Consider the following 72,089-nt stretch of genomic DNA (forward strand, 5'->3'; position numbering starts at 1 on the left):
ACATTGTGGTGATTTGATATAAATATACATTGTGAAGGATTCCCACCATCTAATTAATTAGCACAAATATCACCTCACACATTTATCTTTTTTTCTGGAGAGGACATTTAAATTCTGCTCTCTTGGAAAATTCAATTATATGATAGTGTTATCAAATATAGTAACCTGCTTTTACATTACTCAGATCTTATTAATCTTACAGCTGAAAGTTTGTAATATGATACTGTTTTGATTACTATAGCTTTGTAATGTAGTTTGAAATCAGGAGATGTGATGCCTCCACTTTTTATTCTTTGTCAGGTTTACTTTGGCTCTTTGGGGTCTTTTATGGTTCCATAGAAATTTTACTCTTGTTTGTTGAATTCCTATGAAAAATGCCTTTGGAATTTTGATAGGGATTGCATTGGATCTGTAGTTTGCTTTGGGTAGTATGAACATCTTAACAATATTAATTCTTCCAATATTAATTATTAATATTAATTCTTCCAATATGAACATGGAATATCTTTCCACTTATTTGTGTCTTCCTCAGTTTCTTTCATCAGTGTCTTATAGTTTCAGTGTACAGATCTTTTCACCTCTGTTAAATTTATTCCTAAGTATTTTATTCTTTTTGATGCAGTTGTTTGTGGGATTGTTTTCTTAGTTCCTCTTTCTTATAGTTTGTGATTAGTGTGTAGAAACACAACTAATTTTTGTACGTTGATCTTGTATGCTGTAACTTTACTGAGTTCAATTATTAGTCCTAACAATTTTTTTAGTGGAGTTTTTAGGGTGCTGTATATATAATGTCATGTCATCTGCAAATAGAGACAGTTTTACTTCTTCCTTTATGATTTGAATGCCTTTTCTTTTTCTTACCTAATTCCTCTTGCTAGGACTTCCAATCCTATGTTGAACAGAAGTGGCAAGAATGGACACCCTTGTCTTGTTCCTGATCTTAGAGGAAAAGCTTTCAGCTTCTCACTGCTGAATATGATGTTAGCTGTGGGCTTACCATATTTGGCCTTTTTTATGTTGAGGTATATTCCCTCTCTACTTAGGTTGTTAAGAGTTAATTTTTTAATAATGCATGGATGTTGAATTTTGTTATATGGCTTTTCTACATCTATTGGGAGGATCATACGATTTTTACTCTTCTTTTTGTTAATGTGGTACATCACACTGATTTATTTGCTGATGTTGAACCATCCTTGCATTCCTGGAATAAATCCCACTTGATCACAGTGTATAATTCCTTTAACATATCGTTGAATTCAGTTTTCTAATATATTGTTGAGAAATTTTGCATCTATGTTCCTCAGGTATACTGGTCTGTAATCTTCTTTTCTTCTCTGGTTTTGGTATCCTGGTAATGCTGGCCTCATAAAATGATTTTGCAAGTGTTCCTTCCTCTTCTATTTTTTGGAAAAGTTTAAGAAAGATTGGTATTAATTCTTCTTTAAATGTTTGGTAGAATTCACCAGTGAAGCCATCAGGTCCTGGACTTTTCTTTGTTAGGAGGTTTTTGATTACTGATTCAATTTCCTTACCTGTTATTAGTCTGTTCAAATTTTCTATGTCTTCATGATTCATTCTGGGTAGGTTGTATGTTTTTAGGAATGTATCTGTTTTTTCTATGTTGTTCAACTTGTTAGTGTATAATTGTTCATGTTAGTCTTTTATAATGTTTTTTTAAATTTATATTTGGCTGCATTGGGTCTTTGTTGCTGCACACGGACTTTCTCCAGTTGTGGCGAGTGGGGGCTACTCTTTGTTGCAGTGCATGGGCTTCTCATTGCAGTGGCTTCTCTTGTTGCAGAGCACAGGCTCTAGGTTCATGGGCTTCAGTAGTTGTGGCTCACAGGCTCTAGAGCACAGGCTCAGTAGTTGTGGCACATGGGCTTAGTTGCTTCACAGTATGTGAGATCTTCCTGGACCAGGGCTTAAACCCATGTTGCCTGCATTGTCAGGAGGATTCTTAACCATGGCGCCACCAGGGAAGTTCCCTCTTATAAAGTTTTGTATTTCTGTGGTATCAGTTGTAATGTCTTTTTCATTTCTAATTTTATTTATTTGAGTCCTCATTCTTACTTTCTTCATAAGTCTAGGTAAGAGGTTTGTCTATTTTGTTTATCTTTTCAAAAACTCAGTTCTTAGTCATTGACATCTTCTATTGACTTTTGGTCTGTAATTCATTTATTTCCACTTTGATCTTTGTTATTTCCTTTCTCTGCTCGTTCATATTAATTTATTTTGTTATTTTCTTCCTTATACTAGGGTTAGGTTTTCTTCTTTTTCTAGCTTTTTGAGGTGTAAAGTTATGTTGTTTATTTGAACTATTTCATTATTGTGGGCATTTATCACTATGAAATTTCCTTTAAGAACTGCTTTTGTTCCATCCCATATATTTTGGTATGTTGTATTTCCTTTTTATTTGTCTCAAGATAGTTTTTTGATTTCTCCTTTGACCCATTGGCCATTCAGTAACATGTTATTAAATATCCACATATTTGTCAATTTTTCAGTTTTCTTCTTGTAACTGCTTCCTAGTTTCATACCATTGTGGTTAGAAAAGATTCTTCGCATTTCAATCTTCTTACATGTATTAAGACTTCTTTTGTGACATATTATACAGCTTGGAAAGTGTTCTATATGTTCTTGAGAGGAATGTGTATTCTGCTGCTGTTGGATGGCATGTTTTGTAAATGTCTCTTAAGTCCATCTGGTCTAATGTGCAGTTTAAGTCCAATATTCCTTTTTGGTTTTCTGTTTGGATGATCTATCCATTGTTGAAAATGGGATACTGAAGTTCACTACTATTATTGTAATGATGTTTATTTCCTCCATCAGGCCTGTTAGTATTGCTTTATATATTTAAGTGCTGTATGTTGGGTGCATCAATATTTATGAATGTTATATCCTCTTGTTTGATTGACTCCTTTTTCATTATGTAATGTCCTTCTTTAACTCTTATTGCAGTCTTTGGTTAAAAGTCTCTTTTGTCTAAGTATAGTTACCCTTGCCTTCTTTTGTTTTTCATTTGCAAGGACTATCTTTTTTCATGCCTTCACTTTCACTTTATATGTGTCCTTAAAGCTGAAGTGTCTCTTGTCATCATCATATAGTTGGTTATTGTTATTTTACCCTTTCAGCCACTTTATGCCTTTTGACTGGAGAATTTAATGCATTTAAAATTAAGTAATTATTGATAACTTTGGAATTACTATTGTAATTTTCTTAATTGTTTTCTTGCTGTTTTATGTTCCATTGTCCCTTTCTTCTTCTCTTGCTCTATTTTTTTTGATTTGATAATTTTCTATAGTGGTATGCTTAGATTCTTTCCTCTTCATATTTTGTATGTCTGTTACACAGTTTTGCTTTGTGATTACCTTGAGGCTTATGTAAAACTTATATTTATAACAGTCTATTTTAGGCTGATAGCAACTTAAGTTTTTACACATACTGAAGGTATGTATTTTTAATCTGTCCCCTATTTTATGTTTTTGTTATCACAATTTACATCTTTTAATCTTGTGTATCTGATAACAAATTATTGTAATTATACTTATTTTTAGTACTTTTGTTTTTTAACCTTTATACTAGATATATGTGACTTACCCACCACCATTACAACATTAGAGTACCTTTAATTTAACTATATATTTATCTTTAACAGTGAGATTTATATTTTCATATGTTTTCCTGTTACTAATTAGTGTCATTTCATTCAGCTTAAAGAAATATAACATTTATTGTAGGGCTGATCTTATGATGATAAACTCCTTCAGACTTTGTTTGTCTGGAAAACTTTTAAAAAATTTTTATTGGGATATAGTTGATTTACAATGTAGCATTAGTTTCATGTGTACAACAAAGTGATTCAGTTATACATATACATATATTCATTCTTTATCATATGATATTTGTCTTTCTCTGTCTGACTTACTTCACTTAGTATGATAATCTCTAGGTCCATCCATGTTGCTGCAAATGGCGCTATTTCATTCATTTTAATGGCTGATTAATATTCTATTGTATATGTGTACCACATCTTTATCCATTCCTCTGTCAGTGGACATGTAGGTTGCTTCCATGTCTTGGCTATTGCAAATAGTGCTGCAATGAACATTGGGGAGCATGTATCTTTTCAAAGTATGGGTTCCTCTGGATATATACCTAGAAGTGGGATTGCTGGATCATATGGTAGCTCTACTTAGTTTTTTAAGGAAACTCCATACTGTTCTCCATAGTGGTTGTACCAATTACATTCCCACCAACTGTTTGCTGAGCCCTCCTTACATTTCACCTTGTCTATTTTTCAACTCCTCTTTGAATTTTTCAGTTCAGTTGTTATATTCTTCACTTATGTGATTTCTGCTTGGTACTATTATATTTTCTATTAGCATGTGTTCTTTCTTTTTTATTTTTTTTGAATTTTATTTTATTTTATTTTATACAGCAGGTTCTTATTAGTCATCAATTTTATACACATCAGTGTATACATGTCAAGCCCAATTGCCCAATTCATCACAACACTACCAACACTGCCCCGCCACTTCCCTCCTTGGTGTCCATACATTTGTTCTCTATATCTGTGTCTCACTTTCTGCCCTGAAAACTGGTTCATCTGTACCATTTTTCTAGGTTCCACATATATGCGTTAATATACGATATTTGTTTATCTCTTTCTGACTTACTTCACTCTGTATGACAGTCTCTAGGTCCATCCACGTCTCAACAAATGACCCAATTTTGTTCCTTTTTATGGCTGAGTAATATTCCATTGTATATATGTACCACAACTTCTTTATCCATTCATCTGTTGATGGGCATTTAGGTTGCTCTCATAACTTGGCTATTGTAAATAGTGCTGCAATGAACATTGGAGTGCATGTACCTTTTGGAATTATGGTTTTCTCTGGGTATATGCCCAGTAGTGGGATTGCTTGTTCATATGGCAATTCTAGTTTTAGTCTGTAAGGAACGTCCATACTGTTCTCCATAGTGGCTGTATCAATTTACATTCCCACCAACAGTGCAAGAGGGTTCCCTTTTCTCCCCACCTGCTCCAGCATATGTTGTTTGCAGATTTTCTGATGATGCCCATTCTAACTGGTGTGAGGTGATACCTCACTGTAGTTTTGATTTGCATTTCTCTAATAATTAGTGATGTGGAGCATCTTTTCATGTGCTTCTTGGCCATCTGTATGTCTTCTTTGGAGAAATGTCTATTTAGGTCTTCTGCCCATTTTTGGATGGGGTGGTTTGTTTTTTGATATTGAGCTGCATGAGCTGCTTGTACATTTTGGAGATTAATCCTTTGTCAGTTGCTTCATTTGCAAATATTTTCTCCCATTCTGAGAGTTGTCTTATCATCTTGGTTATGGTTTCCTTTGCTGTACAAAAGCTTTGAAGTTTCATTAGGTCCCAATTTTAAATTTTTTTAAAATTTCCATTTATATAGGAAGTGGTTCAAAAACGATTTTGCTGTGATTTATGTCATAGAGTGTTCAGCCTATGATTGCCTCTAAGAGTTTGACAGTTTCTGGCCTTACACTTAGGTCTTTAATCCATTTTGAGTTTATTTTTGTGTATGGTGTTAGGGAGTGTTCTAATTTCATTCTTGTACATGTAGCAGTCTAGTTTTCCTAGCACCACTTATTGAAGAGGCTGTCTTTTTTCCCCTGTGTATTCTTGCCTCCTTTGTCAAAGATAAGGTGACCATAGGTGTGTGGGTTTTTCTCTGGTTTTTTACCCTGTTCCATTGATCTATATTTCTGTTTTCGTGGCAGTACCATACTGTGCTGATTACTGTAGCTTTGTAGTATAGTCTGAAGTCAGGGAGCCTGATTCCACCAGCTCCGTTTTTCGTTCTCAGCATTGCTATTGCTATTTGGGGTCTTTTGTGTTTCCATACAAATTGTGAATTTTTTTGTTCTAGTTCCGTGCAAAATACCAGTGGTAGTTTTATAGGGATTGCATTGAATCTGTCGATTGCTTTGGGTAGAATAGTCAATTATACAGTGTTGATTCTTCCAATCCAAAAACATGATATATCTCCCCATCTGTTTGTATCATCCTTAATTTCTTTCATCCGTGACTTATAGTTTTCTGCATACAGGTCTTCTGTCTCCTTAGGTTGGTTTATTCCTAGATATTTTATTCTTTTTCTTGCAATGGTAAATGGGAGAATTTTCTTAATTTCACTTTCAGATTTTTCATCGTTAGTGTATAGGAATGCCAGAGATTTCTGTGCATTAATTTTGTATCTTGCTACTTTACCAAATTCATTGATTAGCTCTAGTAGTTTTTTGGTAGCATCTTTAGGATTCTCTATGTATGGTATCATGTCATCTGCAAACAGTGACAGCTTTACTTCTTCTTTTCTGATTTGGATTCCTTTTATTTCCTTTTCTTCTCTGATTGCTGTGGCTAAAACTTCCAAAACTATGTTGAATAAGAGTGGCGAGTGTTGGCAACGTTGTCTTGCTCCTGATCTTATTGGAAATGCTTTCAGTTTTTCACCATTGAGGACGATATTGGCTGTGGGTTTGTCATATATCACCTTTATTATGTTGAGGATAGTTCCCTCTATGCCTACTTTCTGCAGGGTTTTTATCATAACTGGGTGTTGAATTTTGTTGAAAGCTTTCTCTGCATCTATTGAGATGATCATATGGTTTTTCTCCTCACATCCTTCTCTGGTTTTGGTATCAAGGTGATGGTGGCCTCGTAGAATGAGTTTGGGAGTGTTCCTCCGTCTGTTATATTTTGGAAGAGTTTGAGAAGGATAGGTGTTAGCTCTCCTCTAAATGTTTGATAGAATTCGCCTGTGAAGCCATCTGGTCCTGGGCTTTTGTTTGTTGGAAGATTTTTAATCACAGTTACAATTTCAGTGCTTGTGATTGGTCTGTTCATATTTTCTATTTCTTCCTGATTCAGTCTTGGCAGGTTGTGCATTTCTAAGAATTTGTCTATTTCTTCAAGGTTGTCCATTTTACTGGCATAGAGTTGCTTGTAGTAATCTCTCATGATCTTTTGTATTTCTGCAGTGTCAGTTGTTACTTCTCCTTTTTCATTTCTAATTCTGTTGATTTGAGTTTTCTCCCTGTTTTTCTTGATGAGTCTGGTTAATGGTTTATCAATTTTGTTTATCTTCTCAAAGAACCAGCTTTTAGTTTTATTGATCTTTGCTATCATTTCCTCCATTTCTTTTTCATTTATTTCTGATCTGATCTTTATGGTTTCTTTCCTTTTGCTAACTTTGGTTTTTATTTTTGTTCTTCTTTCTCTAATTGCTTTAGGTACAAGGTTAGGTTGTTTATTCAAGATGTTTCCTGTTTCTTAAGGTAGGATTGTATTGCTTTAAACTTCCCTTGTAGGACTGCTTTTGCTGCATCCTATAGGTTTTGGGTTGTTGTGTCTCCATTGTCATTTGTTTCTAGGTATTTTTTGATTTCCTCTTTGATTTCTTCAGTGATAACTTCGTTATTAAGCAGTGTATTGTTTAGCATCCATGTGTTTGTATTTTTTACAGATCTTTTCCTCTAATTGACATCTAGTGTCATAGGTTTGTGGTTGGAAAAAATACTTGATACAATTTAAATTTCCTTAAATTTACCAAGGCTTGATTTGTGACCCAAGATATGATCTATCCTGGAGAATGTTCCATGAACACTTGAGAAAAATGTGTATTCTGTTGTTTTTGGATGGAATGTCCTATAAGTATTAGTTAAATCCATCTTGTTTAATGTATCATTTAAAACTTTTGTTTCCTTATTTATTTTCATTTTGGATGATCTGTCCATTGGTGAAAGTGGGTTGTTAAAGTCCCCTAGTATGAATGTGTTACTGTCTATTTCCCCTTTTATGGCTGTTAGTATTTGCCTTATGTATTGAGGTGCTCCTATGTTGGGTGCATATATCTTTACAATTGTTATATCTTCTTCTTGGATCGATCCCTTGATCATTATGTAGTGTCCTTCTTTGTCTCTTCTAATAGTCTTTATTTTAAAGTCTATTTTATCTGATATGAGAATTGTTACTCCAGCTTTCTTTTGGTTTTCATTTGCATGGAATATCTTTTGCTATCCCCTTACTTTCAGTCTGCATGAATCTCTAAGTTTGAAGTTGGTCTCTTGTAGACAGCATATATATGGGTCTTGTTTTTGTATCCTTTCAACCAATCTGTGTCTTTTAGTGAGAGCATTTATTCCATTTACATTTAAGGTAATTATCAATATGTATGTTCCTGTTCCCATTTTCTTAATTGTTTTTGGCTCGTTATTGTAGGTCTTTTCCTTCTCTTGTGTTTCTTGCCTAGAGAAGTTCCTTTAGCATTTGTTGTAAAGCTGGTTTGGTGATGAATTCTCTTAGCTTTTGCTTGTCTGTAAATATTTTAATTTCTCCGTCAAATCTGAATGAGATCCTTGCTGTGTAGAGTCATCTTGGTTGTAGGTTTTTCTCTTTCATCACTTTAAATATGTTCTGCCTGTCCCTTCTGGCTTACAGAGTTTCTGCTGAAAGATCAGCTGTTAACCTTATGGGGATTTCCTTGTGTGTTATTTGTTGTTTTTCCCTTGCTGCTTTTAATATGTTTTCTTTGTATTTAATTTTTGACAGTTTGATTAATATTTTTCTTGGAGAGTTTCTCCTTTGGTTTATCCTGTATGGGACTCTCTGTGCTTCCTGGACTTCATTATCTATTTTCTTTCCCATATTAGGGAAGTTTTCAACTATAATTTCTTCAAATATTTTCTCAGTCCCTTTCTTTTGCTCTTCTTCTTCTTGGATCCCTATAATTCGAATGTTGGTGTGTTTCATGTTGTCCTAGATGTCTCTGAGACTGTCCTCAAATCTTTTCATTCTTTTTTCTTCTTCTTTTTTTTTTTTTTTAAACATCTTTATTGGGGTATAATTGCTTTACAATGGTGTGTTAGTTTCTGCTTTACAACAAAGTGAATCAGCTATACATATACATATGTTCCCATATGTCTTCCCTCTTGCGTCTCCCTCCCTCCCACTCTCCCCATCCCACCCTTCCAGGCTGTCACAAAGCACCGAGCTAATATCCCTGTGCCTTGCGGCTGCTTCCCCCCAGCTATCTACCTTACTACGTTTGTTAGTGTGTATATGTCCATGACTCTCTCTCGCCCTGTCAAAACTCACCCTTCCCCCTCCCCATATCCTTAAGTCCGTTCTCCAGTAGGTCTGCGTCTTTATTCCTATCTTACCCCTAGGTTCTTCATGACATTTTTTTCCCTTAAATTCCATATATATGTGTTAGCATACGGTATTTGTCTTTTTCTTTCTGACTTACTTCACTCTGTATGACAGATTCTAGGTCTATCCATCTCATTACAAATAGCTCAATTTCATTTCTTTTTAAGGCTGAGTAATATTCCATTGTGTATATGTGCCACATCTTCTTTATCCATTCATCCGATGATGGGCGCTTAGGTTGTTTCCATGTCCTGGCTATTGTAAATAGAGCTGCAATGAACATTTTGGTACATGACTCTCTTTGAATTTTGGTTTTCTCAGGGTATATGCCAAGTAGTGGGATTGCTGGGTCATATGGTAATTCTATTTGTAGTTTTTTAAGGAACCTCCATACTGTTCTCCACAGTGGCTGAACCAATTCACATTCCCACCAGCAGTGCAAGAGTGTCCCCTTTTCTCCACACCCTCTCCAGCATTTATTGTTTCTAGATTTTTTGATGATGGCCATTCTGACTGGTGTGAGATGATATCTCATTGTAGTTTTCATTTGCATTTCTCTAATGATTAATGATGTGGAGCATTCTTTCATGTGTTTGTTGGCATTCTGTATATCTTCTTTGGAGAAATGTCTATTTAGGTCTTCTGCCCATTTTTGGATGGGGTTGTTTGTTTTTTTGTTATTGAGCTGCATGAGCTGCTTGTAAATTTTGGAGATTAAGCCTTTGTCAGTTGCTTCATTTGCAAATGTTTTCTCCCATTCCGAGGATTGTCTTTTGGTCTTGATTATGGTTTCCTTTGCTGTGCAAAAGCTTTGAAGTTTCATTAGGTCCCATTTGTTTATTTTTGTTTTTATTTCCATTACTCTAGGAGGTGGGTCAGAAAGGATCTTGCTGTGATTTATGTCATAGAGTGTTCTTCCTATGTTTTCTTCTAAGAGTTTGATAGTTTCTGGCCTTACATTTAGGTCTTTAATCCATTTTGAGCTTATTTTTGTGTATGGTGTTAGGGAGTGATCTAATCTCATACTTTTACATGTACCTGTCCAGTTTTCCCAGCACCATTTATTGAAGAGGCTGTCCTTTCTCCACTGTACATTCCTGCCTCCTTTATCAAAGATAAGGTGTCCATATGTGCGTGGGTTTATCTCTGGGCTTTCTATCCTGTTCCACTGATCTATCTTTCTGTTTTTGTGCCAGTACCATACTGTCTTGATTACTGTTGCTTTGTAATATAGTCTGAAGTCAGGGAGCCTTATTCCTCCAGCTCCTTTTTTCGTTCTCAAGATTGCTTTGGCTATTCGGGGTCTTTTGTGTCTACATACAAATTGCGAAATTTTTTGTTCTAGTTCTGTGAAAAATGCCAGTGGTAGTTTGATAGGGATTGCATTGAATCTGTAGATTGCTTTGGGTAGTAGAGTCATTTTCACAATGTTGATTCTTCCCATCCAAGAACATGGTATATCTCTCCATCTATTTGTATCATCTTTAATGTCTTTCATCAGTGTCTTATAATTTTCTGCATACAGGTCTTTCGTATCCTTAGGTAGGTTTATTCCTAGATATTTTATTCTTTTTGTTGCAATGGTAAATGGGAGTGTTTTCTTGATTTCACTTTCAGATTTTTCATCATTAGTATATAGGAATGCCAGAGATTTCTGTGCATTAATTTTGTATCCTGCTACTTTACCAAATTCATTGATTAGCTCTAGTAGTTTTCTGGTAGCATCTTTAGGATTCTCTATGTATAGTATCATGTCATCTGCAAACAGTGACAGCTTTACTTCTTCTTTTCCGATTTGGATTCCTTTTATTTCCTTTTCTTCTCTGATTGCTGTGGCTAAAACTTCCGAAACTATGTTGAATAAGAGTGGTGAGAGTGGGCAACCTTGTCTTGTTCCTGATCTTAGTGGAAATGCTTTCAGTTTTTCACCATTGAGGATGATGTTTGCTGTGGGCTTGTCATATATGGCTTTTATTATGTTTAGGAAAGTTCCCTCTATGCCTACTTTCTGGAGGGTTTTTATCATAAATGGGTGTTGAATTTTGTCGAAAGCTTTCTCTGCATCTATTGAGATGATCATATGGTTTTTCTCCTTCAATTTGTTAATATGGTTTATCACATTGATAGATTTGCGTATATTGAATAATCCTTGCATTCCTGGAATAAACCCCACTTGATCATGGTGTATGATCCTTTTAATGTGCTGTTGGATTCTGTTTGCTAGTATTTTGTTGAGGATTTTTGCATCTATGTTCATCAGTGATATTGGCCTGTAGTTTTCTTTCTTTGTGACATCCTTGTCTGGTTTTGGTATCAAGGTGATGGTGGCTTCGTAGAAGGAATTTGGGAGTGTTCCTCCCTCTGCTATATTTTGGAAGAGTTTGAGAAGGATAGGTGTTAGCTCTTCTCTAAACGTTTGATAGAATTGACCTGTGAAGCCATCTGGTCCTGGGCTTTTGTTTGTTGGAAGGTTTTTAATCACAGTTTCAATTTCAGTGCTTGTGATTTGTCTGTTCATATTTTCTATTTCTTCCTGATTCAGTCTTGGCAGGTTGTGCATTTCTAAGAATTTGTCCATTTCTTCCAGATTGTCCATTTTATTGGCATAGAGTTGCTTGTAGTAATCTCTCATGATTTTTTTTTATTTCTGCAGTGTCAGTTGTTACTTCTCCTTTTTCATTTCTAATTCTATTGATTTGAGTCTTCTCCCTTTTTTTCTTGATGAGTCTGGCTAGTGGTTTATCTATTTTGTTTATCTTCTCAAAGAACCAGCTTTTAGTTTTATTGACCTTTGCTATTGTTTCCTTCATTTGTTTTTCATTTATTTCTGATCTGATTTTTATGATTTCTTTCCTTCTGCTCGCTTTGGGGTTTTTTTGTTCTTCTTTCTCTAATTGCTTGAGGTGCAAGGTTAGGTTGTTTATTCGAGATGTTTCCTGCTTCTTAAGGTGGGCTTGTATTGCTATAAACTTCCCTCTTAGAACTGCTTTTGCTGCATCCCATAGGTTTTGGGTCGTTGTGTCTCCATTGTCATTTGTTTCTAGGTATTTTTTTATTTCCTCTTTGATTTCTTCAGTGATCACTTCATTATTAAGTAATGTATTGTTTAGCCTCCATGTGTTTGTATTTTTTACAGATCTTTTCCTGTAATTGATATCTAGTCTCATGGCGTTGTGGTCCGAAAAGATACTTGATACAATTTCAGTTTTCTTAAATTTACCAAGGCTTGATTTGTGACCCAAGATATGATCTATCCTGGAGAATGTTCCATGAGCACTTGAGAAAAATGTGTATTCTGTTGTTTTTGGATGGATTGTCCTATAAATATCAATTAAGTCCATCTTGTTTAATGTATCATTTAAAGCTTGTGTTTCCTTATTTATTTTCATTTTGGATGATCTGTCCATGGGTGAAAGTGGGGTGTTAAAGTCCCCTACTATGAATGTGTTACTGTTGATCTCCCCTTTTATGGTTGTTAGTATTTGCCTTATGTATTGAAGTGCTCCTATGTTGGGTGCATAAATATTTACAATTGTTATATCTTCTTCTTGGATCGATCCCTTGATCATTATGTAGTGTCCTTCTTTGTCCCTTTTAATAGTCCTTATTTTAAAGTCTATTTTGTCTGATATGAGAATTGCTACTCCAGCTTTCTTTTGGTTTCGATTTGCATGGAATATCTTTTTCCATCCCCTTACTTTCAGTCTGTATGTGTCTCTAGTTCTGAAGTGGGTCTCTTGTAGACAGCATATATAAGGGTCTTGTTTTTGTATCCATTCAGCCAATCTGTGTCTTTTGGTGGGAGCATTTAGTCCATTTACATTTAAGGTAATTATTGATATGTATGTTCCTATTTCCATTTTCTATATTGTTTTGGGTTCGCTACTATAGGTCATTTCCTTCTCTTGTGTTTCGTGTCTAGAGAAGTTCCTTTAGCATTTGTTGTAAAGCTGGTTTGGTGGTGCTGAACTCTCTCAGCTTTTGCTTGTCTGTAAAGGTTTTATTTTCTCCATCAAATGTGAATGAGATCCTTGCTGGGTAGAGTAGTCTTGGTTTCAGGCTATTCTCCTTCATCACTTTCAGTATGTCCTGCCACTCCCTTCTGGCTTGTAGGGTTTCTGCTGAGAGATCAGCTGTTAACCTTATGGGGATTCCCTTGTGTGTTATTTGTTGTTTTTCCCTTGCTGCTTTTAATATGCTTTCTTTGTATTTAATTTTTGACAGTTTGATTAATATGTGTCTTGGCGTGTTTCTCCTTGTATTTATCCTGTATGGGACCCTCTGTGCTTCCTGGACTTGATTAACTATTTCCTTTCCCATATTAGGGAAGTTTTCAACTATAATCTCTTCAAATATTTTCTCAGTCCCTTTCTTTCTTTCTTCTTCTTCTGGAACCCCTATAATTGGAATGTTGGTGCGTTTCATGTTGTCCCAGAGGTCTCTGAGACTGTCCTCAGTTCTTTTCATTCTTTTTTCTTTATTCTGCTCTGCAGTAGTTATTTCCACTACTTTATCTTCCAGGTCACTTATCCGTTCTTCTGCCTCAGTTATTCTGCTATTGATCCTATCTAGAGTGATTTTAATTTCATTTATTGCATTGTTCATCGTTGCTTGTTTCATCTTTAGTTCTTGTAGGTCCTTGTTAACTGTTTCTTGCATTTTGTCCATTCTACTTCCAAGATTTCGGATCATCCTTACTATCATTATTCTGAATTCTTTTTCAGGTAGATTGCCTATTTCCTCTTCATTTGTTAGGTCTGGTGGGTTTTTATCTTGCTCCTTCATCTGCTGTGTGTTTTTCTGTCTTCTCATTTTGCTTATCTTACTGTGTTTGGGGTCTCCTTTTTGCAGGCTCCACTTTCGTAGTTCCCGTTGTTTTTGATGTCTGTCTCCAGTGGCTAAGGTTGTTTCAGTGGGTTGTGTAGGCTTCTTGGTGGAGGGGACTAGTGCCTGTGTTGTGCTGGATGAGGCTGGATCTTGTCTCTCTAGTGGGCAGGTTCACGTCTGGTGGTGTGTTTTGGGGTGTCTGTGGCCTTATTATGATTTTAGGCAGCCTCTCTGCTAATGGGTGGGGTTGTGTTCCTGTTTTGCTAGTTGTTTGGCATAGGTTGTCCAGCACTGTGGCTTGCTGGTCGTTGAGTGAAGCTGGGTGCTGGTGTTAAGATGGAGGTCTCTGGGATATTTCCACCGTTTAATATTATGTGGAGCTGGGAGGTCTCTTGTTGACCAGTGTCCTGAAGTTGGCTCTCCCACCTCAGAGGCACAGCACTAACTCCTGGCTGGAGCACCAAGAGCCTTTCATCCACACAGCTCAGAATAAAAGGGAGAAAAAGTAGGGAGAATTAGTAGAAGTATGAGTAAAGAAAGAGGGAAAGGAGGAAAGGAAGGAAGAAAGAAGCAAAGAAGGAAAGAAAGGAGGGAGGGAGGGAGGGAGGAAGGAAGGAAGGAGGGAAAGAAGGAAAAAAAGACAGAAAGAAAGATGATACAGTAAAAATAAAATAAAGTATAATATAGTTATTGAATTAAAAAATATTTAGAAAAAAAAAAAAAGGGACGGATAGAACCTTAGGACAAATGTTGGAAGCAAAGCTATACAGAGAAAATCTTACACAGAAGCATACACATACACCTTCACAAAAAGAGGTAAAGGGGGAAAAATCATAAATCCTGCTCCCTGAGACCACCTCCTCAATTTGGGGTGATTCGTTGTCTAAAGGAGGGAAGGAAGGAAGGAAAGAAAGAAAGAACGAAGGTAAAGTATAATAAAGTTATTACAATTAAACTTAATTATTAAGAAAAAGAATTTTTTAAAAAAAAGTCATGGACGGATAGAGCCCTAGGACAAATGGTGGAAGCTAGAGTATACAGACTAGATGTCACACAGAAGCATACACGTACACATTCACAAAAAGAGGAAAAGGGAAAAAAATCATAGATCTCGCTCCTAAATTCCACCTCTTCAATTTGGGATCATTCCTTGTCTATTCAGGTATTCCACAGATGCAGGGTATATCAAGTTGATTGTGGAGCTTTAATCCGCTGCTTCTGTGGCTGCTGGGAGAGATTTCCCTTTCTCTTCTTTGTTCTCACAGCTCACAGGAGCTCAGCTTTGGATTTGGCCCTGCCTCTGCGTGTAGGTCGCTGGAGGGCGTCTGTTTTTTCGCTCAGACAGGACGGGGTTAAATGAGCCGCTGATTCGGGGCCCCCGGCTCACTCAGGCCGGGGGTTGGGGGATGGGGGAAGGAGGGGCACTGCGTGCGGGGCCGGCCTGCGGTGGCAGAGGCAGCGTGACGTTGCGGCAGAGGCCGGCGTGACGTTGCACCAGCCTGAGGCCCGCCGTGCGCTGTCCCGGGGAAGTTGTCCCTGGATCCCGGGAACCTGGCAGTGGCGGGCTGCACAGGCTCCACGGAAGAGGGGTGTGGAGAGTGACCTGTGCTCGCACACAGACCCCTTGGTGGCGGCAGCAGCAGCCTTAGCGTCTCCCGCCCGTCTCTGGGCTCCGCGGTTTTAGCCGCGGCTCGCGCCCGTCTCTGGGGTTTGCGCTTTCAGCCGCGGCTCGCGCCCGTCTCGGGGGCTCGCGCCCTCAGCCGCGGCTCGCGCCCGTCTCTGGGGTTCGCGCTTTTAGCCGCGGCTCGCGCCCGTCTCTGGAGTTCCTTTAAGCAGCGCTCTTAAACCCCTCTCCTCGCGCACCAGGAAACAAAGAGGGAAGAAAAAGTCTCTTGCCTCTTCGGCCGGTGCAGGCTTTTCCCCGAACTCCCTCCCGGCTAGTCGTGGTGCACTAACCCCTTCAGGCTATGTTCAAGCCGCCAACCCCAGTCCTCTCCCTGAGCTCCGTCCAAAACCAAAACCCGAGCCTCAGCTCGCAGCCCCGCCCGCCCCGGTGGGTGAGCAGCAAGCCTCTCGGGTTGGTGAGTGCTGGTCGGCACCGATCGTCTGTGCAGGAATCTCCCCGCTTTGCCCTCCGCACCCGTCGCTGTGCACTACTCCGCGGTCCCGAAACTCCCCCCTCTGCCTCCCGCAGTCTCCGCCCGCGGAGGGGCTTCCTAGTGTGTGGAAACTTTTCCTCCTTCACAGCTCCCTCCCACTGGTGCAGGTGCCGTCCTTATTCTTTTGTCTCTGTTTTTTCTTTTGCCCTACCCAGTTACGTGGGGAGTTTCTTGCCTTTTGGGAGGTCTGAGGTCTTCTGCCAGCGTTCAGTAGGAGTTCTGTAGGAGTTGTTCCACGTGTGGATGTATTTCTGGTGTATCCGTGGGGAGGAAGGCGATCTCCGCGTCTTACTGTTCTGCCATCTTCTCGCGTGTCGCCATTCTTTTTTCTTTATTCTGCTCTCTATGGCAGCTCCAGACTTTTCCCCGGATTCCCTCCCTGCTAGCTGTGGCACACTAACCCCTTTAGGCTGTGATCATGCAGCCAACCCCAGTCCTCTCCCTGGGATCTGACCGAATCATGAGCCTCAGCTCCCAGACCCCAAACACCCCAGCTGGTGAGCAGACAAGCCTCTTGGTCTGCTGAGTGCTGTTCGGCACTGATCCTCTGTGCAGCAACCTCACCACTTTGCCCTCCGCACCCTGTTGCTGTGCTCTCCTCTGTGGCTCTGAAACTTCCCCTCCACCACCCGCAGTCTCTGCCTGTTAAGGAGCTTCTAGTGTGTGGAAAATTTTCTTCCTTCACAGCTCCCTCCCAATGGTATAGGTCCCATCCGTAGTCTTTGGTCTCAGTTTTTTCTATTTTCTTTTACCCTACCCAGGTACGTGGGGGAGTTTCTTGCCTTTTCGGAGGTCTGAGGTTTTCTGCCAGTGTTCAGTAGGTGTTCCGTAGGAGTTGTTCCACATGTACGTGTATTTCTGATGTACTTGTGGGGAGGAAGGTGATCTCCAGGTCTCACACTTCTGCCATCTTGAAGCCCCTACTCAGTCATCCATTTTATACACATCAGTGTATACATGGCAATCCCAATCTCCCAGTTCATCACACCACCACCCTCACTCCCCTCTGCTTTATCCCCTTGTGTCTATACGTTTGTTCTCTACATCTCTGTCTCATTTTCTGCTCTGCAAACTGGTTCATCTGTACCATTTTCTAGGTTCCACATATAGGCGTTAATATACGATATTTGTTTGTTCACTTTGCTTGGAAGGAGAAGTGGTCAGACATGTGACTATGTACTGATTCATGGAATGTAGTCAATGGTTTGGTTAGATGGTCAGGGATTTAGAATAAACATTATTGGAAAATTGGTGACAAAGAAATCTGGGGAAGAGATATGTGGATGGATCTCTCTGAATTCACAAAATATGTGAAGATATTTGTGTCCCATTTGAATGCTCACCAAAAGGTGACCACAGCAGAGGAAGATTTTAATAATCAAGTGGATAGGATAACTTGTTCTATGCATTCTAGTCAGCCTCGTTCCCCAGCCACCCCTGTCATTGCTCAATAGGCTCATGAGAAAATTGGCCATGGTAGCAGGGATATATATCTATGCATGGGCTAAGCAACATGGACTTCCATTCACCAAGGCTTACCTCACTATGGCCACCAGTGAGTACACATTATCTTAGCATGAGAGACCAATACTGAGCCCCCAGTATGGCTCCATTGCCTGGTGTTATCAGCCAACTACCTGGTGGTAAGTTGTTTACATTGGATCACTTCCATCAAGGAAGGGGTAAAAATTTGTCCTAACTGTAACAGACACTTACTTTAGATATGGATTTTCTTTCCATGCACACAATGCGTCTGCCAATACTACCATCTGTGGACATATAAAATGCCTTATCCATCATCATGGGATTCCACATAGCATAGCCTCTGATCAAGGAACTCACTTCACAGCAAAAGAAGTGCAGCAGATATACTCCAGAAGATGGTGGAAGAGTAAGACACGGAGATCACCTTCCTTCCCACAGACACATCAGAAATACATCCACACGTGGAACATCTCCTACAGAACACCTACTGAACGCTGGCAGAAGACCTCAGACCTTCCAAAAGGCAAGAAACTCCCCCACGTACCTGGGTAGGGCAAAAGAAAAAAGAATAAACAGAGACAAAAGAATAGGAACGGGACCTGAACCAGTGGGAGGGAGCTGTGAAGGAGAAAACGTTTCCACACATGAGGAAACCCCTTCGCGGGTGGAGACTGTGGGTGGCGGAGGGGGGAGATTTGGTGCCACAGAGGAGAGTACAGCAGCAGGAGTGCAGAGGGAAAAGCAGAGCAATTTCCGCAGAGGGTCTGTGCCGACCAGCACTCACCAGCCCGAGAGGCTTGGCTGCTTAGCCGCCGGGGTGGGCAGGGCTGGGTGCTGAGGCTCGGGCTTCGGTCAGAGCGTGGGGAGACGGTTGGCAGCATGAACACAGCCTGCAGGGGGTTAGTTCACCACGGCTAGCCATGAGGGAGTACAGGAAAAAGTCTGGACCTGACGAAGAGTCAAGAGACATTTTCTTCCCTCTTTGTTTCCTGGTGCGCGAGGAAAGGAGATTAAGAGCGCTGCTTAAAGGAGATCCAGAGATGGGCGTAAGCCGTGGCTAACAGCGTGGAACACAGAGAAGGCCATGAGACGTTAAGGCTGCTGCTGCCACCACCAAGAAGCCTGTGTGCGAGCACAGGTCACTCTCCACACCTCCCTTCTGGGGAGCCTGTACAGCCTGCCACTGCCGGGGTCCCGGGATCCAGGGACAATTTCCCCGGTAAAACGCACAGCGTGCCTCAGGCTGGTGCAAAGTCATGCCGGCCTCTGCCGCTGCAGGCTCACCCCGCATTCCATACCATTCCCTCCCCTCGGCCTGAGTGAGACAGAGCCTCCAAATCAGCGGCTCCTTTAAGCCCATCCTTTCTGAGCGAAGAGCAGACGCCCTCCGGCGACCTACACGCAGAGGCGGGGCGAAATCCAAAGCTGAAACCCGGGAGCTGTGTGAACAAAGAAGGGAAAGGGAAATCTCTCCCAGCAGCCTCAGGAACAGTGGATTAAATCTCCACAATGAACTTGATGTACCCTGCATCTGTGGAATACCTGAATAGGTAACGAATCATCCCAAATTGAGGAGGTGGACTTTGAGAGCAAGATTTATTATTTTTCCCCATTTCCTCTTTTTGTGAGTGTGTATGTATATGCTTCTGTGAAAGATTTTGTCTGTATAGCTTTGCTTTCACCATTTGTCCCAGGGTTCTATCAGTGCGTGTTTTTTTTACTTAAAAATTTTTTTCTTAATAAATATTTTTATTTTAATAATTTATTTTATTTTACCTTACTTTTTAATTTTCTTTTATCCTCTTTCTTTCTTTCCTTCTACATTTTTTCCCTTTTATTCTGAGCCATGTGAATGAAAGGCTCTTGGTGCTACAGCCAGGAGTCAGTGCTGTGACTCTGAGGTGGGAGAGCCAAATTCAGGACACTGGTCCACAAGAGACCTCCCAGCTCCACGTAATATCAAATGGCAAAAATCTCCCAGAAATTTCCATCTCAACACCAACACCCAAGTTCACTTAACGACCAGCAAGCTACAGTGCTGGACACCCTATGCCAAACAATTAGCAAGACAGGAAGACAACCACAACCATTAGAAGAGAGGCTGCCTAAAACCATAATAAGTCCACAGACACCCCAAAACACACCACCAGACATGGACCTGCCCACCAGAAATGCAAGATCCAGCCTCATTCACCAGAACACAGGCACTAGTCCCCTCCACCAGGAACCCTACACAACCCACTGAAACAACTTCAGCCACTAGGTAGAGACACCAAAAACAAGGGGAACTACGAACGTACAGCCTGCAAAAAGGGGACCCCAAACACAGTAAGATAAGCAAAATGAGGAGACAGAAGAGCACACAGCAGATGAAGGAGCAAGATAAAAACCCACCAGACCTAACAAATGAAGAGGAAATGGGCAGTTTACCTGAAAAAATTCAGAATAATGATAGTAAAAATGATCCAAAATCTTGCAAATAGAATAGAGAAAATGCAAGAAACATTTAACAAAGACCTAGAAGAAATAAAGATGAAACAAGCAATGGTGAACAACACAATAAATGAAATTAAAAATACTCTAGAAGGGATCAATAGCAGAATAACTGAGGCAGAAGAACGGAAAAGTGACCTTGATGATAAAATAGTGGAAATAACTACTGCAGAGCAGAATAAAGAAAAAGAATGAAAAGAACTGAGGACAGACTCAGAGACCTCTGTGACAACATTAAATGCACCAACATTCGAATTATAGGGGTTCCAGAAGAAGAAGAGAAAAAGAAAGGGACTGAGAAAATATTCGAAGAGATTGTAGTTGAAAACTCCCCTAATATGGGAAAGGAAATAGTTTATCAAGTCCAGGAAGCACAGAGAGTCCCCTACTGGAAAAATGCAAGGAGAAACATGCCAAGACACATATTAATCAAAATGTCAAAAATTAAATACAAAGGAAACATATTAAAAGCAGCAAGGGAAAAACAACAAATATCACACAAGGGAATCCCCATAAGGTGAACAGCTGATCTTTCAGAAGAAACTCTGCAAGCCAGAAGGGACTGGCAGGACATATTTAAAGTGATGAAGGAGAGAAACCTACAACCAAGATTACTCTACCCAGCAAGGATCTCATTCATATTTGATGGAGAAAGTAAAACTTTTACAGACAAGAAAAAGCTTAGAGAGTTCAGCCCCAGCACACTAGCATTACAACAAATGCTAAAGGAACTTCTCTAGGCAAGAAACATAAGAGAAGGAAAAGACCTACAATAACAAACACAAAAGAATTAAGAAAATGGGAATAGAAACATACATGTCGATAATTACCTAAAATATTAATGGATTAAATGCTCCCACCAAAAGACACAGACTGCCTGAATGGATACAAAAACAAGAGCCATATATATGCTGTCTAAAAGAGACCCACTTCAGACCTAGAGACACATACAGACTGAAAGTAAGGGGATAGAAAAACATATCCCATGCAAATGGAAACCAAAAGAAAGCTGGAGTAGCAATTCTCATATCAGACAATATAGACTTTAAAAACTATTAGAAAAGACAAAGAAGGGCACTACATAATGATCAAGGGATTGATCCAAGAAGAATATATAACAATTGTAAGTATTTATGCACCCAACATAGGAGCACCTCAATACATAAGGCAAATACTAACATCCATAAAAGGGGAAATCGACAGTAACACATTCAGAATAGGAGACTTTAACACCCCACTTTCACCAATGGACAGATCATCCAAAATGAAAATAAATAAGGAAACACAAGCTTTAAGTGATACATTAAACAAGATGGACTTAATTGATGTTTATATGACATTACATACAAAAAAACAGAAGACACATTTTTCTGAAGTGCTCATGAAACATTCTCCAGGATAGATCATATCTTGTGTCACAAATCAAGCATAGGTAAATTTAAGAAAACTGAAATTCTATCAAGTATCCTTTCCTGCCACAACACTATGAGACTAGATATCAATTATAGGAAAAGATCTGTAAGAAAAACGAACACGTGGAGGCTAAATAATACACTACTTAATAACGAAGTTATCACTGAAAAAATCAAAGAGGAAATCAAAAAATACCTAGAAAGAAATGACAATGGGGACACGATGACCCAAAATCTATGGGATGCAGCAAAAGCAGTTCTAAAAGGGAAGTTTATAGCAATACAATCCTACCTTAAGAAACAGGAAACATCTCGAATAAACAACCTAACCTTGCACCTAAAGCAATTAGAGAAAGAAGAACAAAAAAACCGCAAAGTTAGCAGAAGAAAAGAAATCATAAAGATCAGATCAGAAATAAATGAAAAAGATATGAAGGAAATGATAGCAAAGATCAATAAAACTAAAAGCTATCTTTGAGCAGATAAACAAAATTGATAAACCATTAGCCAGACTCATCAAGAAAAAAAGGGAGAAGACCCAAATCAATAGAATTCGAAATGAAAAAGGAGAAGTAACAACTGACACTGCAGAAATACAAAAGATCATGAGAGATTACCACAAGCAACTCTGTGCCAATAAAATGGACAACCTGGAAGAAATAGACAAATTCTTAGAAATGCACAACCTGCCAAGACTGAATCAGGAAGAAATAAAAAATATGAACAGACTAATCACAAGCACTGAAATTGAAACTGTGATTAAAAATTTTCCAACAAACAAAAGCCCAGGACCAGATGGCTTCACAGGCGAATTCTATCAAAAATTTAGAGAAGGGCTAGCACCTATCCCTTTCAAAATCTTCCAAAATATAGCCAAGGGAGGAACACTCCCAAACTCACTTTAAGAGTCCCCCATCACCCTGATACCAAAACCAGAGAAGGCTGTCACAAAGAAAGAAATCTACAGGCCAATTTCACTGATAAACATAGATGCAAAGATCCTCAACAAAATACTGGCAAAAGAAGCGACAGCACATTAAAAGGATCAAACACCATGATCAAGTGGGGTTTATTCCAGGAATGCAAGGATTCTTCAATATACACAAATCAGTCAATGTGATACACCATATTAGAAATTTGAAGGAGAAAAACTGTATGGTCATCTCAATAGATGCAGAGAAAGCTTTTGACAAAATTCAACACCCATTTATGATAAAAACCCTGCAGAAAGTAGGCATAGAGGGAACTTTCCTCAACATAATAAAGGTCATATATGACAAACCCACAGCCAACATGGTCCTCAATGGTGAAAAACTGAAAGCATTTCCAGTAAGATCAGGAGCAAGCAAGGTGGCCCACTCTCACCACTCTTATTCAACATAGTTTTGGAAATTTTATCCACAGCAATCAGAGAAGAAAAGGAAATAAAAGGATTCCAAATCAGAAAAGAAGTAAAGCTGTCACTGTTTGCAGATCACATGATACTATACACAGAGAATCCTAAGGATGCTACCAGAAAACTACGCTAGCTAATCAATGAATTTGGTAAAGTAGCAGGATACAAAAATAATGCACAGAAATCTCTGGCATTCCTATACACTAATGATGAAAAATCTGAAAGTGAAATCGAGAAACACTCCCATTTACCATGGCAACAAAAGGAATAAAATATCTAAGAATAAGCCAACCTAAGGAGACAAAAGACCTGTATGCAGAAAATTATAAGACATTGATGAAAGTAATTAAAGATGATACAAATAGATGGATAGATATACCATGTTCTTGGAATGGAAGAATCAACACTGTGAAAATCACTCTACTACCCAAAGCAATCTACAGATTCAATGCAATCCCTATCAAACTACCACTGGCATTTTTTCACAGAACTAGAACAAAAAATTTCACAATGTGTATGGAAACACGAAAGACCCCGAATAGCCAAAGCAATCTTGACAACGAAACACAGAGCTGGAGGAATCAGGCTCCCTGACTCCAGACTATACTCCAAAGCTACAGTAATCAAGACAGTATGTTACTGGCCCCAAAACAGAAATATAGATCAATGGAACAGGATAGAAAGCCCAGAGATAAACCCAAGCACATATGGTCAACTTATCTTTGATAAAGGTGGCAGGAATGTACAGTGGAGAAAGGACAGCCTCTTCAATAAGTGGTGCTGGGAAAACTGGACAGGTATATGTAAAAGTATGAGATTAGATCACTCCATAACACCATACACAAAAATAAGCTCAAAAATGGATTAAAAACCTAAATGTAAGGCCAGAAACTATCAAACTCTTAGAGGAAAATATAGGCAGAACACTCTATTACATAAATCACAGCAGGATCCTTTTTGACCCACCTCCTAGTGAAATGGATATAAAAAAATAAACAGATGTGACCTAATGAAACTTCAGAGCTTTTGCACAGCAAAGGAAACCATAAACAAGACCAAAAGACAGCCCTTAGAATGGGAAAAAATATTTGCAAATGAAGCAACTGACAAAGGATTAGTCGCCAAAATTTACAATCAGCTCAATAACAAAAAACAAACAACCTATTCCAAAAATGGGCAGAAGACCTAAATAGACATTTCTCCAAAGAAGATATACAGACTGCTAACAAACACATGAAAGAATGCTCAAGATCATTAATCATTAGAGAAATGCAAATCAAAACTACAATGAGATATCATCTCACGCCAGTCAGAATGGCCATCATCAAAAAATCTAGAAACAATAAATGCTGGAGAGGGTGTGGAGAAAAGGGAACACTCTTGCCCTGCCGGTGGGAATGTGCATTGGTACAGCCACTATGGAGAACAGTATGGAGGTTCCTTGAAAAACTACAAATTGATCTACCATATGACCCAGCAATCCCACTGCTGGGCATATACCCTGAGAAAACCATAATTCCTAAAGAGTCATGTACCAAAATGTTCATTGCAGTTCTATTTACCACAGCCAGGAGATGGAAACAACTTAAGTGTCTGTCATCTGATGAATGGATAAAGAAGATGTGGCACATATATACAATGGAATATTACTCAGCCATAAAAAGAAACGAAACTGAGCTCTTTGTAATGAGGTGAATGGACCTAGAGTCTGTCATACAGAGTGAAGTAAGTCAGAAGGAGAAAGACAAATACCATATGCTAACATATATATATGGAATTTAAGGAAAAAGTGTCATGAAGAACCTAATTGTAAGACAGGAATAAAGACACAGACCTAGTAGAGAATGGACTTGAGGATATAGGGAAGGGGAAGGGTAAGCTGTGACAAGGTGAGACAGTGGCATGGACATATATATACTACCAAACGTAAAATAGATAACTAGTGGGAAGTAGCCGCATAGCACAGGGCTATCAGCTCAGTGCTTTGTGACCACCTAGAGGGGTGGGATATGGAGGGTGGGAGGCAAGGAGATGCAAGAGGAAAGATATAGAGGAACTTATGTATAACTGATTCACTTTGTTATAAAGGAGAATCTAACACCACTGTAAAGCAATTATACTCCAATAAAGATGTAAAAAAAAAAAAAAAAAAAAAAAGAAGTGCAGCAATGGACACATGCTCATGGAATTAACTGGTCTTATGTTCCCCACCATTCTGAACAGTTGGCCTGATAGATTGGTGAAATGGCCTTTCAAAGACTCAGTAAGAGCACCAGCTAAGTGGAAATACCTTGTAGAGTTGAGGCATGGTTCTCCAGAAGGCTATATATGCTCTGAATTGTCCAATATATGGTGTTCTTTCTCTGATAGGCAGAATTTCCAGTTCTAGGAATCAAGGGATGGAAATGGGAGCAGCACCATTTACTTTTACCCTTAATGACACATTATCAAAAAAATTTATTTCTGTTCCCATTACTTGCTCTGCTGGCTTAGAAGTCTTTGTTCCAGAGAGATGAATACTTCCACCTTGAGGCACAACAATGATTCCATTGAACTAGATGTTAAGATTGCCATCCAACTACCTTGGGCTCCTCATGGCTTCTGAATCAACAGGCAAAAATGGAGTTACAATTTTGGCTGAGGTGATTAGTCCTGACTACCAAAGGGTAATTGAACTACTATTCCACGATGGAGGTAATAAAGAGTATGTCTTGAATACAGTAGATCCCTTAGGAAATCTCTTATTACCATGCCCTGTGATTAAGCTCAGTGGAAAACTACAACTCAATCCAGAAAAGACTACTAATGGCCCAGTGCCTTCAGGAATGAAAGTTTGGGTCACCCTGCTATGTAAAGAACCGTGACCAGCTGAGGTGCTTGCTGAAGGAAAATGAAATGCAGAATGGGTGGTGGAAGAAGAGAGATAAAATACCAGCTATGATCAGATAACCAATTATAGAAAAGAAGATGTAATTGTCATGATAATTTCCTTCTTTCATTGTTATAAATACATCTGTGTATATATACATATATTAAGCAAGTATCTTTATTTTCTTTCCCTCTTATTCCCATATTCCATAACATAAGATATATTAATTATCATGGTATTTATGTATTGTTAATTTTACACAATGATATTTAAGTTACATGATATCAGGAGAAGAGTAAACATCACTCAAGGGGAAGGGATTAGTGCATTTAAGTTGTTAACATAATGGTTGTTTCATGTTAGGCAAAATTATGTCCCTGTTATTGTCTTTATTTGGATATTAGATTTGGTTTAAGGAGATCATGTGTGTGCCAAGTTGATAAGGGATGGACTTGTGATAGTTAATTTTATATATCAACTTAACTGAGCAAAGGGATGCCCAGATAGCTGGTAAAACATTATTTCTAGGTGTGTTTGTGAGAGGTTTTCTGGAAGAGATTATCATTTGAATCAATACGCTGAGTAAAACAGATCACTGTCACCAGTGTGGGTGGGCATCATCCCGTCTATTGAGGGCCTGAATAGAATAAAATATGAAGAGTAAATTTGCTCTCTTTTTGTTGGAACTGGGACATCCACGTTATCCTGCCCTTGGACATCAGCTCCTTTTGGAGCTTAAATTGTAGCTCCTATTTCTTGGGCCTTTGGACTTGGACTGGGACTTAACCATTGGCTTCCTGATTCTCAGGCCTTTGGACTCAGACTGAATTACACCACTGGCTTTCTTCATTCCTCCACTTGGAGATGGCAGATCATGGGACTTCTTGACCTTCATAATCATATGAACCAATTTCTATAATAAATCACCTCTTATATAAATATCTTTATGTGAAGCCTGTGTGTGAGCACAGGGCACTATCCAAACCTCCCTTCCGGGGAGACTGTGCAGACCACAACTGCCAGGGTCCCGGGATCCAGGGACAACTTCCCCGGGAGAATGCATGGCACACCTCAGGCTGGTGCAATATCCCACTGGCCTCTGCCACCGGAGGCTCGCCCTGCATCCGCACCCCTTCCTCCCCCTGGATTGAGTGAGCCAGAGTCCCCGAAGCAGCTGCTCCTTTAACCCCGTCCTCTCTGAGCAAAGAACAGATGCCCTCCAGCGACCTACACACAGAGGCGGGGACAAATCCAAAGCTGAGCCCCGGGAGCTGTGCGAACAAAGAAGAGAAAGGGAAATCTCTCCAAGCAGCCTCAGAAGCAGAGGATTAAATCTCCACAATCAACTTGATGTACCCTGCATCTGTGGAATACATGAATAGACAATGAATCATCCCCAATTGTGGAGGTGGACTTTGAGAGCAAGATTTATTATTTTTTCCCCTTTTCCTCTTTTGTGAGTGTGTATGTGTAAGGTTCTGTGTGAGATTTTGTATTTATAGCTTTGCTTTCACCATTTGTCCTGGGTTCTATCTGTAAGGTGAACAGCTGATCTTTCAGAAGAAACTCTGCAAGCCAGAAGGGACTGGCAGGTCATATTTAAACTGATGAAGGAGAGAAACTTACAACCAAGATCACTCTACCCAGCAAGGATCTCATTCATATTTGATGGGGAAATTAAAAACTTTACAGACAAGCAAAAGCTGAGAGAGTTCAGCACCAGCAAACCAGCTTTACAAACAAATGCTAAAGGAACATCTCTAGGTAAGAAACACAGAGAAGGAAAAGACCTACAATAACAAACCCAAAACAATTAAGAAAATGGGAATAGGAACAAACATATAGATAATTACCTTAAATGTAAATAGATTAAATGCTCCCACCAAAAGATACAGACTGGCTGAAGGGATACAAAAACAAGACCCATATATATGCTCTAAACAAGAGACCCACTTCAGACCTAGAGACACATACAGACTGAAAGTAAGGGGATGGAAAAAGATATTCCATGCAAATGGAAACCAAGAGAAAGCTGGAGTAGCAATTCTCATATCAGACAAAATAGACTTTAAAATAAAGAGTATTAGAAGAGACAAAGAAGGACACTACATAATGATCAAGGGATCGATCCAAGAAGAAGACATAACAATTGTAAAGATTTATGTCCCTCAGTAGGAGCACCTCAATACATAAGGCAAATACTAACAACCATAAAAGGGGAAATCGGCAGTAACACATTCATACTAGGGGACTTTAACACCCCACTTTCACCAATGGACAGATCATCCAAACTTAAAATAAATAAAGAAAAACAAGTTTTAAATGATACATTAAACAAGATGGACTTAATAGATATTTATAGGATATTCCATCCAAAAACAACAGAATACACATTTTTCTCAAGTGTTCATGGAACATTCTCCAGGATAGATCATATCTTGGGTCACAAATCAAGCCTTGGTAAATTTAAGAAAATTGAAATTGGATCAAGTATCTTTTCCAACCACAGTGCTATGAGACTAGGTATCAATTACAGGAAAAGATCTGTAAAAAATACAAACACATGGAGGCTAAACAATACACTACTTAATAACGAAGTGATCACTGAAGAAATCAAGGAGGAAATCAAAAAATGCTTAGAAACAAATGACAATGGAGACACGACGACCCAAAACCTATGAGATGCAGTAAAAGCAGCTCTAAGAGAGAAGTTTAGCAATACAATCCTACCTTAAGAAACAGGAAACATCTCGAAGAAACCTCCTAACCTTGCACCTAAAGCAATTAAAGAAAGAAGAACAAAAATCCCCAAAGTTATCAGAAGGAAAGAAATCATAAAAATCAGAAATAAATGAAAAAGAAATGAAGGAAATGATAGCAAAGATCAATAAAACTAAAAGCTATCTTTGAGAAGATAAACAAAATTGATAAACCATTAGCCAGACTCATCAAGAAAAATGGGGAGAATACTGAAATCAATAGAATTAGAAATGAAAAATGAGAAGTAACAACTGACACTGCAGAAATACAAAAGATCATGAGAGATTACTACAAGCAACTCTATGCCTATAAAATGACCAACCTGGAAGAAATGGACACATTCTTAGAAATGCACAACCTGCCAAGACTGAATCAGGAAGAAATAGAAAATATGAACAGACCAATCACAAGCACTGAAATTGAAACTGTGATTAAAAATCTTCCAACAAACAAAAGCCCAGGACCAGATGGCTTCACAGGTGAATTCTATCAAACGTTTAGAGAAAAGCTAACACCTATCCTTCTCGAACTCTTCCAAAATATAGCAGAGGGAGGAACACTCCCAAATTCCTTCTACGAGGCCACCATCACCTTGATACCAAAACCAGACAAGGCTGTCACAAAAAAAGAAAACTACAGGCCAATATCACTGATGAACATAGATGCAAAAATCCTCAACAAAATACTAGCAAACAGAATCCAACAGCACATTAAACGGATCATACACCATGATCAAGTGGGGTTTATTCCAGGAATGCAAGGATTCTTCAATATACGCAAATCTATCAATGTGATAAACCATATTAACAAATTGAAGGAGAAAAACCATATGATCATCTCAATAGATGCAGAGAAAGCTTTCGACAAAATTCAACACTGATTTATGATAAAAACCCTGCAGAAAGTAGGCATAGAGGGAACTTTCCTCAACATAATAAAGGCCATATATGACAAGCCCACAGCAAACATCATCCTCAATGGTGAAAAACTGAAAGCATTTCCACTAAGATCAGGAACAAGACAAGGTTGCCCACTCTCACCACTCTTATTCAACATAGTTTTGGAAGTTTTAGCCACAGCAATCAGAGAAGAAAAGGAAATAAAAGGAATCCAAATCGGAAAAGAAGAAGTAAAGCTGTCACTGTTTGCAGATGACATGATACTATACATAGAGAATCCTAAAGATGCTACCAGAAAACTACTAGAGCTAATCAATGAATTTGGTAAAGTAGCAGGATACAAAATTAATGCACAGAAATCTCTGGCATTCCTATATACTAATGATGAAAAATCTGAAAGTGAAATCAAGAAAACACTCCCATTTACCATTGCAACAAAAAGAATAAAGTATCTAGGAAGAAACCTACCTAAGGAGACGAAAGACCTGTATGCAGAAAATTATAAGACACTGATGAAAGAAATTAAAGATGATACAAATAGATGGAGGGATTACCATGTTCTTGGATGGGAAGACTCAACATTGTGAAAATGACTCTACTACCCAAAGCAATCGACAGATTCAATGCAATCCCTATCAAACTACCACTGGCATTTTTCACAGAAATATAACAAAAAATTTCGCAATTTGTATGGAAACACAAAAGACCCCGAATAGCCAAAGCAATCTTGCGAACGAAAAAAGGAGCTGGAGGAATCAGGCTCCCTGACTTCAAGACTATACTACAAAGCTACAGTAATCAAGACTGTATGGTACTGGTCCAAAAACAGAAAGATAGATCAATGGAACAGGATAGACAGCCCAGAGATAAACCCACGCACATATGGACACCTTATCTTTGATAAAGGTGGTAGGAATGTACAGTGGAAAAGGACAGCCTCTTCAATAAATGGTGCTGGAAAAACTGGACAGGTACATGTAAAAGTATGAGATTAGATCACTCCCGAACACCATACACAAAAACAAGCTCAAAATGGATTAAAGACCTACATGTAAGGCCAGAAACTATCAAACTCTTAGAGGAAAACATAGGCAGAACACTCTATGACATAAATCACAGCAAGATCCTTTCCGACCCACCTCCTAGAGTAATGGAAATAAAAACAAAAATAAAGAAATGGGACCTAATGAAACTTCAAAGCTTTTGCACAGCAAAGGAAACCATAATCAAGACCAAAAGACAACCCTCAGAATAGGAGGAAATATTTGCAAATGAAGCAACAGACAAAGGATTAATCTCCAAAATTTACAAGCAGCTCATGTAGCTCAATAACAAAAAAAAAACGACCCAATCCAAAAATGGGCAGAAGACCTAAATAGACATTTCTCCAAAGAAGATATACAGAATGCCAACAAACACATGATAGAATGCTCAACATCATTAATCATTAGAGAAATGCAAATCAAAACTACAATGAGATACCATCTCAGACCAGTCAGAATGGCCATCATCAGAAAATCTAGAAACAATAAATGCTGGAGAGGGTGTGGAGAAAAGGGAACACTCTTGCACTGCTGGTGGGAATGTGAATTGGTTCAGCCACTATGGAGAACAGTATGGAGGTTCCTTAAAAAACTACAACTAGAACTACCATATGACCCAGCAATCCCACTACTGGGCATATACCCTGAGAAAACCAAAACTCCAAAAGTGTCATGTACCAAAATGTTCACTGCAGCTCTATTTACAATAGCCCGGAGATGGAAACAACCTAAGCATCCATCATCGGACGAATGGATAAAGAAGTTGTGGCACATATATACAATGGAATATTACTCAGCCTTAAAAAGAAATGAAATTGAGCTATTTGTAATGAGATGGATAGACCTAGAGTCTGTCATACAGGGTGAAGTAAGTCAGAAAGGAAAAGACAAATACCGTATGCTAACACATATATATGGAATTTAAGGGAAAAAAATGTCATGAAGAACCTAGGAGTAAGACAGGAATAAAGACGCAGACCTACTGGAGAACGGACTTGAGGATATGGGGAGGGGGAAGGGTGAGCTTTGACAGGGCGAGAGAGAGTCATGGACATATACACACTAACAAACGTAGTAGGTAGATAGCTAGGGGGAAGCAGCCTCAAGGTACAGGGATATTAGCTCGGTGCTTTGTGACAGCCTGGAGGAGTGGGATAGGGAGAGTGGGAGGCAGGGAGATGCAAGAGGGAAGACATGTGGGAACATATGTATATGTATAACTGATTCACTTTGTTATAAAGCAGAAACGAACACACCATTGTAAAGCAATTATACCCCAGTAAAGATGTTTAAAAAAAAAAAAAAAGAACAGAAACAAACAAATAAACCAAAAAAAAAAAAAAAATAAGAAACAGGAAACATCTCGAAGAAACCTCCTAACCTTGCACCTAAAGCAATTAGAGAAAGAAGAACAAAAAACCCCAAAGTTATCAGAAGGAAAGAAATAATAAAAATCAGAAATAAATGAAAAAGAAATGAAGGAAATGATAGCAAAGATCAATAAAACTAAAAGCTATCTTTGAGAAGATAAACAAAATTGATAAACCATTAGCCAGACTCATCAAGAAAAATGGGGAGAATACTGAAATCAATAGAATTAGAAATGAAAAATGAGAAGTAACAACTGACACTGCAGAAATACAAAAGATCATGAGAGATTACTACAAGCAACTCTATGCCTATAAAATGACCAACCTGGAAGAAATGGACACATTCTTAGAAATGCACAACCTGCCAAGACTAAATCAGGAAGAAATAGAAAATATGAACAGACCAATCACAAGCACTGGAATTGAAACTGTGATTAAAAATCTTCCCACAAACAAAAGCACAGGACCAGATGGTTTCACAGGCAAATTCTATCAAACATTTAGAGAAGAACTAACACCTATCCTTCTCAAACTCTTGCAAATATAGCAGAGGGAGGAACACTCCCAAACTCATTCTACAAGGCCACCATCACCCTGATACCAAAACAAGACAAGGATGTGACAAGGAAAGAAAACTACAGGCCAATATCACTGAGGAACACAGATGCAAAAATCCTCAACAAAATACTAGTAAACAGAATTGAACAGTACATTAAAAGGATCATACACCATGATCAACTAGGGTTTATTCCAGGGATGCAAGGATTCTTCAATATATGCAAATCAATCAATGTGATGCACCATATTAACAAACTGAAGGAGAAAAACCATATGATCATCTCAATAGATGCAGAGAAAGCTTTCGACAAAATTCAACACTCATTTATGATAAAAAGTCTCCAGAAAGTAGGCATAGAGGGAACTTTTCTCTACATAATAAAGGACATATATGACAAACCCACAGCCAACATGGTCCTCAATGGTGAAAAATTGAAAGCATTTCCAATAAGATCGGGAACAAGACAAGGTTGTCCAGTCTCACCACTCTTATTCAACATAGTTTTGGAAGTTTTAGCCACATCAATCAGAGAAGATAAGGAAATAAATGGAATCCAAATCAGAAAAGAAGATGTAAAGCTGTCACTGTTTGCAGATGACATGATACTATACACAGAGAATCCTAAAGATGCTACCAGGAAACTACTAGAGCTAATCAATGAATTTGGTAAAGTAGCAGGATACAAAATTAATGCACAGAAATCTCTGGCATTCCTACACACTAATGATGAAAAATCTGAAAGTGAAATCAAGAAAACACTCCCATTTACCATTGCAACAAAAAGAATAAAATATCTCGGAATAGACCTACCTAAGGAGACAAAAGACCTGTATGCAGAAAAGGGTAAGACACTGATGAAAGAATTTAAAGATGATACAAGTAGGTGGCGGAATATACCATGTTCTTGTATTGGAAGAATCAACATTGTTGAAATGACTCTACTACCCAAAGCAATCTACAGATTCAATGCAATCCCTATCAAACAACCACTGGCATTTTTCACAGAACTAGAACAAAAAGTTTCACAATGTGTATGGAAACACAAAAGTCCCCAAATAGCCAAAGCAATCTTGAGAACGAAACACGGAGCTGGAGGAATCAGGCTCCCTGACTTCAGACTATACTACAAAGCTACAGTAATCAAGACAGTATGGCACTGGCCCCAAAACAGAAATATAGATCAATGGAACAGGATAGAAAGCCCAGAGATAAACCCACGCTCATATGGTCACCTTATCTTTGATAAAGGAGGCAGGAATGTATAGTGGAGAAAGGACAGCCTCCAATAAGTGGTGCTGGGAAAACTGGACAGGTACATGTAAAAGTATGAGATTAGATCACTCCATAACACCATACACAAAAATAAGCTCAAAATGGATTGGAGACCTAGATGTAAGGCCAGAAACTATCAAACTCTTAGAGGAAAATATAGGCAGAACACTCTATGACATAAATCACAGCAGGATACTTTTTGACCCACCTCCTAGAGAAATGAAAATAAAAAACAATAAACAAATGGGACCTAATGAAACTTCAAAGCTTTTGCACAGCAAAGGAAACCATAAACAAGATGAAAAGGCAACTCTCAGAATGGGAGAAAATATTTGCAAATGAAGCAATTGACAAAGGATTAATCTTCAAAGTTTACCAGCAACTTGTGCAGCTCAATAACAAAAAAATAAACCACCCAATCCAAATATGGGCAGAAGACCTAAATAGACATTGCTCCAAAGAAGTTATACAGACTGCCAACAAACACCTGAAAGAATGCTCAACATCATTAATCATTAGAGAAATGCAAATCAAAGCTACAGTGAGATATCATCTCACACCAGTCTGAATGGCCATCATCAATAAATCTAGAAACAATAAATGCTGGAGAGGGTGTGGAGAAAATGGAACACTGCTGCACAGCTGGTGGGTATGTGAATTGGTGCAGCCACTATGGAGAATAGTATGGAGGTTCCTTAAAAAACTACAAATTGATCTACCATATGACCCAGCAATCCCACTACTGGGTATATACCCTGAGAAAACCATAATTCAAAAAGAGTCATGTAACAAAATGTTCATTGCAGGTCTATTTACAATAGCCAGGAGATGGAAACAACCTAAGTGTCCATCATTGGATGAATGGATAAGGAAGATGTGGCACATATATATAATGGAATATTACTCAGCTATAAGAAGAAATGAAATTGAACTATTTGTGGTGAAGTGGATGGACCTAGAATCTGTCATACAGAGTGAAGTAAGTCAGAAAGAGAAAACAAATACCGTATGCTAACACATATATATAGAATTTAAGAAAAAAAATGTATTGAAAAACCTAGGGGTAAGATAGGAATAAAGACAGAGACCTACTAGAGAATGGACTTAAGGATATGGGTAGGGGGAAGGGTAAGCTGCAATAATGTGAGACAGTGGTATGGACATATATACACTACCAAAGCTAAAACAGATAGCCAGTGGGAAGCAGCCGCATAGCACAAGGAGACCAGCTCAGTGCTTTGTGACCACCTAGAGGGGTGGGATACGGAGGGTGCGAGGGAGGAAATCGCTAGAGGGAAGAGATATGGGAACATATGTGTATGTACAACTGATTCACTTTGTTATAAAGCAGAAACTAACACACCATTGTAAAGCAATTATACCCCAGTAAAGATGTTAAAAATAAAGTCACAAATGTGTGGGGGTCTTACAATGACTGTCTCCCCCAGGAGTTTTTAACTCTCAAATTTGTCCACAGTGAGCCGCAAGCAATTCATTAAGTATATTTCTGGTTTCTCTACCCCAGCACTGTTTCCCATGGAGGTTTATGATTATGATTTTCTGTACTGGTGAATTGTGATTCTCTGTGTCTACCTGTCTTTCTTTCCAATTTTAGTGTCAGCAGTTTTCCCAGTCCTCACTTCTCTGATGAATCTAAGAAGAGTTTTTAATTTTTCAGTTTTCAGCTTTTTACCTGTTGTTAGGACAGAATAATGACTTCCAAGCTCCTTACCTGCTGGACTAGAAAGGGGAAGTCCTGGATCTCATATGTGGAATCTAAAGAATAAAACAGAGGGATCTGCGAAGATAATGGAGAAGAAAGAACCTGAGCTCACCTCCTCCCATGAGCACACCAAAGTCACAACTATCCTCAGGATGACCATTGATGAGAAAGACTGGATGCTGCTAGAAAATATCTATAACTAAAGACATAAAGAAGGGGGCTTCCCTGGTGGCGCTGTGGTTGAGAATCTGCCTGCTAATGCAGGGGACACGGGTTTGAGCCCTGGTCTGGGAGGATCCCACATGCCACAGAGCAACTAGGCCCGTGAGCCACAACTACTGAGCCTGCGCGCCTGGAGCCTGTGCTCCACAACAAGAGAGGCTGCGATAGTGAGAGGCCTGCACACCGCGATGAAGAGTGGCCCCCACTTGCCACAACTAGAGAAAGCCCACGCACAGAAACGAAGACCCAACAGAGCAAAAAATAAAAAATAAATAAATTTTAAAAAAAAGGAAGAGAGAGAGGTTGAGGTATCTATCAAAAAAAAAAAAAAAAAGAACAGAAAAGACATACAGAAGGGACTACAATGACAGGTAGGAGTAGTGGATTCATGATATAATCAAGTCCCATACCCCTGGGAGGGTGACCCACAAACTGGAGAATAATGATATTGCAGAGGTTCTTCAACAGGTGTGAGAGTTCTGAGCCCTACTTAGAGCTCCCCAGCCTTCGGGTCCTGCACCAGGAAGATGAGGCCCTAGAGCATTTGGCTTTGAACTCCAGCGGGGTTTAATTTTAGGAATCCCAAAGGACTGGGGGAAATAGACTTTACTCTTAAAGGGTGCACACAAAATCTCATGTTCACCAGGACCAAGGGCAAAAGCAGTGATTTTATAGGAGCCTGAGCCACACCTACCTGCTGTTCTTGGAGAGTCTTCCAGAGAGGTAGGGGGCAGATGTGTCTCACTCTAGGAACATAGATACTGGCAGCAGCCATATTTGGAAGCTTTCCATCACATGTACAATAGTGCCAGCAGGTGCCATCATGGGATCCTCGCTCTAGCTCATTATCACAAAGACCTGGCCCCACCCAACAGCCTATAAGCACCAGTGCTGGGATGCCTCAGGCCAAACAACTAACTGGGCAAGGACAAAAGCCCCACCCATCAGCAGATAGGCTGCTTAAAGAATTCCTGAGGCCGCAGGTGACCCTAGACACATCTCTTCCCACCAGAGGGCCAAGACCGAGCTTCACCCACCAATGGGCAGGCACAGGAATCCTGCACTACCTTCTAGACTAGCCTCACCCACTAGGGAGCAGACACCAGATGCAAGAAAACCACAAATCTGTAGCCTGTGGACCCAGATCACCCACAGCTGTCCAGACTCTACCCTGGGACCATCTAGGCCCTGGCTCTGCAAACTAACAGGCCAACACAAGTTTGAGGACACACTGGGCCCCATGTCCAACTGTGTCAGGAACTGGCCTCACCCCACCAGTGATCTGACACCAGCTCTGAGATCCCTGAGCCCTGCAGGCACACTCTAGGAAATGGCTCTTCCTGCTGATTGTCACACTTGACAGGATGCTTTGTTATAGCACATGCTATGTATTTCAAATGGACAAAAAAGTGGTATTATCTACATTATTTTAAGATAAATTGCCTTTGAATGAGAGCTTCCTTTCCAGTACTTTGAGGTCTACAAAGCGTATCTATAAAAAGCCACCACTGTGGAAAATAGAGACTGAGTGGGGGACTACCCTGGCAGTCCAGTGGTTAAGACTTTGCCTTCCAATGCAGGGGGTGAGGGTTCAATCCCTGGTCAGGGAGCTAAGAGCCCACATGCCTCACAGCCAAAAAACCAGAACATAAAACAGAAGCAGTATTGCTACAAATTCAATAAAGACTTTAAAAATGGTCCATATCAAAAAAAATCTTAAAAAAAGACTGAGGCGGGGCTTCCCTGGTGGCACAGTGGTTGGGAGTCCGCCTGCCGATGCGGGGGATGCGGGTTCGTGCCCCGGCCCGGGAGGATCCCGCATGCCACGGAGCGGCTGGGCCTGTGGGCCATGGCCACTGGGCCTGCACATCCAGAGACTGTGCTCCGCGGCGGGGGAGGCCACAGCAGTGAGGGGCCCGCGTACTGCAAGAAAAAAAAAAAAAAAGACTGACGGGGAGAGGCTGTGGTTTTTCTTTTTGATTAGTTGCTGTAACACTGTCCTTCAGGTGGCTGAGGAATTATCATATTTTCTTTAAACATCATTAAACTCTTAGACATCAATAAAGCTCTTGCAAGACAACTTTTATGCTATAGGAATTCTGCCATTTTGCTAGCACCAACATGGCTCTTCAGCTCACAACTCCATTACAACTATTAACTACATTCATACTATTTTTGTTATAAATCTTCCAAAGTGGTGTGATTCTGAGTATTTAGGTCCACATTCTGTTTTAAGGCTGTATATCCATTTTTCATAAAGAGTTACTATCCCTTTCTATCTTGTGTCATGTCTTCATCATTTTCTAGACTCCAGCTAACTGTGCAATCTCCTCCTCCTTTCTGGCTTTCTTCATGTTCTAACAGTCAGAAATTTCAGGAGACTTTTACTCCTCTGGAGTGAAATTGCCTGGGTTCAAGCCCTCTTTACCACTCACATTGCTGTGTGACTTCAGGTGAGAGACTTGAATCTTTCCTGGCCTCAGTTTTTCCATCTGAAAAAGAGGAGGAAAATATCAACTTCATAGGGTTTCTGTGAAGATTAAATTCTTTGCTAAACTTTAGCACAGGGAGGAAGAGAGGACACTAGAAGAGGCAGTATTTACCAGGCCATTATATCCAGCTTTTAATCCTCACAACTTCTCAATGCAGCAACTCCTAGTAATATCCTCTTTATAGAGATAAAAACCCTTGAAACTTTAAGCTAATGGATGGAGGAGTGCATATTAAAACACAAGCCTCTTATCTGTGATGCTCACAAATATCTGCTACTCGCAGAGATTCCTCAGTTCTTGGAGGGATTTCTTACAAGAAAAATTGACAAAGTGAATTCCTGTACATTGAGTCCTTTGGCCTGGACTCCCCAGTTTTTTTCTTGCTACTTCATAAGGATACTCGTAAGTATAACAAGCTTTTGGTTTCCTTCAGATGCATAGCAGTGAAGAACACAATGACTAATAGTATAATTTGGGACCACTGCCATAATTCATGCTAAAGTATACATAGTTTTGCCCACCATTTGCATCAGTACAAATCCAACACATTTAAAATGGCAAATGACATCTTAGTATTATTATGAAAATAACATTGACCCTATGGACTCCCTGAATATGCCTTAAGTACCCCCAGGGGTTCACAGAACACACTTTGAGAACCACTGACTAAGCAGCCACTTAAAGACATGCATGAATTTCAACTATATTCCACAAGATGGTGCTATAGTAATGCACATCAGTAATTGAATGTTGGGTCAAGACTGATCTTAAAAATTTGGTTGGTTTCAGAAACCAATGTAGCTAAAATGTATATATTAAGAAAGTTGCTTTAAGTGGGCTCTTGGAGTACCAGGTCTATCTTATTATCTGAGCCCTCACCTCCAGCACATAACCTTGTTCCCTGAATACTGCTTTGCACATAGTTACATTCCATATAAACCCTTTCCTCAGGGGCACATGAACACCTCATGTTAATTTGGATCGTCATATGTTGCAATCATGGACTCTCGAAACCTTATCAAATTTAATGCTTTTTCGATAAGAATATTTTACCTCCTTCCAAATAACCTTCCACCTTTGTTTTTACAAACCATACACCCTGGAATTACATGTAACTTTCCTGGAGCTGAGATCTTTAAGTTCTGTGGTTCTAAAGCTGTATTTTCAGCAGGGGAGGAGCACAAATCCTTTTGTGACTTTGACAAAAGTTGTGGACCTTCTTCCCAGAAAAAAATGTACATATATGTACATGAAACTTTGCATACAATTTCAAAGAGGTTAGATATGCCCTGAAGCCACGACTCATGTTAAGAACTGCTTTAGTGGTAGAAACTCTTGCCAAGCCTCATCTAACTCTTTCAGTTTAGGTAAAAGAGAAGTTTGTATTACACAAAAGAGATCTGGAGTCTATATGTCCTCTTATTGTTTTGCTATTATTAAGAACTTTGTATGCTATAGTGTTTTCATCCTTTAAAAATCCCATGCTTCTAGTTGATAATGAGAAAAATTTAATATGCCCACCAGGATTTGATATGGCTTTTTGACAAGGGGTCATTACTCTCCATGTTAAGGATTATGTCCTATCTTTTTCATATACACCACTAGCCAAGAACATTTTGCTAGACTTTATTTTTGTATTCTATATTACAAAGCAATAGGATCCATTTTATTTTTTAAATGTAAAATTATAATATTTAATATGACATTTGTTATCAAATTATCGGCAACCTACACTACCCTCAGGGCCTTTGACACTTTCTGAGAGGCTTACTGTCTGAAATTTCTCCTTTAAACATTTATTAATTCAATTTTTGAAGACTTTTCTTTGGAATTCCCTATTAAATGGTGAATTACCCAAGGAAAAGTACATGTTAAGCTGGTGGTTTAAGGTACATTCTGTGGATTCTTGGGTCTCATAAAAATGATCTAGAAAGCCTAAAAAGGTTTTGCTTTTTTAAAAAAATTCTTTATTGGAGTATAATTGTTTTACAATGGTGTGTTAGTTTCCGCATTATAACAAAGTGAATCAGCTATACATATACATATATCCCCATATCGACTCCCTCTTGTATCTCCCGCCAACCCTCCCTATCCCATCCCTCTAGGTGGTCACAGGGCACCGAGCTGATCTCGCTGTGCTATGTGACTGCTTCCCATTAGCTATTTTATTGGTTTTTTTTTTTGCGGTACGCGGGTCTCTCACCGTTGTGGCCTCTCCCGATGCGGAGCACAGGCTCCGAACGCGCAGGCCCAGCAGTCATGGCTCCTGGGCCCAGCCGCTCTGCGGCACGTGGGATCCTCCCGGACCGGGGCATGAACCCGTGTCCCCCGCATCGGCAGGCGGACCCTCAACCACTGCGCCACCAAGGAAGCCCCCCACTAACTATTTTACATTTGTAGTATATATCAGTCCATGACACTCTCTCACTTCGTCCCAGCTTCCCTTTCCCCCTCCCTGTGTCCTCAAGTCCATTCTCTACACCTGCCTCTTTATTCCAGTCTTGCCCCTAGGTTCTTCATAACCATTTTTTTTTAGATTCCATATATATGTGTTAGCATACGGTATTTGTTTTTCTCTTTCTGACTTACCTCACTCTGTATGACAGACTCTAGGTCCATCCACCTCACTACAAATAACTCAATTTTGTTTCTTTTTATGGATGAGTAATATTCCATTGTATATATATGTCACATCTTCTTTATCCATTCATCTGTCGATGGACACTTAGGTTGCTTCCATGTCCTAGCTATTGTAGATAGAGCTGTAATGACCATTTTGGTGCATGACAATTTTTGAATTATGGTTTTCTCAGGGTATATGCCCAGTAGTGGGATTGCTGGGTGGTATGGTAGTTCTATTTCTAATTTTTTAAGGAACCTCCATACTGTTCTCCGTAGTGGCTGTACCAATTTACATTCCAACCAACAGTGCAAGAGGGTTCCCTTTCACCACACCCTCTCCAGCATTTATTGTTTGTAGATTTTTTGATGATGGCCATTCTTATTGGTGTGAGGTGACACCTCACTGCAGTTTTAACTTGCATTTGTTTAAGGATTAGTGATATGGAGCATCCGTTCATGTGTTTGTGAGCAATCTGTATATCTTCTTTGGAGAAATGTCTATATAGGTCTTCTGCCCATTTCTGGATTGGGTTGTTTGTTTTTTTGATATTGAGCTGCATGAGCTGTTTGTAAATTTTGGAGATTACTCATTTGTCTCTTGCTTCATTTGCAAATATTTTCTCCCATTCTGAGGGCTGTCTTTTTGTCTTGTTTATCGTTTCCTTTGCTGTGCAAAAGATTTAAATTTTCATTAGGTCCTGTTTCTTTATTTTTGTTTTTATTTCCATTTTCTAGGATGTGGATCAAAAAGGATCTTGCTGTGATTTATGTCATAGAGAGTTCTGCCCATGTTTTCCTCTAAGAGTTTTATACTGTCTGGCCTTACATTTAGGTCTTTAATCCATTTTGAGTTTATTTTTGTGTATGGTGTTGGGGAGTGTTCTACTTTCATTCTTTTACATGTAGCTATCCAGTTTTCCCAGCAGCACTTATTGAAGAGGCTGTCTTGTCTCCATTGTATATTCTTGCCTCCTTTATCAAAGATAAGGTGACCATATATGTGTGGGTTTATCTCTTGGTTTTCTGTTCTGTTCCATTGATCTATAGTTCTGTTTTTGTGCCAGTACCATACTGTCCTGATTACTGTAGCTTTGTAGTATAGTCTGAAGCCAGGGAGCCTGATTCCTCCAGCTCCGTTTTTCTTTCTCAAGATTGTTTTGGTTATTAGGGGTCTTTTGTTTTTCCATGCAAATTGTGATATTTTTTGCCCTAGCTCTGTGAAAAATTCCATTGGTAGTTTGATAGGGATTGCACTGAATCTCTAGATTTCTTTGAGAAGTATAGTCATTTTCTCATTGTTGATTCTTCCAATCTAAGAACATGGTATATCTCTCCATCACTTTGTATCATCCTAAAATTCCTTCATCACTGTCTTATTGTTTTCTGCATACAGGTCTTTGGTCTCCTTAGATAGATTTATTCCTAGGTATTTTATTCTTTTCGTTGAAATGGTAAATGGGAGTGTTTCATTAATTTCTCTTTCAGATTTTTCATCTTCAGTGTATAAGAATGCAAGACATTTCTGTGCATTCATTTTGTATCCTGCTACTTTACCAAATTCATTGAATAGCTCTAGTAGTTTTCTGGTAGAATCTTTAGGATGTATAGCATCATGTCATCTGCAAACAGTGACAGTTTTACTTCTTGTTTTCATATTTGGATTGTTTTTATTTCTTTTTCTTCTCTGATTTCTGTGGCTGAACCTTCCACAATTATGTTGATTAATAGTGGTGAGAGTGGGCAACCTTGTCTTGTTTATGGTCTTAGTGGATATGGTTTCAGTTTTTCACCATTCAGAACAATGTTGGCTGTGGGTTTGTCATATATGGCCTTTATTATGTTGACGAAAATTCCCTCTATGCCTACTTTCTGGAGGGCTTTTTGAATAAATGGGTGTTGAATATTGTCAAAAGCTTTTTCTGCATCTATTGAGAAGATCATATGCTTTTCTCCTTCAATTTCTTAATATGGTTTTATCATATTGATTTGTGTATAGTGAAGATTCCTTGCATTCATGGGATAAACTCCATGTGATCATGGTGTGTGATCATTTTAATGTGCTGTTGGATTCGGTTTGCTAGTATTTTGTTGAGGATTTTAACATCTATGTTCATCAGTGATATTGGCCTGTAGTTTTCTTTCTTTGTGACGTCATTGTCTGGTTTTGGTATCAGGGTGATGGTGGCCTCTTAGAATGAGTTTGGGAGTGTTCCTCCCTCTGATACATGTTGGAAGAGTTTGAGAAAGATAGGAGTTAGCTCTTCTCTAAATGTTTGATAGAATTCGCCTGTGAAGCCATCTGGTCCTGGGCTTTTGTTTCTTGGAAGATTTTAGTCACAGTTTCAATTTCAGTGCTTGTGATTGGTCTGTTCATATTTTCCATTTCTCCCTGGTTTAGTCTCTGAAGGTTTTGCTTTTCTAATAATTTGCCCATTTCTTCCATGTTGTCCATTTTATTGGCCTGTATGTGCTTGTAGTAATCTCTCATGATCCTTAGTATTTCTGCAGTGTCAGTTGTTACTTCCTTTTCATTTCTAATTCTATTGATTTTAGTCTTCTCCCTTTTGTTTTTTTTTTTTTTTTGATGAGTCTGGCTAATGGTTTATCAATTTTGTTTATCTTCTCAAAGAGCCAGCTTTTAGTTTTATTGATCTTTGCTATCCTTTCCTTCATTTCTTTTTCATTTAGTTATGATCTGATCTTTATGATTTCTTTCCTTCTGCTAACTTTGGGTTTTTTTGTTCTTTCTCTAATTGTTTTTGGTGTAAGGTTAGGTTGTTTATTTGAGATCGTTCTTGTTTCTTGAGGTAGGATTGTATTGCTATAAACTTCCCCTTAGAACTGCTTTTGCTGCATCCCATATGTTTTCGCTGATTGCGTTTTCATTGTCATTTGGTCCTATGTATTTTTTGATTTCCTCTTTGATATTTTCAGTGATTTCTTGGTTATTTAGTAGCGTATTGTTTAGGTTCCATGTGTTTGTATTTTTTACAGATTTTTCTTGCAATTGATATCTAGTCTCACAGTGCTGTGGTCGGAAAAGATATTTGATATGATTTCAATTTTCTTATATTGATGAGGCTTTATTTGTGGACCAAGATATTATCTCTCCTGGAGAATGTTCCATGAGCACTTGAGAAAAATATGTATTCTGTTGTTTTTGGATGGAATGTCCTATAAATATCAATTAAGTCCATCTTGTTTAATGTATCATTTAAAGCTTGTGTTTCCATATTTATTTTCATTTTGGATGACCTTTCCATTTGTGAAAATGGGATGTTGAAGTCCCCTACTATGATTGTGTTACTGTTGATTTCCCCTTTTATCACTGTTAGCATTTTTCTTATGTATTGAGGTGCTTCTGTGTTGTGTGCATAAATATTTATAATTGTTATATCTTCTTCTTGGTTTGATCCCTTGATCATTATGTAGTGTCCTTCTTTGTCTCTTGTAATAGTCTTTATTTTATAGTTTAGTTTATCTGATACGAGTATTGTTACTCCAGCCCTCTTTTGATTTCTTTGGCATTGAATATCTTTTTCCATCCCCTCATTCTCTGTCTGTGTGTGTCCCTAGGTTTGAAGTGAGTCTCATCTAGACAGCATATATACACATCTTGTTTTTGTGTCCATTCAGCCAGTCTATGTCATTTGGTGGGAGCATTTAATCGATTTACATTTAAGGTAGTTATCAATATGCATGTTCCTATTCCCATTTTCTTAATTGTTTTGGGCTCGTTATTATAGGTATTTTCCTTCTCTTGTGTTTCTTGCCTATAGAAGTTCCTTTAGCATTTGTTCTAAAGCTGGTTTTGTGGTGCTGAATTCTCTTAGCTTTTGGTTGTCTGTAAAGGTTTTAATTTCTCTGTTGAACGTGAATGAGATCTTTGCTGTGTAGAGTAATCTTGGTTGTAGGTTTTTCCCTTTCATCACTTTAAATATGTCCTGCCACTCCCTTCTGGCTTGCAGAGGTTTTGCTGGAAGGTCAGCTGTTACCGTTATGGGGATTCCCTGTGTGTTATTTTTCCCTTGCTGCTTTTAATATTTTTTCTTTGTATTTAATTTTTGATAGTTTGATTAATATGTGTCTTGGCGTGTTTTTCCTTGGAATTTTCCTGTATAGGCTCTCTGCACTTCCTGTGCTTGATTGACTATTTCCTTTTCTATATTAGGGAAGTTTTCAACTACAATCTCTTCAAACATTTTCTCAGTCCTTTTCTTTTTCTCTTCTTCTTCTGAGTCCCCTATAATTCGAATGTTGGTGCGTTTAATGTTGTCCCAGAGGTCTCTGAGACTGTCCTCAATTCTTTTCATTCTTTTCTCTTTATTCTGCACTGTGGTAGTTGTTTCCACTATTTTATCTTCCAGGTCACTTATTCGGTCTTCTGCCTCAGTTATTCTGCTATTGATTCTTTCTAGAGAATTTTAAATTTCATTTACTGTGTTTTTCATCATTGATTGTTTCCTCTTTAGTTCTTCTAGGTCCTTGTTAAATGTTCCTTGTTTTTTCTCCATTCTATTTCCAAGATTTTGTATCAACTTAACTATCATTACTCTGAATTATTTTTCAGGTAGACTGCCTGTTTCCTTCTCATTTGTTTGGTCTGGTGGGTTTTTACCTTACTCCTTCATCTGCTGAGTAATTCTCTGTCTTCTCATTTTGCTTAACTTACTGTGTTTGGGGTTTCCTTTTCGCAGGCTGCATATTCGTTATTCCTGTTGTTTTTAGTGTCTGCTGCCAGTGGGTAATGTTGGTTCAGTGGGTTTTGTAGGCTTCCTGGTTGAAGGGACTGGTGCCTGTGCTCTGGTGGATGAAACTGGATCTTGTCTTTCTGTTGGGCAGGAATGCATCCAGTGGTGCGTTTTGGGGTGTCTGTGGCCTTATTATGATTTTAGGCAGCCTCTCTGCTAATGGGTGGTGTTTTGTTCCTGTCTTACTAGTTGTTTGGAATGGGCTGTACAGCACTGGAGCTTGCTGTTCATTGAGTGGAGCTGGGTCTTAGCATTGAAATGGAGATTTCTGGGACAGCTCTTGCCGATTGATATTACATGGGACCAGGAGGTCTCTTGTGGTCCAGTGTCTTGAACTAGGCTCTCCCACCTCAGAGGCTCAGTCCTCTCACCCATCTGGGGCACCAAGACCCTGTCAACCACATGGCTGCAGCATCAGTTGGCATTATTGTTGCTTTCTTTCTCTCTCAACAACTGAGCATGATAACATACAGCCTCTTTCTTCTGAATCAGCAGAAGCTGAAGGAGAGCTGGTGGGAGCAGGAGGAGCCACAGACACAGTTGATGTTTGATTCCAATGAAGTCAAAACAGTGCAAACCCCCCTTCTCTTGCACCCTGCACCAACTTTCTCAGCACACAATCTGCCACGTCACCACCTAAAAAGGTTTTGTTTGCAGTTTTAAAAATTTGTAAGTTTTGAATGAACAAAAACCTCAAATACAGGTGTTATGTATCAAATTTAACATATTGGAGTACAGTAATGCCTTAACTTTTGATTAACTTTGTAATATGAATTAATTAAAGGTTTGCATCTATAGATTAGATTTATATTAGTAAAATGCCACTCTTTTTGTATTCTTATTGGAAGAGGCTCAGCATACAATTTGTTTGGTAATATGATTCTTCTGAGAATAATTGCCATAAGCTATTAGTTACACTACTCCTACATATTTCTTCTCTCTACACCTAATTGTGCCCTTCATACTTTTCCATCCAGTCCACTATCCCATCCTTCCTCTCATCAAACCCCTTCATGCTTTCTTAAATATATGTTTTACCAGGCACTCATTTACTCCCTTATATCATGTCTGATAGAGGCTCCAAAATTCCCCTTTTTACTCACTGCTTTCAGTAATCTGATTTCCCCCAGACCCCAGCCATTTTTGCCTTCTTCTCTCAACAGTGCTCCCTTCTGAGGCTGTTTCTACGTACCACCTTTCCGACAGCTGGGGACTAATTTTAACTAGGGATCGAGTAGTCTTTCTGGAAGGGGATGAGGGCACAGGCAGTTCTGACTACAACTTGGTAAACAAGACTGAATCTAACCAGATGCTACCAACCAAACATGCTGCTGCCTAAAGTTTACTCAGAGGTGAGTAACAGCTTGAGGACCTGACAGTGTAATCCAGAGGAAGGAATATTGCAATGATTGTAATTCCTTCAGTCTTTTTTCCCCCAGCATTTTTTTTTCAACCCCTAACTCTACATGCAACTTTGGGCAAGTCACTTTCCTATCTGAGTTTCCTCATCATGGTGTACAGAATTTAAAAAGTTGGAGTCAAATAGCCTGGAGTCAAATAGCCTAGAGTCAAATTAGCCTGATTGCATGATCTTGAGGTCTAACACCCTATGATTAGGTGCTAAAAACAGAAAGAAAGGCCCAGGGCTACTGGGAATGAAGAAAGGCCCTGGGGTTGAGAGTAGATCAGTTCCAGGAGGAGAGAAACATTGGATAGGTTTCACTAGATGCTATGTGATGAGATGACAATAGATATAGAGGAGTAGAGGCCTGGGGAAGGTGATGGACTAGGGCACACTGGAACAAAAACCAAACTTTTCTTGTTTTGCAGTGTTGCTCTGCCCTAAATTACTATCGTCCAAACCCTTGCAGTGTGTCACCAGATGTCTCATTGCTGTCTCCCCTGCATTCTACCACTCAGCTTTGTAATTGCTTTTGCACATGACCTTAAGACTAAATTTCCTAAAGTGTAACTTCATTCATGCCACTTCCCTTCTTTAAAAATATCAGCCAGTGATTTCCCATGGCCTACAGAATAAAATAGAAACTATTCTTGCTTTTGAGGTCCTTATTCATCTGTCCTCAACTAGTTTCCAAGTCTTATTCACTTCTCCCCTGCAGGTACTCAATGCACACATCACTCTGGATTCCTTTTTCTTCCAACATGTAATGTCTATACTCACCTTAGTTGACAATCCTATTCATACTTCATGGTCCATCTCAAATGATCCTGTGTCTCTCAACTCTTCACTTCCTCTTTGGAGTGCTCTGCTGGTACCTTTCATAGGCAATTCCCACATTTTGTCTTGTGTGTGATTGCTTTTTGTATTAAATTTCCCTTTCTTAGGTGCAAGTTCCCAGAGGGTAGAGACTCCACGTCATTTCATCTGTATCGGTTTCTTCTATCTAATCCCTACAATTGTGCCTGGTATATTTCTGTGTGCATTGAGATTCAATAAATACTGAAATAAATGTAATACTTAAAAAATCTGCTTTCTCCAAACTCAGTTCTTTTTGTTCTGTTTTCTAAGTAATTAAAACAGATTTTGAGCTATAAGACTTTTAGGGAACCATTCTGGTAGGACGTTTTTGTAGTAGTTCTAGTACTAGTTTCTAGATTTAACCTGATGTTCATCCCTACTGAAGCCAGCAAGTCTCTTAATATACTGGGGGCAGCTAAGAAAAAGTTTGTGACTGACTATTGAGTTACAACAATGTCTATTGAGATCAGAATGAGGACAATACCTATTATGATATACTTTCAAAGGTTTCATATATTGCCCCTTTTTATTTCCTACTCTAGGATTCTAGAATCTCCACAAAGCAAACCTGACTATCTCAAACTGCCAGGGTTCTAGGGTTTCTGTCCATGTTACACTGTTCCTCCCACCAATTTCCCAAGGAAAACTTAGTACACATTATCCCTAAACTTCCACTTCAGAGCAGGTTAAACAACATTTCCTTGGAAACAGTTGATAGTATTTCCAACAAATGGAGAGGTGAAAATTGCATCTATGGCTACTGTTAGGTACCATTATCTACTTAATGCAGAATTCTGCTATGTATTCTGGGACCCAAGGGACTGTGGAGTAAGAAAAATTAAATGAAAGTACTTAGATTTGAGTATTTGGATTGGAACTTAACAATTTTTAGTCCTGTGAGAGGCAGGGATATTTGTATATGAGACAACTGAAATAAAATTGGAGAGACACTGGGAGCAATTGGTTCAAGATGGTGGAGTAGAAGGACGTGCACTCACTCCCTCTTGCAAGAGGACTGGAATCACAGCTAGCTACTGAAGAATCATCGACAGGAGGACACTGGAACTCACGAAAGAAGATACCCCACAACCAAAGACAAAGGAGAAGCCGCAATGAGATGGTAGGAGGGGTTCAATCACAATAAAATCAAATTCCGTAACCACTGGGCGGATGATGCACAAACTGGAGAACAATTATAGCACAGAAGTCCACCCACTGGAGTGAAGGTCCTTAGCCCCACATCAGGCTTCCCAACCTGGGGGTCTGGCAACGGGAGGAGGAATTCCCAGAGAATCAGACTTTGAAGGCTAGTGGGATTTGATTGCAAGACATCAACAGGACTGGGGGAAAGAGAGACTCCACTCTTGGAGGGCACACACAAAGTAGTGGGTGCATGAGACCCAGAGGGAAGGAGCAGTGACCACATAGGAGATGATCTCCTGCTGAGGCATGGGGTGGATGTGGCTTACTGCAAGGACAAGGACACAGGCAGCAGAAGCTTTGGGAAGTGCTCCTTTGCATAAGTCTTCCTGGAGTCCACGATTAGCCCCACCAAAAAGCCTGTAGCCTCCAGTGCTGGGATGTCTCAGGCCACAAAGCCAACAAGGAGGGAACTCAACCCCACTTATCAGAAGACAAGAAGATTAAATTTTTATTGAGCTCTTCCCACCAGAACAACACCAGCTCTACCCACCACCAGTCCCTTTCATCAGGAAGCTTGCATAAGCCTCTGAGATAACTTCATCCACTAGAGGGCAGACAGAAGAAGCAAGAACTACAATCCTGCAGCCTGTGGAACAAAAACCACATTTACAGAAAGATAGACAAAGTGAAAAGGCAGAGGACTTTGTACCAGATGAAGGAACAAGATAAAGTCCAAGAAAAACAACTAAATAAAGTGTATATAGGCAACCTTCTAGAAAAAGAATTCAGAATAATGATAGTGAAGATGATCCAGGACCTCAGAAAAAGAATGGAGGCAAAGATTGAGAAGATGCAAGAAATGTTTAACAAAGACCTAGAAGAATTAAAGAACAAACACCTAGAAGAATTAAAGAACTGACAAACAGAGATGAACAATACTATAACTGAAATGAAAAACACACTAGAAAGAATCAGTAGCAGAATAACTGAAGCAAAAGAATGGGTAAGTGACCTGGAAGACAGAAAGGTGGAATTCACTGCCACAGAACAGAATAAAGAAAAAAGAATGAAAAGAAATGAAGACAGCCTAAGAGACATCTGGGACAACATTAAACACACCCACATTCACATTATAGGGGTCTGAGAAGGAGAAGAGAGAGAGAAAGGACCCAAGAAGGTATTAGAAGAGATTATAGTCAAAAAGGTCCCTAAGGTCTCCCAAGATAGGGGGTTGGCCAATCTGGGGCGTCCAAACCATCCAGAGAAGCTGGCAGGGAAGAGGCAACTCTTAGCACTTTTCGCTTCTGCAATCCTTTCCCCAGGAACACAAATCCCAGAAGTCACTGTGGCCACCCCCACCCCATTATTACCCTCCGAGGCTGGTAGTCTGGGCCGCCTGGGCCAGGAGTGCCCTCTAGCAGCGGACGAGAGCATCGGTACACAGACGCCAACAGCTCGGGAGCATGGGAAACTGTGGCTGCACAGGCTGAGTGGATGGAGAGGACAGACCTGGCGGTACCGCGAGGTCCATTCTGTCAGCAGGTGGTTAATTTTTAGATGAAACAAACACTCACTAATTTAGATGAGACAAAAATCACCACGCTTGGAGGAGCAACAAGATGATGGAAGAATAAGACATGGAGATCACCTTCCTCCTCACAAATACATCAGAAATACATTTACATGTGGAACAACTCCTACAGAACACCTACTGAACACTGGCAGAAGACCTCAGACCTCCCAAAAGGCAAGAAACTCCCCACGTACCTGGGTAGGGCCAAAAAAAAGAAAAAAACAGAAACAAAAGGATAGGGATGGGACCTGCACCAGTGTGAGGGAACTGTGAAGGAGGAAAGGTTTCCACACAATAGGAAGCCCCTTTGCGGGCTGAGACTGCGAGTGGTGGAGGGGGGAAGCTTCGGAGCCACAGAGGAGAGAACAGCAACAGGGGCATGGAGGGCAAAGCAGAGACATTCCCACACAGAGGATTGGTGCCGACTAGCACACACCAGCCCCAGAGGCTTCTCTGCTTACCCGCCAGGGCGGGCGAGGGCTGGGAGCTGAGGCTCAGGCTTCGGAGATTAAATCCCAGGGAGAGGACTGGGGTTGGTGGCATGAACACAGCCTGAAGGGAGATAATGTGCCACAGCTAGCCGGGAGGGAGTCTGGGAAAATGTCTGGAGTTGCTGAAGAGGCAAGAGACTTTTTCTTGCCTCTTTGTTTCCTGGTTTGCAAAGAGAGGGGATTAAGAGTGCCACTTAAAGGAGCTCCAGAGACGTGCGCGAGCCGTGGCTATCAGCGTGGACCCCAGAGACGGGCATGAGACGCTAAGGCTGCTGCTGCAGCCACCAAGAAGCCTGTGTGCAAGCACAGGTCACTATCCACACCTCCCCTCCCAGGAGCCTGTGCAGCCTGCCACTGCCAGGGTCCCGTGATCCAGGGACAACTTCCCCAGGAGAACACACGGCACACCTCAGGCTGCTCAGACTTCTGCCGCTGCAGGCTTGCCCTGCATCCCTTACCCCTCCCTCCCCGCGGCCTGAGTGAGAGACCCGCTTAATCAGCTGCTCCATTAACCCCGTCCTGTCTGAGCGAAGAACAGACGCCCTCAGGAGACCTACATGCAGAGGCGGGGCCAAATCCAAAGCTGAAACCCAGGAGCTGTGCGAAGAAAGAAGAGAAAGGGAAATTTCTCCCAGCAGCCTCAGGAGCAGTGGATTAAATCTCCACAATCAACTTGATGTAGCCTGGATCTGTGGAATACCTGAATAGACAATGAATCATCCCAAATTGAGGAGGTGGACTTTGAGAGCAACGATATATATATTTCCTTCCATTTTTTTCATTTTGTGAGTGTGTATGCTTTTGTGTGTGATTTTGTCTGTATAACTTTGCTTTTACCATTTGTCCTAGGGTTCTCTCTGTCCTTTTTTTTTCTTTTTTCAGTATAGTTTTTAGAGCTTGTTATGACTAGTGAATTTGTTTTTTGGTTTGGTTGCTCTCTTCTTTCTTTCTTTCATTCTTTTTTTGCATTACATTTAAAGTTTTCTAAAATAATAAATTTTTATTTTAATAACTTTGTTTTATTTTATTTTATTTACTTCTCTCTTTGTTCTTTCTTTCTTTCTTTCTTTCTTTCTTTCTTTCTTTTACTCACTTTTTTTCTGAGCTATGTGGATGACAGGCTCTTGGTGCTCCAGCCAGATGTCAGGGCTGTACATCTGAGGAGGGAGAGCCAAGTTCAGGACATTGGTCCACAAGAGACCTCCCAGCTCCATGAAATATCAAATGGTGAAAATCTCCCAGAGATCTCCATCTCAACGCCAAGAGCAGCTCCACTTAACGACCAACAAGCTACAGTGCTGGACTCCCTATGCCAAACAACTAGTCAGACAGGAACACAACCCCACCCATTAGAAGAGAGGCTGTCTAAAATCATAATAAGGCCCCAGACACCCCAAAACACAACACCAGATGTGGACTTGCCCAACAGAAAGACAAGATCCAGCCTCATCCACCAGAACACAGGCACTAGTCTCCTCCATCAGGAGGCTTACACAACCCACTGAACCAACCTTAGAACTTCGGGGCAGACACCGAAAACAATGGGAAATATGAACCTGCAGCCTGCGAAAAGGAGACCCCAAACACAGTAAGTTAAGCAAAATGAGAAGCAGAGAAACACAGCAGATGAAGGAGCAAGGTAAAAACCCATTAGACCTAACAAATGAAGAGGAAATATGCAGTTTACCTGAAAAAGGATTCAGAATAATGATAGTAAAGATGATCCAAAGTCTTGGAAATAGAATGGAGAAAATACAAGAAAAGTTTAACAAGTACCTAGGAGAACTAAAGAGCAAACAAACAGTGATGAACAACACAATAAATGCAATTAAAGATTCTCTAGAAGGGATCAATAGCAGAATAACTGAGGCAGAAGAACTGATAAGGGATCTGGAAGGTAATATAGTGGAAATAATTACTGCAGGGTAGAATAAAGAAAAAAGAATTAAAAGTATTGAGGACAGTCTCAGACACCTCTGGGACAACATGAAATGCACAAACATTCGAATTATAGGGGTCCCAGAAGAAGAAGAGAAAAGGACAGGGACTGAGAAAATATTTGAAGAAATTATAGTTGAAAATTTCCCTAATATGGGAAAGGAAACAGTCAAGTAGAGGAAGTATAGAGAGTCCCATATAGGATAAAGCAAAGCAGAAACATGCCAAGACACATATTAATCAAACTATCAAAAATTAAATACAAAGATAAAATATTAAAACCATCAAGGGAAAAATAACACACAAGGGAATCTCCATAAGGTTAACATCTGATCTTTCAGCAGAAACTCTGCAAGCCAGAAGGGAGAGGCAGGACATATTTAAAGTGATGAAGGAAAAAACCTACAACCAAAATTTCTCTACCCAGCAAGGATCTCATTCAGATTTGATGGAGAAATTAAAAACTTTACAGACAAGCAAAAGCTAAGAGAATTCAGCACCACCAAACTTGTTTTACAACAAATGCAAAAGGAACATTTGTAGGCAAGCAACACAATAAAAGGAAAAGACCTACAATAACAAACCCAAAACAATTAAGAAAATGGTAATAGGAACACACATATCAATAATTACCTTAAATGTAAGTGGATTAAATGCCCCAACCAAAAGATACAGACTGGTAGAATGGATATAAAAACAAAGACCCGTATATATGCTGTCTACAAGACGCCCACTGCAGACTTAGGGACACATACAGCCCAAAAATTAGGGGATGGAAAAAGATATTCTATACAAATGGAAATCAAAAGAAAGCTGGAGTAGCAATTCTCATATCAGAAGAAATAGACTTAAAAAAAAAGACTATTACAAGAGACAAAGAAGGACACTACATAATGATCAAGGGATCAATCAAAAAAGAAGTTATAACAATTGTAAATATTTATGCCCCCAACATAGGAGCACCTCAATACATAAGGAAAATTGCAGATTCAATGCAATCCCTAACCAACCTATCAAACTACCACTGGAATTTTTCACATAACTAGAACAAAAAATTTCAGAATTTGTATGGAAACACAAAAGACCCCAAATAGCCAAACCAATCTTGAGAAAGAAAAACAGAGCTGGAAGAATCAGGCTCTCTGACTTCAGACTACACTGCAAAGCTACAGTCATCAAGACAGTGTGGTACTGACACAAAAACAGAAATATAGATCAAAGGAACAGGATAGAAAACGTAGAGATAAACACATGCACATACGGTCACCTTATGTTTGGTAAAAGAGGCAGGAATATACAGTGGAGAAAAGACACCCTTTTCAATAAGTGGTGCTGGGAAAATTGGACAGCTATATGTACAAGAGTGAAATTAGAACACTCCCTAACACCATACACAAAAATAAGCTCAAAATGGATTAAATACCTAATGTAAGGCCAGACACTGTCAAACTCTTAGAGGAAAACATAGAAAGAACACTCTATGACATAAATCACAGCAAGATCCTTTTTGACCCACCTCCTAGAGAAATGGAAATAAAAACAAAAATAAACAAATGGGACCTAATGAATCTTCAAAGCTTTTGCACAGCAAAGGAAACCATAAACAAGACCAAAAGACAACCCTCAGAATGGGAGAAAATATTTGCAAATGAAGAAACTGGCAAAGGATTAATTTCCAAAATTTACAAGGGGCACATGCAGCTCAATAACAAAAGAGCAAACAACCCAATCCAAAAATGGGCAGAAGACCTAAATAGACATTTCTCCAAAGAAGATATACAGATTTCCAACAAACACATGAAAGGATGCTTAACATCACTAATCATTAGAGAAATGCAAATCAAAACTACAATGAGATATCATCTCACACCAGTCAGAATTGCCATCATCAAAAAATCTACAAACAATAAATGCTGGAGAGAGTGTGGAGCAAAGGGAACCCTCTTGCCCTGTTTGTGGGAATGTAAATTGATACAGCCACTATGGAGAACAGTATGGAGGTTCCTTAAAAAACTAAAATTAGAACTACCATACGACCCAGCAATCCCACGACTGGGCATATACTCTGAGAAAACCAGAATTCAAAGAGAGTCATGTACCACAATGTTCATTGCAACTCCATTTACAATAGCCAGGATATGGGAGCAACCTATGTGTCCATCAAGAGATGAATGGATAAAGAAGATGTGGCACATATATACAATGGAATATTACTCAGCATAAAAAGAAACGAAATTGTTATTTGTCATGAGGTGAGTGGACTTAGGGTCTGTCATACAGAGTGAAGTAAGTCAGAAAGAGAAAAACAAATACCGTATGCTAACACATATATATGGAATCTTAAAAAAAAGTTTATGAAGAACGTAGTGGCAGGACAGGAATAAATATTCACACCTACTAGAGAATGGACTTGAGGATAAGGGGAGGGGGATGGGTAAGGTGAGACAAAATGAGAGAGGCATGGACATATATACACTACCAAATGTAAAATGGGTAGCTACTGGGAAGCAGCCACATAGCACAGGGAGATTAGCTCAGTGTTTTGTGACCACCAGAGGGGTGGGTTATGTAATGTGAGAGGGAGGGATATGTAATAGGGAAGAGATATGAGGATATACGTATATTTATAACTGATTTACTTTATTATAAAGCAGAAACTAACACACCATTGTAAAGCAATTATAGTCCAATAATGATGTTAAAAAAAAAAGTCCCATACATTGGAAAGGAAATAACCACCCAAGTCCAGGAAGTGCAGAGAGTCCCAGGCAGGATAAACCCAAAGAGAAACATGCCAAGACACATAGTAATCAAGTTGACAAAAAACTATGACAAAGGAAAATAATTAAAAGCAACAAGGGAAAAATGACAAATAACATACAAGGGAACTCCCATAAGGTTAACAGCTGATTTCTCAGCAGAAACTGTACAAGCCAGAAGGGAGTGGCACGGTACATTTAAACTGATGAAAGGAAAGAACCCACAACCAAGATTACTTTTCCTGGCAATGATCTCATTCAGATTCGACGGAGAAATCAAAAACTTTACAGATAAGCAAAAGCTAAGAGAATTCAGCACCCCCAAACCAGCTCCACAACAAATGCTAAAGAAACTTCTGTAAGTGGGAAACACAAGAAAAGAAAAGCACCTAGAAAAACAAACCCCAAACAATTAAGAAAATACCAATAGGAACATATATATTGATAATTACCTTAAATATGAATGGATTAAATATTCCAACTAAAGGACACAGGCTCAGTGAATAATACAAATACAAGACCTGTATATATGCTGTCCACAAGAGATGCACTGCAGACCTAGGGACACATACAGACTTAAAGTGAGGGGATGGAAAAAGAAATTCCATGCAAATAGAAATCAAAAGAAAGCTGGAGTAGCAATACCCATATAAGATAAATTAGACTTAAAATAAAGAATATTACAAGAGACAAGGAAGGACAATACATAATGATCAAGGGATCAATCCAAGAAGAAGGTATAAAAATTACAAATATATATGCACCCAACATAGGAGTACCACTGTACATAAGGCAAATGCTAACAGCTATAGAAGAGGAAATTGACAGTAACACAATAATAGTGGGGGAATTTAACATGTCACTTACACCAATGGACAGATCATCCAGATAGAAAATTAATAAGGAAACACAAGATTTAAATCACACAATAGACCAGATGGATTTAATTGATATTTATAGAACAGTCCATCTGAAAACAGCACATTACACTTCTCAAGTGCGCATGGAATATTCTCCAGGATAGATCACATTTGCATCACAAATCAAGCCTCAGTAAGCTTAAGAAAACTGAAATCATATCAAGTATATTTTCCGACCACAACACTATGAGATTAGAAATAAATTACAGCGGAAAAAACACAAACACATGGAAGCTAAACAATACGTTACTAAATAAACAAGAGATCACTGAAGAAATCAAAGAGAAAATCAAACAATACCTAGAGAAAAATGACAACAAAACCACAATGATCCAAAACCTATGGGATATAGCAAAAGCACTTCTAAGAGGGAAGTTTATAGCAATACAAGCCTAACCCAAGAAAAAAGAAAAATCTCAAATAAACAATCTAACCCTACACCTAAAAGAACTAGAGAAAGAAGAACAAACAAAACTCAAAGTTAGCAGAAGGAAAGAAATCACAAAGATCAGAGCAGAAATAAATGGAATACAAGCAAAGAAAACAATAACAAAGATCAATAAAACTAAAAGCTGGCTCTTTGAGAAGATAAACAAAATTGATAAACCTTTAGCCAGGCTCATCAAGAAAAAGAGGGAGGGAATTCAAATAAAAAATATTAGAAATGAAAAAGGGGAAGTTACAATGCACATCATAGAAATAATAAGCAGCATAAGAGACTCCTACAAGAAACTCTATGCCAACAAAATTGACAACCTGGAAGAAATGGACAAATTCTTAGAAAGGTATAACCTTCCAAGACTGAAGCACCAGGAAGAAATAGAAAACAGGAAGAGAGCAAACATAAGTAATGAAATTGAAACTGTGATTAAAAATCTTCCAACAAACAAAAGTCCAGGATCAGAAGGTTTCACAGGTGAATTCTATCAAACTGTTAGAGAAGAGCTAACACCCATCCTTCTCAAAGTCTTCCAAAAAATTAGACAGGAAGGAACATTCCCAAACTCATTCTATGAGGCCACCATCATGCTGATACCAAAACCAGAAAAATATATCACACACAAAAAAATTACAGACCAATATCATTGATGAATAAAGATGTAAAAATCCTCAAAAAAATACTAGCAAAGAGAATCCAACAGCACATTAAAAAAATCATACACCATTTTCAAGTGGGGCTTATCCCAGGAATGCAAAGATCCTTCAAAATATGCAAACCAATCATTGTGCTACACCATATTAACAAATTGAAGAAAAAAACATATCATCAACTCAATAGATGCAGAAAAAGCTTTTGACAAAATTCCACACCCATGTAGATAAAAACTCTCCAGTAAGTGGGCATAGAGGAACCTACGTCAACATAATATGGGCCATATATGATAAACCCATAGCAAACATCATTCTCAATGGTGAAAAACTGAAAGCATTTCTACCAAGATCAGGAACAAGACAAGAATGTCGACTCTCACCACTATTATTCAACATAGTATTGGAAGTCCTAACCATGGCAATCAGAGAAGAAAAAGAAATAAAATAATCCAATTTGGAAAAGGAGAAGTATAACTGTCACTGTTTTCAGATGATATGACACTATACATAGGAATCTGAAAGATGTCACCAGAAAAATACTAGATCTAATCAATGAATTTGGTAAAGTTGCAAGATACAAAATTAATGCACAGAGATCTCTGCCATTGCTACACACTAACAATGAAAATTCAGAAAGAGAAATTACTGAAACAATTGCATTCACCAATGCAACAAAAATAATAAAATACCTAGGAATAAACCTACCTAAGGATATAAAAGACCTGCACTCAGACAACTATAGAGCACAGTTGAAAGGAATCAAAGATGACACAAATAGATGGAGAGATATGTCATGCTCCTAGATTTGAAGAATCAATTGTGAAAATGACTGTACTACCCAAAGCAATCTACAGATTAAATGCAATCCCTATCAAATTACCAATGGCATTTTTTACAGAACTAGAAAAAAAATCTTAAATTTGTATGGAGACACAAAAGACCCTGAGTAGCCAAAGCAAATGAGGGAAAAAATCTGAGCTGGAGCAATCAGACTCCCTGACTTTAGACTATACTACAAAACTACAGTAATCAAGACAATATGTTACTGGCACAAAAACAGAAATATAGATCAATGCAAAAGGATAGAAAACCCAGAGTTAAACCAACACACCTATGGTGAAGTCATCTATGACAAAGGTGGCAAGGACATACAATGGTGAAAAGACAGTCTCTTCAATAAATGGTGTCAGGAAATCTGGACAGCTACATGTAAAAACATGTAATTAGAACACTCCGTAACACCATACACAAAAATAAACTCAAAATGGATTAAAGACCTAAATGTAAGACAGGACACTATAAAACTCTTAGAGGAAAACATAGGCAGAACACTCTTTAACATAAATCACCACAAGAACTTTTTTGACCCACCTCCTAGAGTAATGGAAAGAAAAACAAAATTAAACAAATGGGAGCTAATGAAACTTAGGAGCTTTTGCACAACAAAGGAGGAAACTATAAACAAGATGAAAAGACAACCCACAGAATGGGAGAAAATATTTGCAAATGAATCAACGAACAAAGGATTAATCTCCAAAATATATAAACAGCTCATGCTGCTCAATATTAAAAAAAACAACCCAATCAAAACATGGGCAGAAGACCTAAATAGACATTTCTCCAAAGAAGACATACAGATGGCCAAGAGCACATGAAAAGTTGCTCAACATCACTAATTATTAGAGAAATGCAAATCAAAACTATAATGAGGTATCACCTCACACTGGTCAGAATGGGCATCACCAGAAAATCTACAAAAAACAAATGTTGGCTAGGTTGTGGAGAAATGGGAACCCTCTTGCTCTGTTGGTGGGAATATAACCTGATACAGTGACTATGGAGAAGAGTATGGAGGTTCCTTAAAAAACTAAAAATAGAACTACCATATGACCCAGCAATCCCACTACTGGGCATACACCCCAAGAAAACCATAATTCAAAAATAGTCATGTACCAAAATGTTCATTGCAGCACCATTTACAATATCTAGGACATGGAAGCAACCTAAGTGTCCATTGACAGATGAATGGATAAAGAAGATATGACACATATATACAATGGAATATTACTCAGCCATAAAAGGAAACGAAATTGAGTTATTTGTAGTGAGGGGGATAGACCTAGGTTCTGTCATACAGAGTGAAGTAAGTCAGAAAGAGAAAAACAAATAACATATGCTAACGTATATATATGGAATAAAAAAACCAAAAAATGGTTCTGACAAAACAAGTGGCAGGACAGGAATAAAGACACATAGGTAGAGAATGGACTTGAGGACATGGTGAGGGGGAAGGGTAAGCTGGGACGAAGTGAGAGGGTACCATTGACATATATACACTACCAAATGTAAACCAGATAGCTAGTGGGAAGTAGCTGCATAGCACAGGGAAATCAGCTCAGTGCTTTGTGACCACCTAGAGGGGTGGGATAGGGAGTGTGTGAGGGAGACGCAACAGGGAGGGGATATGGGGATATATGTATACATATAGCTGATTCACTTTGTTATACAGCGGAAACTCACACAACGTTTTAAAACAATGCTACTCCAATAAATATGTTAAAAAAAAAGACACATACACCCCAATGTTCATTGCAGCACTATTTACAATAGCTAGGTCAATGGAAGTGACCTAAATGCCCATTAAATGATGAATGGGTAAAGAAGAAATGGTACATATATATAATGGAATATTACTCAGCCATAAAAAGGAACGAAATTGGGTCATTTATAGAAACGTGGACTAACGTAGAGACTGTCATACAGAGTGAAATATGTGGGAAAGAAAAAAACAAATATAATATATTAATGCATATATGTGGAATCTAGAAAAATGGTACAGATGAACTGGTTTGCAAGGCAGTAGTAGAGACACAGATTTAGATAACAAACGTATGGACATCAAGGGGGAAAGCGGAGGGGGACATGGTGGTGGTGGGATGAATTTGGATGTTGAGATTAAGATATCTATACTAATATGTTTAAAATAGAGAATTAGAATGAACCTGCTGTATAAAAGATAAATAAATTAAATTAAATTAAAAAAATTGGAGAGGCACTTATCTAACAGTGTGAAATACTGTGGATTAAATTTGTGGAAAGTATTTTCTATTTATGGAAAATACATGGAGAAAAAGAACAACACAGTGCCAAATTTTAAAATAGAAGAGATTAAATTTTAATTCCTCTGACTGAAATTCATCTTAGATGTCGATTTAGATAGTATAAAAAATGCAAAGGTATAAAGATCAAAAATATTCATTCAATTTTTAATATTTGTTACTTAATTTATATCATTTTATAGTATAATTTTATCAAAATGTGTCTTTCAAATAAGAATTATTGATGCATTTACTGGTTTTATAATTTCAGGTCATCTTTAGCACAACTAACTACGTTTAAAATGTAAGCTAAGTAACACTGGTGAAAATGGGAGAGCAAAGAACCTCTGAAAATTCTCTACTCCATAAAAGTAATGGAGATCACTGATTTTTTAAAAAGTCATAATCAACTTTTATTTTTTCATTTTTTTTTACATCTTTATTGGGGTATAATTGCTATACAATAGTGTGTTAGTTTCTGCTTTATAACAAAGTGAATCAGTTATACATCTACATATGTTCCCATATCTCTTCCCTCTTGCATCTACCTCCCTCCCATCCTCCCTATCCCACCCCTCCAGGTGGTCACAAAGCACCGAGCTGATCTCCCTGTGCTATGCGGCTGCTTCCCACTAGCTATTAACCTTACGTTTGGTAGTGTATATATGTCCATGAATTTTTCTCGCTTTGTCACAGCTTACCCTTCCCCCTCCCCATATCCTCAGGTCCATTCTATAGTAGGTCTGTGTCTTTATTCCTCTCATACCCCTAGGTTCTTCATGACATTTTTTTCCTTAACTTCCATATATATGTGTTAGCATATGGTATTTGTCTTTCTCTTTCTGACTTACTTCACTCTGTATGACAGACTCTAGGTCTATCCACCTCATTACTAATAGCTCAATTTCGTTTCTTTTAATGACTGAGTAATATTCCATTGTATATATGAGCCATATCTTCTTTATCCATTCATCCGATGATGGACACTTAGGCTGTTTCCATCTCTGGGCTATTGTAAATAGAGCTGCAATGAACATTTTGGTACATGACTCTTTTTGAATTATGGTTTTCTCAGGGTATATGCTCACTTGTGGGATTGCTGGGTCATATGGTAGTTCTATTTGTAGTTTTTTAAGGAACCTCCATACTGTTCTCCAAAGTGGCTGTACTAATTAACATTCCGACCAGCAGTGCAAGAGTGTTCCCTTTTCTTCACACATTCTCCATCATTTACTATTTCTAGATTTTTTGATGATGGCCAGTCTGACTGGTGTGAGATGATATCTCATTGTAGTTTTGATTTGCAGTTCTCTAATGATTAATGATGTTGAGCATACTTTCATGTGTTTGTTGGCAGTCTGTATATCTTCTTTGGAGAAATGTCTATTTAGGTCTTCTGCCCAATTTTGGATTAGGTTTTTTGTTTAATTGTTATTGAGCTGCATGAGCTGCTTATAAATTTTGGAGATGAATCCTTTGTCAGTGGCTTCATTTGCAAATATTTTCTCCCATTCTGAGGGTTGTCTTTTGGTCTTGTTTATGGTTTCCTTTGCTGTGCAAAAGCTTTGAAGTTTCATTTGGTCCCATTTGTTTATTTTTGTTTTTATTTCCATTTTTCTAGGATGTGGGTCAAAAAGGATCTTGCTGTGATTTATGTCATAGAGTGTTCTGCCTATGTTTTCCTCTAAGAGTTTGATAGATTCTGGCCTTACATTTATGTCTTTAATCCATTTTAAGCTTATTTTTGTGTATGGTGTTATGGAGAGATCTAATCTCATACTTTTACATGTACCGGTCCAGTTTTCCCAGCACCACTTATTGAAGAGGCTCTCCTCTCTCCACTGTACATTCCTGCCTCCTTTATCAAAGATAACGTGACCATATGCGCGTGTGCTTACATCTGGGCTTTCTATCCTGTTCCATTGATCTATATTTCTCTTTTTTGGACCAGTACCATACTGTCTTTTTTTGTTTGTTTGTTTAACATCTTTATTGGGGTATAATTTCCTTACAATGGTGTGTTAGTTTCTGCTTTATAACAAAGTGAATCAGTTATACATAAACGTATGTTCCCATATCTCTTCCCTCTTGCTTCTCCCTCCCTCCCACCCTCCCTATCCCACCCCTCCAGGTGGTGACAAAGCACCAATCAGATATCCCTGTGCTATGCGGCTGCTTCCCATTAGCTATCTACCTTACGTTTGGTAGTGTATATATGTCCTTGACTCTCTCTCACTTTGTCGCAGCTTACCCTTCCCCCTCCCCATATCCTCAAGTCTGTTCTCCAGTGGGTCTGTGTCTTTATTCCTGTCTTACCCCTAGGTGCTTCATGACATTGTTTTTCTTAAATTCCATATATATGTGGTAGCATACGGTATTTGTCTCTCTCTGACTTACTTCACTCTGTGTGACAGTCTCTAGGTCTATTCAACTCATTACAAATAGCTCAATTTTGATTCTTTTTATGGCTGAGTAATATTCCATTGTATATATGTGCCACACCTTCTTTATCCATTCATCCGATGATGGGCACTTAGGTTGTTTCCATCTCTGGGCTATTGTAAATGGAGATGCAATGAACATTGTGGTACATGACTCATTTTGAATTATGGTTTTCTCAGGGTATATGCCCAGTACTGGGATTGCTGGGTCATATGGTAGTTCTATTTGTAGTTTTTAAGGAACCTCCATACTGTTCTCCATAGTGGCTATACCAATTCACATTCCCACCAGCAGTGCAAGAGTGTTCCCTTTTCTCCACACCCTCTCCAGCATTTATTGTTTCTAGATTTTTTGATGATGGTAATTCTGACTGGCGTGGGATGATATCTCATTGTAGTTTTGATTTGCATTTCCCTTATGATAATTATGTTGAGCATTCTTTCATGTATTTGTTGGCAGTCTGTATATCTTCTTTGGAGAAAGGTCTACTTTGGTCTTCTGCCCATTTTATGATTGGGTTGTTTGTTTTTTTGTTATTGAGCTGCATGAGCTGCTTGTAAATTTTGGAGATTAATCCTTTGTCAGTTGCTTCATTTGGAAAAAGTTTCCCCCATTCTGAGGGTTGTCTTTTGGTCTTGTTTATGGTTTCCTTTGCTGTGCAAAAGCTTTGAAGTTTCATTAGGTCCCATTTGTTTATTTTTGTTTTTATTTCCATTTTTCTAGGATGTGGGTCAAAAAGGATCTTGCTGTGATTTATGTCATAGAGTGTTCTGCCTGTGTTTTCCTCTAAGAGTTTGATAGCTTCTGCCCTTACATTTAGGTCATTAATACACTTTGAGCTTATTTTTGTGTATGGTGTTAGGGAGTGATCTAATCTCATACTTTTACATGTACCCGCCCAGTTTTCCCAGCCCCACTTATTGAAGAGGCTGTCCTTTCTCCACTGTACATTCCTGCCTCCTTTATCAAAGACAAGGTGACCATATGTGCGTGGGTTTATCTCTGGGCTTTCTATCCTGTTCCATTAATAGATCTTTCTGTTTTTGTGCCAGTACCATACTGTCCTGATTACTGTAGCTTTGGAGTATAGTCTGAAGTCAGGGAGCCTGATTCCTCCAGCTCTGTGTTTCGCTCTCAAGATTGCTTTGGTTATTCGGGGTCTCCTGTGTTTCCATACACATTGTGAAATTTTTTGTTCTAGTTCTGTGAAAAATGTCTGTGGTAGTTTGATAGGGATTGTATTGAATCTGTAGATTGCTTTGGGTAGTAGAGTCATTTTCACAATGTTGAGTCTTCCAATCCAAGAACATGATATATCTCTCCATCTATTCATATCATCTTTAATTTCTTTCATCAGTGTCTTATAATTTTCTGCATACAGGTATTTGTCTCCTTAGGTAGGCTTATTCCTAGATGTTTTATTCTTTTTGTTGCAATGGTAAATGGGAGTGTTTTCTTGATTTCTCTTTCAGATTTTTATCATTAGTATATAGGAATGCCAGAGATTTCTGTGCATTAATTTTTTTTTTTTTTTTTGCAGTACGCGGGCCTCTCACTGTTGTGGCCTCTCCCGTTGCGGAGCACAGGCTCTGGACGCGCAGGCTCAGCGGCCATGGCTCACAGGCCCAGCCACTCCGCGGCATGTGGGATCTTCCCGGACCGGGGCACGAACCCGTGTTCCCTGCATCGGCAGGCGGACTCTCAACCACTGCGCCACCAGGGAAGCCCTGTGCATTAATTTTGTATCCTGCTACTTTACTGAATTCATTGATTAGCTCTACTAGTTTTCTGGTAGCATCTTTAGGATTCTCTATGTATAGTATCATGTCATCTGCAAACAGTGACAGCTTTACTTCTTCTTTTCCGATTTGGATTCCTTTTATTTCTTCTCTGATTGCTGTGGCTAAAACTTCCAAAACTATGTTGAATAAGAGTGGTGAGAATGGGCAACCTTGTCTTGTTCCTGATCTTAGTGGAAATGCTTTCAATTTTTCAGCATTGAGGACAATGTTGGTTGTGGGTTCTTCATATATGGCCTTTATTATGTTGAGGAAAGTTCCCTCTATGCCTACTTTCTGGAGGGTTTTTATGATAAATGGGTGTTGAATTTTGTTGAAAGCTTTCTCTGCATCTAAAGAGATGACCATATGGATTATCTCCTTCAATTTGTTAATATGGTTTATCACATTGATTGATTTGCGTATATTGAAGAATCGTTGCATTCATGGGATAAACCCCACTAGTTCATTGTTTATGATCATTTTAGTGTGCTGCTAGATTCTGTTTGCTGCTATTTTCTTGAGGATTTTTGCATCTATGTTCATCAGTGATATTGGCCCGTAGTTTTCTTTCTTTGTGACCTCCTGGTCTCGTTTTGGTATCAAGGTTTTGTGGCCTCGTAGAATGAGTTTGTGAGTGTTCCTCCCTCTGCTATATTTTGGAAGAGTTTGAGAAGGATAGGTGTTAGCTCTTCTCTAAATGTTTGATAGTATTCGCCTATGAAGCCATGTGGTCCTGAGCTTTTGTTTGTTGGAAGATTTTTAATCACAGTTTCAATTTCAATGCTTGTGATTGGTGTGTTCATATTTTCTATTTCTTCCTGATTTGGCCTTGGCAGTTTGTGCATTTCTAAGAATCTGTCTATTTCTTCCAGGTTATCCACTTTATTGGCATAGAGTTGCTTGTAGCAATCTCTCATGATCTTTTGTATTTCTACATTGTCAGTTTTTGCTTCTCCTTTTTCATTTCTAATTCTATTGATTCGAGTCTTCTCCCTGTTTTTCTTGATGAGTCTGGCTAATGGTTTATCAATTTTGTTTATCTTCTCAAAGAACCAGCTTTTAGTTTTATTGATCTTTGCTATCATTTCCTGCATTTCTTTTTCATTTATTTCTGATCTGTTCTTTGTGATTTATTTCCTTCTGCTAACTTTGGGATTTCTTTGTTCTTCTTTCTCTAATTGCTTTAGGTGCAAGGTTAGGTTGTTTATTCGAGGTGTTTCCAGTTTCTTAAGGTAGGATTATATTGCTATAAACTTCCCTTTTGGAACTGCTTCTGCTGCATCCCATAGGTTTTGGGTGGTCGTGTGTCCATTGTCATTTGTTTCTAGGTATTCTTTTATTTCCTCTTTGATTTCTTCAGTGATCACTTCGTTATTAAGTAGTGTATTTTTTAACCTCCATGTGTTTGTATTTTTTACAGATCTTTTCCTGCAATTTATATCTAGTCTTATAGGGTTCTGGTTGGAAAAGATACTTGATCCAATTTCAATTTTTTAAAATTTACCAAGACTTGATTTGTGACCCATGGTATGATCTGTCCTGGAGAATGTTCCATGAACACTTGACAAAAATGTGTATTTTGTTGTTTTTGGATGGAATGTCCTATAAATATCAATTAAGTCCATTTTTTTCAATATATCTTTTAAACCTTGTGTTTGCTTATTTATTTTCATTTTGCATGATCTGTCCCTTGGTGAATGTGAGGTGTTAAAGTCCCCTACTATGAATGTGTTACTGTTGATTTCCCCTTTTATGGCTGTTAGTATTTGCCTTATGTATTGAGGTGCTCCTATGTAGGGTGCATAAATATTTACAATTGTTATATCTTCTTCTTGGATCGATCCCTTGATCATTATGTAGTGTTCTTGTTTGTCTCTTCTAATAATCTTTATTTTAAAGCCTATTTTGTCTGATATGAGAATTGCTACTCCAGCTTTCTCTTGGTTTCCATTTGCATGGAATATCTTTTTCCATCCCTTACTTTCAGTCTGTATGTGTCTCTATGTTTGAAGTGGGTCTCTTGTAGACAGCATATATATGGGCCTTGTTTTTGTATCCTTTCAGCCAATCTGTATCTTTTAGTGGGAGCATTTAATCCATTTACGTTTAAGGTTATTATCGATATGTATGTTCCTATTCCCATTTTCTAAATTGTTTTGGGTTCATTACTGTAGGTCTTTTCCTTCTCTTGTGTTTCTTGCCTAGAGAAGTTCCTTTAGCATTTGCTGTAAAGCTGGTTTGGTGCTGTTGAACTCTCTCAGCTTTTGCTTGTCTCTAAAGGTTTTAATTTCTCATTCAAATCTGTATGATATCTTTGTGGGGTAGAGTAATCTTCTTTGAAGATTTTTCTCCTTCATCACTTTAAATATGTCTTTCCAGTCCCTTCTGGCTTGCAGAGTTTCTGCTGAGAGATCAGCTGTTAACCTTATGGGGATTCCCTTGTGTGTTATTTGTTGTTTTTCCCTTGTTTCTTTTTCTTTTTTTTTTTTTTTTGTGGTACATGGGCCTCTCAGTGTTGTAGCATCTCCCATTGCAGAGCACAGGCTCCGGATGTGTAGGCTCAGTGGCCATGGGTCACGGGCCCAGCTGCTCCACGGCATGTGGGGTCTTCCCAGACCGGGGCATTAACCCATGTCCCCTGCATCAGCAGGTGGTCACCCAACCACTGCGCCACCAGGGAAGCACCCTTGCTGCTTTTAATATGTTTTCTTTGTATTTAATTTTTGACAGTTTGATTCATATGTGTCTTGGCATATTTCTTCTTGGATATTTTCTGTATGGAACTCTCTCTGCTTCCTGGACTTCATTAAATATTCCCTTTACCATATTAGAGAAGTTTTCAACTATAATCTCTTCAAATATATTCTCAGTCCCTTTCTTTTTCTCCTCTTCTTCTGGAACCCCTATAATTTGAATATTGGTGTGTTTAATGTTGTCCCAGAGGTCTCTGAGACTGTCCTCAGTTCTTTACATTCTTTTTTCTTTATTCTTCTCTGCAGTAGTTATTTCCACTCTTTTATCTTTCAGGTCACTTATCCGTTCTTCTGCATCAGCTATTCTGCTATTGATCCCATCTAGAGTATTTTTAATTTCCTTTATTGTGTTGTTTATCATTGTGTGTTTCATCTTTAGTTCTTCTAGGTCCTTGTTAAATCTTTCTTGCATTTTCTCTATTCTGTTTCCAAGATATTGAATCATCTTTACTATCATTATTCTGAATTCATTTTCAGGTGGACTGCCTAATTCCTCTTCATTTGTTAGGTTTGGTGGGGTTTTATCTTGCTCCTTCATCTGTTGTCTGTTTTTCTGTCTTGTCATTTTGCTTATCTTACTGTGTTTTGTGGTCTCCATTTTGCAGGCTGCAGGTTCATAGTTCCCATTGTTTTTGGTGCCTGTCCCCAGTGGCTAAAGTTGGTTCAGTGTGTTGTGTAGGCTTCCTGGTGGAGGGGACTAGTGCCTGTGTTCTGGTGGATGAGGCTGGATGTTGTCTTTCTGGTGGGCAGGTCCACATCTGGTGGTTTGTTTTGGGTTGTCGGTGGGCTTTTTATGATGTTAGGCAGCCTCTATGCTAATGGGTGGGGTTGTGTTCCTGTCTTGCTAGTTGTTTGGCTTAGGGTGTCCATCACCATAGCTTGCTGGTCGTTGAGTGAAGCTGGGTGTTGGTGTTGAGGTGGAGATCTCTGGGACATTTTTGCCATTTGATATTATGTGGAGCTGGGAGGTCTCTTGTGGACCAGTGTCCTGAATTTGGCTCTCCCACCTCAGAGGCACAGCACTGACTCCTGGTTGCAGCACCAAGAGCCTTTCATCCACAAGGCTCAGAATAAAAGGGAGAAAAAGTAGAAAGAAAGAATTAGTAGAAGTAAAAAGAAAGAAAGAAAGAAAGGAATGAGGGAGGGAGGAAGGAAGGAAGGAAGGAAGGAGGGAAGGAAGGAAAAAAGAAAGAAAGAAAGATGATAAAGTAAAATAAAGTATGATAAAATATAATAAAGTTATTAAAATAAAAAATTATTATTAAGAAAAAAATTAAAAAAGGAACAAAAATAAAAAAACAAAAAAATGGACGGATGGAACCCTAGGACAAATGGTGGAAACAAAACTATACAGACAAACTCTCACCGAGGAGCATACACATACACACTCACAAAAGAGGAAAAGTGGAAAAATTTATAAATCTTGCTCTCAAAGCCCTCCTCCTCAATTGGGGATGATTCATTGTATATTCATGTATTCCACAGATGCAGGGTACATCAAGTTGATTGTGGAGCTTTAATCCACTGCTTCTGAGGCTGCTGGGAGAGATTTCCCTTTCTCTTCTTTGTTCTCACAGCTCCCAGGGGTTCAGCTCTGGATTTGATCCTGCCTCTGCGTGTATGTCGCTGGAGGGCATCTGGTCTTCGCTCAAACAGGACAGAGTTATAGGAGCAGCTGCTTCGGGGACTCTGGCTCACAGGTCAGGGGACAGAGGGGTATGGAGCGTGGGGGAGCCTGCGGTGGCAGAGGCTGGTGTGACATTGCACCAGTCTGAGGCGCACGCCTGCGTTCTCCCGGGGAAATTGCCCCTGTATCCTGGGACCCTGGCAGTGGCGGGCTCCACAGCCTCCCTGGAAGAGAAGTGTGGATAGTGACCTGTGCGTGCACACAGGCTTCTTGGTGGCAGCAGCAGCAGCCTTAGCGTCTCATGCCCGTCTCTGTGGTCTGCGCTGTTAGCAGTGGCTCGGGCCCATCTCTGGAGCTCCTTTAAGCAGCGCTCTTAATCCCCTCTCCTGGTGCACCAGGAAACAAAGAGGGAAGAAAAAGTCTCTTGACTCTTCAGCAGGTCCAGAGTTTTCCCGGGACTCACTCCCGGCTAGCCGTGGTGCACTAACCCCCTGCAGGCTGTGTTCACGCCACCAATCCCTGTCCTCTCCCTGTGCTCCGACCACCGAAGCCTGAGCCTCGGCTCCCAGCCCCACCCACCCCGGCGGGTGAGCAGACAAGACTCTCGGGCTGGTGAGTTCTCGTCGGCACTGATCCTCTGTGTGGGAATCTCTTTGCTTTGCCCTCTGCACCCCTGTTGCTGTGTTCTCCTCCGTGGCTCCGAAGCTTTCCCCCTCTGCCACCCACGGTCTCTGCCCATGAAGGGTCTTCCTAGTGTGTGGAAACCTTTCCTCTTTCACGGCTCCCTCCCACTGGTGCGGGTCCCGTCCCTATCCTTTTGTTTGTGTTTATTCTATTTTCTTTTGCCTTACCCAGGTATGTGGGGACTTTCTTGCCTTTTGGGAGGTCTGAAGTCTTCTGCCAGCGTTCAGTAGGTGTTCTGTAGGAGTTGTTCCATGTGTAGATGTATTTCTGATGTATATAAAATCGCAGAGTACCGGATCTGGCCAGACAGCCCCTGACTGATGCACTCAGACAACTTCTGCTGCTTGGAATTTTTCCATAATCAACTTATTCTGAACTCTGTAAATTAATCAAAATATTGAAGCAATGAGGAAGTACAAGAGACTCAAGGAAAACAGCTGGTTCTCAGTAAGAATATTCAGTTTCTTGGCATTTTAACTTGCCTTAGTTCCACCCTCTGCTTCCACCTCTGCAGTGTTCCTGAGCTCCAAGATATCACAATTATGGTGAAAACTGTTAGCCTGGAAGCCGTCAGTTGTGGAAGAATGGGAAGCAAACTCTTTCAAAGCTTCATTCCCAGATAATTTTCACTATTTAAACTTTTTGGAGGTTTCCTGGAAAACCCTCCTTGCAAACGTCTTTATTTGACTTGACTCAGAGTTTGTCCAGTGGAAAAGACTTTTTACCCTCTGGGACATTTGTTAAAAACAATCAAAGGGAATCAAAGGCAATAATTTAACTTCACAGAGATGGTACACAACAGATAGGAGAAACATTAGACTAATAAAAAATCTTAAAAACAAAAGCTGTAGAATAAGATGTCCATAGGGGTTTTGAGAAGCTTTGATGTATTCCTGAGAATTTGGAAACAACATGAATGCATTGGGCTTTGTGCATTCCCAGGATGGTGTGCATACTCAGAAAAGACTTGAGAAGTCATCACCTTGATACTTATAACTTATGTAGAGGCTCTGATCAAGCAGAAAGTGAAGTAGGCCATAACACATATACACAAATAGCCCCTTGGCAACCAAAGAGGGACTTATTGGTTCTAGGTGTTTGAAAATCTTTGTCCAATCATTAGCTAACATATAAGCTAACTGAGCAGAGACTTCAGTGACCACATAAGATATAGAATACAGACTTTACAAAATTAGTTTCTAAAATTCAGTAAACAACAACAAACAAGACAACGTAATCCTTAGGGTTATCACTAAGACAACAAATAGAAAAAATATAGTAAAGGAAACAATAAGGGAATTAAAATGGTACAGCAGAAAATACCCATTTATCTCAAAAGAAAGAAGTAATGGAGGAGAAGAGAAACAAAAAAGCATATAAAAACCAAATACTAAATGGTAGACATAAATCCTAGCTTATTAATAACTAAAGTAAAGGTAAATGAATTAAACACTGCAATTAAAAGGCTAAGATAAGCAGAATGGATAAAAAATATGACCTAACTGTATGCTGTCGACAAGAAACAAACTTTAGATTCAAAAACACAAATAGATTGAAAGTAAAAGGATGAAAAATATACTATGAAGATAGTAACCAAATATGAGCTGGAGTAGCTATACTGGTATCTGGCAAAATAGACTTCAAGACAAAAATTGTTACTAGAGACAAAATAGGTGCATTTTACAATGATAAAAATAGGTAATCCATCAATAAGTTATAGCAATTAGAAACACATATGTACCTAACAACAAACCCTTAAAACACATGAAGTGAATACTGAAAAAATTGGAAGGAGAAATAGACAATTCAACAGTAATAGCTGGAGACTTCAATAACCCACTTTTAATAATTGAGAGTATAACTAGGTATAAAATCAACAAGGAAGTAGAAGACTTGAACAACATTATAAATCAACTAGCCTTAGCAGACATGTACAGAACACTCCATCCAATGACAGCAGAATACAAATT

General features: G+C 39.1%; 1 pseudogene; it reads right to left on the reverse strand.

The window, feature by feature from the left end:
- Positions 1-37,673: 37,673 nt before the first annotated feature.
- LOC136142158 (ubiquitin-conjugating enzyme E2 variant 1 pseudogene) lies at positions 37,674-45,511 on the reverse strand (annotated as a pseudogene).
- Positions 45,512-72,089: the final 26,578 nt, after the last annotated feature.

Source organism: Phocoena phocoena, chromosome X (genome assembly GCF_963924675.1).
Source record: "Phocoena phocoena chromosome X, mPhoPho1.1, whole genome shotgun sequence".
Lineage (NCBI taxonomy): Eukaryota > Metazoa > Chordata > Mammalia > Artiodactyla > Phocoenidae > Phocoena > Phocoena phocoena.